Below are 72,089 nucleotides of genomic sequence, written 5' to 3'. Positions count from 1 at the left end.
GGGCGGCAACCGCTTCCTGGTCCAACCGCCGCGGCTGAACCGCCTCCCTTGCCGCCTTCCCTCAGCCGCCCTTCCCTCATTGAAATGAATGGAGGCGGCGGCGTTGCCGCGCCGCGGTGGAAAAGGGCCTTAAGTCAATACAAATGTTTTATTCGCCTACTTCGTTACCTAATGTTATGTTTGTGTTATTCAAAGGATTTTGTTGGTTAGAAAATAGCTTAACGTTACAGACCAAATAGCTTCTTTATAAGTCTTATCTGAATTATAATTAGTATATGATAAAAATGATTAACATGTGTTTGTTTGTATATATTAAATTAGACTGGCATCTGGTCACCATATGAGGTAACAGGTTAGGTGTTACTGTTAACATTATTTTGGTGGCAATGTATAATTTATTTGACTGTTAATTAATGACTAACATGATTTTTATGTGATGTGTCTTTTGTGAATAGATTTGCAAGCTACGAACACCTGATGACATTTTGGACTGGGCCTTGCATCAACAAAATGGTCTGGGTCTCCATAGCCAAATCAGCTGCCTAAAGAAATTAAGTTGTCACACCTGCACGTCCTTCAATGGTGCTTTGTTGGTAGTTACATACGTTATAATACATAAACAAGATGTCATTGTATTTGTGTAGACTTAAAGGCTAAACTAGCGACTCAGTCCCCTCAAATACATCAGTGTAATTAAGTGACAGTTTTTCTCTATTTTTAGGTGCACATGAACTTTGTACAACATTTGGTCAAAATCAATGAATATCTCCTCACAATATGCTACCTGTCCGTACTGTCTGAGCGCTGAAAAAAATCTGATGTTGATACACAGCCTACATGCTGTGTTTTCGCACATCATTCTTTTTAGTTTTAGTTTTATGTTTCTGTGTACCTTGTGTTAATGTGTATGTTTTACTGTACTGCTGTGTGTCGGCCATGACCCTCTTGAAAAATACCTTTCAGTCAGAAGAAATGGATTAAGGGCAGTTATATTTGTTTGATTGCAATGAACCTCATGAGAGACTCTGCTTCTGTTCCACATAGCGAGTCTCAGAGCTATACATCTGAACATATTTAGTGGGCTTTTTCAAAAAGCTCCAGCTCTTCCATACGTGCAGTAATCACAATTAAACAGTACTTGCTGGGTTGCCAAGGTGGTTGTCCGCAGGTTTGGGGTCTGCCTTTTTTTAATATATTGTGTATTTTCTGATAACGAAGGTTTTTTTGTCCCAGAGAGCCTGCAATTCATATCAAATCAAAGATGTCACTGACCAATGGGTCTGCCATATTCAGTGTCAAAAACTTCTTGTCTGTTTTTGCTACACTTTGCCTGCTGTGGAAATGGACCAATTAAAAGAAGCTTTAGTGTCAAAAAGGTTCATTTAGTCTAACTTGGTAAATTAACTTGTATGTTCATGTAAACAGACTAGTATTCATTTGTTTGTACCTTGACATGTTTCGACTACTTCCTGCAGTCTTCTTCAGAAGCGTCAGCTGTTGCTATGACGCGCGTTGTGTCAGCTGATGTTAAAGACTGCAGGAAGTAGTCGAAACATGTCAAGGTACAAACAAATGAATACTAGTCTGTTTACATGAACATACAAGTTAAGCTTCAGTGTCAATTAACCGTAAACCTTTGGGGTGGAAAACGAGCGGAAGTGTGAGCCTTAACTTGGTCAGTGACATCTTTGATTTGATAGGATTCTCAGGCTCTCTGGGACAGAAAAAAAAACGTGCTATTTTAAACTAAGAAATATTAAATAAAAGGCAGCCCCCTGAACATACGGCCAACAACCTTGGCGACCCAAAAAGTACTTTTTTATTGTGATGATTGCATGTAGGGAAGAGCTGGAGCTGTTTGAAAATGTCCACTCAAGATTTTCAGATGAATGACTCTGAACGCAAGCAGATACCCTGATGAGGACATATTGCCATGTGCATTTGATGATTTCCCACAAAGTGCAATGTTTCAACATATTTTTAAAACAAAACTCATTTTCATATCATTGTTGAGAAAATATATTCATAATTGTTTTGGCTGTAAATAAACTATTTGAATATTTTTGTCATTGAAGTCCATCATTTAAGAACCTGGGAAAGTGTCTGACTACACAACAACAAAAGCAGAACAGTTCATAAAAATAATATATTTTTTTAAGATACTTAGACACTAAAAAAGTGCATTATGCACATACAATCAGTATGGAAAAGCATGTGAGATGTAATATTAATAATACTTATATAAATATATAGCCTATAGGGGAAGGTGGGGTGATTTGTGCAACTTTTTACTCAAAGTGATTTTAAAGTGAGGCCTTGACAGTTATGTCTCCAACTCAAATATGTACATATATTTCAGGATGTTGTGCATCCCTGGCAATAAAAACTTTGGATCTGGAATAAACTGTTTAAGAAATATAGCTTTCGGAAAAAAAGTTGTCTTGTCGCACAAATCACCCCACGTAGTGGGGTGATTTGTGCGTCATTGTGTCACAATGACAAAGTCACCATCATCATCTTTCTGGCCATCTGAACTCTCATCAGTGGTGTCGTTAAGTGGAATTGAGATGTCACTCTCTTCTGAGCTACTGTAGACAATCACTTTCTTTTGGTGACCAGCGTATACAGCCATGCCACTGGCACAACTCTCAGAAATGTACTTTGCACTAGTTGCTCCGTGCTTGTGGAACCAACTGCCACCTGACAAATGTGATTCCCCCTACATTTCTGCCTTTAAATCAAGGCTCAAAACCCATATGTACACCCTGGTGTTTCCTCCCCATTAACCTCTGCACTACTTACTTACCTCTGCACTACTATCTGTGTTTATGTGGATGTATGGGCTTTACGTCTTTTATTTTGGTTATTGTTATTTTACCTTCATTGTTTACCTACTGAATGCACTATGTACAGCACTTTGGACAGTGCAAACTGTCATAAATGTGCTTTTATAAATACATTTTACTTACTTACTTACTTATAACTCACCCAGGCCCTTGCGCACAAATCACCCCATCCCCAGAATTTTGGATAATAGGCATGATGCAGCAATTTAGGGTTGACATTGTGCTAACTATATAGACTCAAAGTGTAGCATACCAAAGCACTAAAACATGTGTCAAATGTTTTCAAACGTGTCTATAATTGTTCAGACACAATAATCAAAAAACCTTGATCATGGAAATTTTACTTTGAAAGGCAAAACACAGTTTTTTGAGCTTAAATGTGCTTATATCTTATTCCTTGTGTCTCCCTTCTTTACAGGATGAGTCAAATGGATGGCTCTTCTTAAATATGTGGTCACATTTCCAATTTCTTCCACGGTTTTCTAGAAACAAGGGGTTTTGCAACTTCCAAAATGCACAAATCACCCCACCTTCCCCTATATAACATTATTATAATTTAATAATACTTCAGTCTCTTATAGTATTATTAGTGACTGAAGGCTATTTACTTTTTATACAGTCACATGACAATTGCATAGAAAACCGACGTGATAATGTTAAGTCTAGCAGTAATCATACATGCTCACAGTTTCAATAAGCACTGCATAACATTTTGAATTGCACTACTCATAGACTTTAAAAGAAGGGTACTACAACTGCTAATAGGGATGCTAAAGGAACACTAGAGCAGAGAGGTGTATATCTCCTGCTCTGGCCGCAGCTGGGAGGGACTGCTGCGCGAGGACTCTGCCGCCTGTCAGTGCTCTGGGAAGGGGGAGAGGCAGGGAAGGCACCCGCTGATCGTTGATTAGAGTAAAGAGCGATACTTGAGCGAAAAAGTCACCAATAACACCAGAAAAAGTAGCTAGATTTGTCTCTGGTCGCTTTTTTGAAGGAAACGTCGCCAGATGTGTCTGAAAAGTCAGTAAATATAGCGACAACATCGCTAAGTAAGCAACAATGGGACTGCTGCTGGCTTGAATTAGTTAAGTTCTGTAGCGTTACGCATGCGCACGAGCTGTGGGCGTGTTTGGCCGATATGGGGGTGTTTGGCGGATGGGCGTGTTTGTCCGAGCTGCACTGGCAAGTGGCAGCGGCTGTATCTGGACCATATAGTTATAGCCTCGTTTGACTAGGAGCCGTCTTGCTCAGACCTGCGCAATTATGACGCGCGTTTTGCTGAGCGCACAGAATAATTGCGCAGGTCTGAGCAAGACGGCTCCTAGTCAAACGAGGCTATAATCTATGATTTAAAACACATTTTAAATGTTTTTTTTTTCATATGTGTGTACTGGCAGTACTAAAATATGTGTTTCATTTCCTGTTTAAGGCAGTGGTCAAGAAAATCTTTTTGCTTTGTGCTCTCACCTTTTTATCCCTCTCCCTCTTTGATTACCGCACACCTATGCCCAAACACATTTGTTTTTATACCTTCATGAGTTTCTGTATTGGTACAATTGTATTAAAATATAGCCTTATAGCAAGTCTGATTTCTATTCAAGGTGGCTATCACATTTTCAAGTCTATTCATAACAATCAAACCATGTTCTACTCATTCATACTCCTTAAACTCCTCCCAAAAAATGTAAATCATAAATGTAGTCTAGCTCTCAGTGTTTACCAATCAATAACACATATTGAACACATTATTAATTCCTGACAAAAACTCCATTCAAACTTGTACATATTCAAATATATATTTATTTACACAAATAAAAAACAATGTTTTAAAAAAGGAACAATATTATCTCAAAATTAAATTTAAGTTATATACAAAATAAAAATATTAATAAACTGAACTCAAAACTGATTTAACTGATTTAATAATTAATTGGCTGAATAAGAAAAAAAACTGATTAATCTAACTAAGTTGTGTGTGTGTGTGTGTGGTGGGTCAACACCTCCCTGGCATCTTCAATCGTCGTCTTCGTGTATAATTTTTACCTCCTCGAGGCCTTTCCCGAAGGAAAGCTCAAGCCAAATTGGCATGGTACGATGCCATCAGGGAAGGTGTTGACCCAGACCGTGTTATGTATCTGGACCTCCTTCTCCTCTTCGTTTATGAGATCAACGGTATTCTCCGAAATGCAAAATCCAATTGCATTGAATTTTACTTTTCCTTGCAGCACCTATAGGAAATAAGAGTATAATTAGTTTCCTGAACCGGCCTGGTATGACAGCAATCCTATTGGTCAATACATACATGTAGTCATTTTCTCACCTGAACTGTGCTGTGGCCAGTGGTCCACAGATTGTGGAGAGTCGTCCCCCTCAGGTGGGACACTCTCAAAGGCCACCCGATCAAAAGAGTACAGATGGTGGCCTCCCGCCACAGGGTAACTCTTATTGTCTTCTCGCCCTTCAATAACACAAAAAGGCAGCATAAGTACTTATTTCCTAATAAAATATGATTCAGACAAACGTTGACTGGAAAGTCTCTCTCTCTCTCTCTCTCTCTCTCTCTCTCTCAGAGATAGGCCTACTGTTTTTAACCTAGCCTACATTGTTGCACCCAATTATAGGTGATTGATTGACTCATAATTCGTTACTTAATTTTGTTTTGACGAAAAAGTAAATTTTACATATTAGATACAAGGAACTTTTAAATATTTCTAAAAACTGTCTAATTTTTCCTCTGATGATCATAAATTACATGTAACAGCGAACGAGGAAATCAGTGCAAAGAATGCTATTTTTACAGTGTTTTTAATGCCTTTGTCTGGGTATGCTCACCCAGGCCACAAGAATTAACACAAAATGAAAGTACCTTGTAGCTACTTTAACCCATTGATGACTATGGCAGTTTAGGATGCATGTCCTTAATATAGTACGAATTGTCAACGTCTACCAAAACCTTAATATCTAAGCCTGTGTAGCACAAATAAAATACATTTAAAAAGGTAAGGTTCACAGGTTTTATTTAAACATGCTCCCTTAACGCTTACAAACCAACACATTTTTCTAAAAATCGGCAAAATTAGATGGGGGAGAAAAAAATAAATAAAATAATATAAAATATTTAAAAATAATGTGCTAAATGAGGTTACAATCCTACTTCCTTTTAGCATGGATAGTAGTGACTGAGTGTGCAGTGGAGAGATAAAGATAGACAGATATAGGAAGGAGGAGATAGCTTTATTTTATTATTTAGTTCAATTATCACTGGCACTATAAATCCGACTTCCCAGTACAACTGGAACGCAGACTGACTCCCGCTGACGAAAACCGATCAGCTGGTCCAAACGGCTGTATACCACGGAGATGAAAACGAAACTGAAACTTAACTATCGCCTGGCTGGGCTGAATTTGAGTTGGAGCAGCAAAATATAGCCTAAATTCATAAATATTGTTAATAAATAGATGAAATGTGTTGTGTGATTTTTGTCAGTAGTCTATAGTAGGCCTAGATCCTGCGCTCCGAACGCCACTAACTGTTCTGTAATACACTATTGCAGACACAGCCGGCTTATTTTTTTTATTATTTTTTTTTATTTTTATTTTTTTTATTGACGTGATTTTTGGCAAATCACACAACTTTTGGGTGGTCACGTGGTCTTAAAAAATCAACAAAACCCACCTCATGTGTATTTGAACCAATGATGGTGCATTCTATGCTGCGCGCACCATGAAAATTAGATAAAGTAACAATGCTGCTCTTTTCACTCCACAGTGTAGCAGTGAAGCTAGGGTTAACCCTAGCCCTTGCCACGAGGGGAACCTGACCAATCAGAGCCCACCAGTGCAGAGGGCAGACGTGGGGTCTTAAAGAGAGTTTGTTTAGGCTCTAAACAGAATGTCTTTCGCAGAGACGAAATACAGCAATGCCAGTGTGAGAAGTGAAAAGGGATTTTTGGACACTTCACCATGAAAACAAGTTTCTAGTAAGTAATACAAATCTGAAACTGAAAAAATACATAATATAGGATCTTTCAAATAGAAATGAAAAGTTTGTGAGGGCAGTTTACCATTGGCAGTGGGTCCTGGTGTTTGAATAAGCGTTTGATGTTGTTGACGATCTCCCGGACGTCGTAGTCGGCTATCTTACAGGCCCAGCCGGTGCCGATGCCTTCAGCTCCGTTGACCAGCACCATGGGGATGATGGGGATGTACCACTCTGGCTCCACCTTCCGGTTGTCATCGTACAGGAACTTGAGCAGGTTGCCGTCCAGCGCTGGAAACAACAGCTTGGACAGAGGACTGTAGGGTGAAATCAGACCACCATTAAAAGACTTTTTAAGTATTATAATTGTTCTAAACTTTACCATTTGAGACAAGAAAGAAACTGAATCACAAGGCATATTTTATTTTCATAGTTCAATACACTTTGAAATTTGAGAGTGAAAGTTAAAAAGGTGAAGTGAGCGATATATTTATGTTGATAGGGGAGAGTGGCCTAAGTTGTGCAACTTTTCACTCAAAGTGACTTTAAAGTAAGGCCTTGACAGTAAAGTCTCCAACTCAAATATGTACATATATTTCAGGGTGTTGTGCATCCCTGGCAATAAAAACTTTGGATCTGGAATAAACTGTTGAAGAAATATAGCTTTCGGAAAAAAAGTTGTCTTGATGCACAACTTGCCCCCGGTGTGGTGTAAGTTGTGCGGTTGGAGAGAATACCATGGGGTGAATTGTGCCATTGCTATATATCTCATAAACTGTAATGCAAGACAAATCCATTAGACAATTACTTATTTAAGGTTTATTTAAAGTAAATAAAGTAAATAGTTGACAAAGATTGAAGGACAATTTTCTTAAACAAGGCCTAGCAGATCTAATGGTTTTACCTGCAAAGCTCACAATGACAAAGTCACCATCATCATCTTTCTGGCCATCTGAACTCTCATCAGTGGTGTCGTTAAGTGGAATTGAGATGTCACTCTCTTCTGAGCTACTGTAGACAATCACTTTCTTTTGGTGACCAGCGTATACAGCCATGCCACTGGCACAACTCTCAGAAATGTACTTTGCACTAGTTGCTCCGTGTTTGTGGAACCAACTGCCACCTGACAAATGTGATTCCCCTACATTTCTGCCTTTAAATCAAGGCTCAAAACCCATATGTACACCCTGGTGTTTCCTCCCCATTAACTATCTTACCTCTGCACTACTATCTGTGTTTATGTGGATGTATGGGCTTTACGTCTTTTATTTTGGTTATTGTTATTTTACCTTCATTGTTTACCTACTGAATGCACTATGTACAGCACTTTGGACAGTGCAAACTGTCATAAATGTGCTTTTATAAATACATTTTACTTACTTACTTACTTATAACTCACCCAGGCCCTTTGGCACAAATCACCCCATCCCCAGAATTTTGGATAATAAGCATGATGAAGCAGTTTAGGGCTAACATCGTGCTAACTGTATAGACTCAAAATGTAGCATACCAAAGCACTAAAACATGTGTCAAATGTTTTCAAACTTGTCTATAATTGTTCAGACACAATAATCAAAAAACCTTGATCATGGAAATTTTTACTTTGAAAGGCAAAACACAGTTTTTTTAGCTTAAATGTGCTTATATCTTATTCCTTGTGTCTCCCTTCTTTACAGGATGAGTCAAATGGATGGCTCTTCTTAAATATGTGGTCACATTTCCAATTTCTTCCACGGTTTTCTAGAAACAAGGGGTGAAACAACTTCCAAAATGCACAACTTAGGCCACTCTCCCCTATACGTGTTAAATCGCTCTATAGTCATACAGTGATCAATTATATAGTGTGCGCGCGCTTCATAACACAGGTCTCTCAGTCACCCATTCTGCATGTAATCAGCAAATAAACTTTTCTGGGATCCCACAACCTGATATCCAATCAGAAGAGAGAACACAACAAACGGGTATGTCTCTCTGCTGGTGCTTTACCTGAGCATGGTGAAGATGTAACCAGGGCTGGCAGCGTCTTTGCCTCCGTTGATGCGAGTACCGAACTGACCCAGAGGCTGCAGGATGTTCACGTTGTTGCTGCCCACAAAGTTCTGGGCCAAGTTGACTATGGTCATCATGAGGGCTTGCTACAAGGGACAAATGGAAAAGCAGGACATAGAAACATGACATAGGTCGTAAAAGAATTGAGAATCACTGCAATACCTCTACATGCAAGCTACGGAACATAGGTTTAAAAAAAAAGTATTCAGTTGTGTCTTTGATTAATAAACATGAACTCCCATTTCAATATTAGCACAACAAGCTCAGACTACTTGTTATACAGCACTGCTATCAGTATATGTTCAGTACAGAGCACTGACAGAGAGTTTTATGATTTTACAACGGATGGATTTTTTTTTCTTTAAATCTTCCCCACTGTCATAATGCCTCTTAATCCATTGATGACGGCTGCTGCGTGATGCCACATTGTATCTCCTGCCTGATGCTGCGTCACGCAGCATTGTTACTTTATCTAATTTTCATGGCGTGCGCAACATAGAATGCACCGTCATTGGTTCAAATACACATGAGGTGGGTTTTGTTGATTTTTTAAGACCACGTGACCACCGAAAAAATGTGTGGTTTGCCGAAAATCACGCCAATCAAAAAATTAATAAATAAATAATAATTAAAAAAATTCGCCAGCTGTGTCGGCGATAGTGTATTACAGAACAGTTGGTGGCGTTCGGAGCGCAGAATCAAGGTCTACTATAGGCTACTGACGAAAATCACACAACACATTGCATCTAATTATTAACAATATTTATGAATTTAGGCTATATTTTGCTGCTCCAACTCAAATTCAGCCCAGCCAGGCGATAGTTAAGTTTCAGTTTCGTTTTCATCTCCGTGGTATACAGCCGTTTGGACCAGCTGATCGGCTCCCGACAGCCGGAGTCAGTCTGCGTTCCAGTCAGGGCTGCTGCTAAGCTTTTGGGTGCCCTAAGCTGGGCTGGTCAGGGTGCCCCCCCAAACACACACACACAAAACCTTCAGAATTCAAACCGTTGCTATTTATTATAAGTTAATATTAAATATACATAAATATGGACATGTATATTAAGTAATATATAAAACAAAAACAGGAGCACCATCAGTAATAAATACGTTATATATAAAACGTTCTTAACAGCAGCATTACAATATAATAAAACAATAACAACAGCTTTGTACTGAACTGGAGCCTTCAGACACGGTGGACGGTTGCTGGAGTTGTTCAGTATGCTGGCGGCTTGTGGATGGTTGCTGGGGTTGTTCAGGTTGCTCATCATCTGAATCTTCCTCCTGGCTACGTGTGGCTCCTTGAACATATTTTAGCATTGACCCTGTGAATATTTTTGAAATACAAAAAAATGTGATTAGCAAAAGCTAAATAAAACCAAAACATTAGGATTTTCCGATAACAAAAATATCATGTCGCACTACTGTTTATAATAGGATAAAAAGTCACTATAAAACACCATATTATGCGTAATCTTAAATCTGCTGTTTATCTGTAAAACACTTCATTATTCCATTGCTATCTAGTCACTATGAAAGTATATTAAACTATTATATTATATTCATTTAGTGGAACATAGACAAAACCTTGAATACCTATATATACACTCCAATTATACACATTAAACAAAACAATGGTGGCATTTTTTAAATGACCAAAAGTGAAGATACCATATTTTAAATTGGCCAGCAGATGTCGCCCTTTCCATAGCCTCACTAGAATGTTGTTGACTTCATATAGGCTAATGTCTACAGTGACAATCTTCAACTATTTGCAAACGTGTCACATGCATTGTGAAAAGCTAGAATATGCTTCAGACTACACAGCTGATGAGTAGCGTTTGTGACAGAAAGTGATTTTTAAGATGACACGCCGTCACACAGTGTCTTAACTATTAGCTTCTGCCACTGTGTAGTCTGTCATATGCTAGCATTACAATATCACTGAACGTTAGCAAAACAATTAGACCTATAATTCTCACACACTTACCAACAAGTGTATTGTATCTTGTACAGCACTTTGGTCAACTGATGTTGTTTTTAAATGTGCTATAGAAATAATTTTGACTTTGACTTTTGACTTCGTGGCTGTCACTACAGGATGTGAGGCGCCTGCACGATGTGAGACACGCATGCGCAGACAGTCGCCTAGGCAACGCACGTCAGCGTCGCCCCCCAAAGTTCGTCAAGTCGTCTGTCCTCCACACACATTATGTGGTTTTGTCCAAGTGACTTTGTGCGTGTGTGTGGCGGCAGAGGACTTGCGCTGCTCACGGGAACTTTAGGAAGGGGGAGATGTGGATGCTGACGTGGGTTGCCTAGCCGACTGTCTTAAATAGAAAGCGCGGTAAATAAAAGAAGTAGCCTACTGTATAGGCCTACACATATGAACAACTCGAGTAGCCGTAGCAGGCTATCAAAGATGGCAGCCGTTCTGCGCATGCGTGTCTCACATCGTGCAGGCGCCTCACATCCTGTAGTGACAGTGGCTATAACAGGTCCACGGGTTACACTTTGTAGTAGATAGCCCTTCTAGTGCTGGCATTTGTAAACAATCCTTCTACAACGCTGATCACATGGTGCAGCAAAGGCAGAGTGCAGCAAATCTAAAGTTTTTTGGAACAGAATTAATAAACAAAGTGATAACACACAAACACAACTTGGTACTCGCCAATTAATTGTGATTTTCTTTAAAGATATAATAAGCTTGACTTAACCTTTACTTTGTATTTGTGACTTTGTTTGAATAAAAAGGACTTTGTATATTTCACTTTAATTCACAATTGTTGTAATTGCTCTTTCTTTGAAGGCTTAAGTGGAATGCGAGTGCTGCTGCCCTTCCTTGAGCTTCAAGAAATTGGTAAGTAAGTTACATTGTTATACAAAGAGGTGTCTGTTTTGAATGAAGCACCATTGGTTTCAGCCCAAATTGTAAACATTGTAGTGTCTATGGTTTGGTGATATAGTAGTACTAGTTTTTCCAAAATAATTCAGAAGGGCAATCACACTAACTTCATGAACTTGTTTTTGTGTGTAAAACAGGGCCTGAATAATCAACACAGAAGATGGCTACTCCCCAGAAATTTGTGCTACATGTACAGTCAAGTGCGAAAGTTTGTGAACCCCTTGAGCCTTTTGGAATTTTATTTATTTTAACCATTATTAATTCATTTTTATCAATACCAGTATTTTTTATATGAAATAACAGATGTTTGTTTATCAATTCAACATTTTTATTTTCCAGAAATCAATTGTTAAAACAGATAAAACAAATTATTTGACGAATGTTGTATGTGCAAAAGTTTGTGAACCCTGAGCTGCATTGCTTAAATCGAGCAAGGTAAACACAATCAGGTTGGCCAAATTGGTTGATGAAATAGACCAATGTAATGAGAGATCTTTAGGAAAGAAATTGGGCGGCACTAGATAAAACAGAGATAAAACCAGGTCAGTTTAGGCTCACCAAAGTGAACCCATACAGGTCAGACATGCTAAAAGGGAAACAAATCTCAGAGGATCTCAGGAATAGAGTTTTGATGTTACACATTTGTCTGGGGACAGTTATAAATTCATAAAAAAAAATTTGAGCTCAATCGGTCCACCGTGAGGCAAATCATCTACAAATGGAGAGCTTTAAGAGTGACTTAACATCTGCCTAGAAGTGGACTTCCTTCAAAAATATCCTCAAGCGCCACAAGAAAAGTGATTTTTCAGGTAAAAGCCAACCCAAACATTACACCTGGAGATTTGCAGACAATTTGAAACCACCATTATTCACTTGGGAGAAGGTTCTCTAGGTGGTAGGCAGAATTGCGTTTTTGCCCAAACATGGCGGTTTTGGTTATGACCAAACAGTTCAATTTTTGACTAATCTGTCCACAGAATAAGACTTCAGGTATCTCCAGGTGCTCTCTGGCAAAGTTGTGACAAGCAGTTTTGTTCTTTTTTGAGAGCAGAGGCTTCTTCAGCAACCATCCCATGAAAGCCATGTTGACTGAGTTTTCTTCTTATTGTGGAACCATGCACATCTGTCCCAGATGCTGCAAGAGAGGTCTGCAAATCACCAGATGTAATGTTTGGGTTGGCTTTTAACTGAAAAATCACTTATCTTGTGGCGCTTGTGGATATTTTTGAAGGAAGTCCACTTCTAGGCAGATGTTCAGTCACTCTTAAAGCTCTTCATTTGTAGATGATTTGCCTCACGGTGGACCGATGGAGCTCAAACTTTTTTTAAAATAATTTATAGCTGTCCCCAGACAAATGTGCAGCATCACAACTCTATTCCTGAGATCCTCTGAGATTGTTTCCCCTTTTAGCATGTCTGACCTGTATGGGTTCACTTTGGTGAGCCTAAACTGACCTGGTTTTATCTCTGTTGTATCTAGTGCCGCCCAATTTCTTCCCTAAAGATCTCTCACTACATTGGTCCATTTCATGACTCAATTTGGCCCATCTGATTGTGTTTACCTGCTCCATTTAAGCAATGCAGCTCAGGGTTCACAAACTTTTGCACATACAACATTCGTCAAATAATTTGTTTTATCTGTTTTAACAATTGATTTCTGGAAAAGAAAAATGTTGAATTGATAAACAAACATCTGTTATTTCATATAAAAAATACTGGTATTGATAAAAATGAATTAATGATGGTTACAATAAATAAAATTCCAAAATGTTCAAGGGGTTCACAAACTTTCGCACTTGACTGTATATGTTGCCACAGGTGTTGCCATGAGACTCACTCTAACAGACCGACCACACTCTGTACAGGACTTTTTGCCAGCCCTGGAAATGGAGTCACAGGTAAAAACTATTCCTCTTTTTTCTTATCATACGTGTTGCCATCCCCCACGCTCTTTATCTATTTACACAGGCAACAAAAGTCATTATCAATATAGCACATTTTTACTTTCTCATTTAGCCAGCAATGCTGCTTAAAACAAGTAATTGATGCATCACATTTGCTTTTAAAACTCTTCATTAATCTTTCCATATTTGTGTGTATTTGTATGTCTGCAGGTGTTTGCGGAGCTCCATCGCACAACAAATGTGAACCTACAAAACCAATTCTACTGGGGGCTGGATCGGTACACCAACATTGATCGCCTTGTACAGGCAGAAGGCCTCACGGTCTGGCAAGACAGCAGACGCTCTGCGGCGGATCCTAGGGATTTGTGATCTCCAGGTGAGTTAAGATGAACTTGGCCATGGGGACAAAATGAATCACATTTGATTATGTAATTGTGTTGTAATATCTAGGTTGATACCGCTATGTAATTATAATTGCCATTAGTCAATTTTTGTTGGATTATTTTTCTCACCCAGACAAATTTTCTGATACAGTCATATGAAAAAGTTTGGGAACCCCTCTCAGCCGGCATTATAATTGACTCTGCTTTCACACAAAAAAGATAAAAGTGGTATGTCTTTCATTTACCAGGAACAGCTAAGTACTGGGATGTTTTCCAAACAAAGATTTTTTGAAAAGCAGCATTTAGTTTTATGAAATAAAATAAAATGTGAAAAACTGGCTGTGCAAAAATATGGGAACCCTTGTGGTGTTGCTGATTTTAATGCATGTAACAGCATGTAAAACTGATGATTTTAAACACAAAGTTGGTTGGATTATGTTGTTAAGCCTTGAACCTCATATAAAGGTCTGTTTAATCACGATAAAAGGTATTTTAGGTGCCTAAATACAAGTTCCACTTCTCTTTGACTCTCTGCAGAAGTGAGACAGAATGCGATCATCAAAACAGCTCCCAAAAGATCTTAAAAACAAAGATTATTCATTGTCATGGTTTAGCGGAAGGCTACAAGAAGCTTTCCCAAAGGTTTCAATTGTCAATTTCTACTGTAAGGAACGTTGTCAGGGAATGGAAGGACACAGGCACAGTTGCAGTTAAACCCAGGTCTAGCAGACCAAGAAAAGTACAAGAGCGGCATATGCGGCGGATTGTGAGAATGGTTGCACACAACCCAAAGATCACCTCCAAAGACCTGCAAGAACATCTGGCAGCAGATTGTGTATCTGTACATGGTTCAACAAATCAGTGCAATTTGCACCAAAACATCTGTATGGCCGGGTGATGAGAAGGAAGCCCTTTCTGCGCCCACGCCACAGATACAGTTGCATGGAGTATGCAAAAGCTCATTTAGACAAGCCAGCTTCATTTTGGAAGAAAATGCTTTGGACTGATGAGACAAAAATTAAGTTATTTGATCTTTATAAAAAGCATATGTTTTGGTGCAAATTGCGCTGAATTGTTGAACGATGTACAGATACACAATCTGCAGCCAGATGTTCTTGCAGGTCTTTGGAGGTGATCTGTGGGTTGTGTGCAACCATTCTCACAATCCTCCACCTATACCGCTCCTGTTTTTTTCTTGGTCTGCCATGCCTGGGTTTAACTGCCACTATGCCTGTGTCCTTCCATTTCCTGACAACGTTCCCTACAGTCGAAATTGACAATTGAAACCTTTGGGAAAGCTTCTTGTAGCCTTCCCCTAAACCATGACAATGAACAATCTTTGTTTTTCAGATCTTTTGGGAGCTGTTTTGATGATCCCATTCTGTCTCACTTCAGCAGAGAGTCAAAGAGAAGTGCAACTTGCATTTAGGCACCTAAAATACATTTTCTCATGATTAAACAGACATTTATATGAGGTTCAAGGTTTAACAACATAATCCAACCAACTTTGTGTTTAAAGTCATCAGTTTTACATGCTGTTACAGGCATTAAAATCAACAAAACCACAAGGGTTCCTATATTTTTGCACAGCCAGTTTTTCACATTTTATTTTATTTCATACAACCAAATACTGCTTTTCAAAAAATCTTTGTTTGGAAAACATCCCAGTACTTAGCTGTTCCTGGTAAATTAAAGACATACCACTTTTATATTTTTTTTGTGAAAGCAGAGTCAATTATAACGCCGGCTGAGAGGGGTTCCCAAACTTTTTCATATGACTGTACATTATCACTTTAAGATGCTATTTACAAGCCCAATTTAAAAATGTTCATTAGGCTGCACTGAACAAATAATACAAAACAAAGACCTTCAATATTTTATTCTATAATATTTTACATTATATTATTTATATTTTTATCAGGGCTTTCACTAGTAGCACTGGTGCTACCAACTTTCTCTGTTGCTTGCACAAGCATATGATTTACAGATGTTTCTAATTAGATGTTAAATGAACATTTATGAGTAAACCTATTTTCTGTCACTGTATTAGTGTTGTTTTTGTCAACGAAATGTATGACAAAATCAACGAACCTTTATCATGTGACAGAAACGAGACGCAACGTAAATGGTGGTCATGTGACGAAGACTATAATCAAATATATAATGCTTTATTGTTGACAAATACAAACGGGACTAAATGTAGTTTACAAAAACTAAAACTCTGATAAAATATCTCTTCATGTTCATTGACAAAAACGAGAGGACACGAAATGTTATAAGGCTATTTTGTCTCGCCATTATTATTATTTTGGAATATTTCTGTTTCCTGAGTCTCGGGGCTGCAAACAGACTACGGCTTCAGATTAAAAGCATTTCACTGGCTTAACATGAGCATTTAACTAGACAGACCTGAGTTGGCTTTTATTTTGAAATAGCAGGAAGTTAGCAGGTGACGTTACTTCCTCAATCCCCACTCGCGGCAATATGGAAGTTTACAAAGCATTATCCCCCAAAATCAATAACACAATTCACGGAGAAAATGACTGCTGAACATTTACATTGCGGGCTGCAGCCTGAAGTTAGGCTAATGCCTCATTTCCACCGAGTAGAGCGGGTCGGATCGGAGCGGTTCGGTCCGGGTAGTTTGGCTTTTCATTTGTAAAAAGTTGGGTAGGGTACGGTTTAAGCGGACCTAACCGCTCTGAGCTGCTCCAGATCTCAGTACTCCTCCGTAGGGGTACTAGCCGCCTGAAAGCGGACCGAAAATGCGGAGCTACACGCTGCCGTCATTTGATTGGTTGGTCGAAAGAATCATTTCCGCCATGTGTATTCATCTCGGCAAGAGTGAAGAGAGTCTGTGTTTTGGTGAAAATGTGAGCACAGCACTGTTTATTGTTTGGTGTTTTTCCTCGTCATTAATAATCAGTTGGTTTAGTTACGTGTCCCACTGCTACGTAGCTGCCGCAGCCAGCACCGTTTGCTCACTGAGTTGCACCGAGCCGTCTCTGTGTGTTTACGCCATAGCCTAGATAGTTTTAGGCTAAATACACGCTCACAACACGGGGGGAATAAATAAAGAAGCGGCTGGTTTGACCAAGCAAAAACGAGAGACCGCTGGCTTGACCACAGTTGGTCGAAAGAATCATTTCCGCCGTGTGTAGTCACCTCGGCTAGAGTGAAGAGAGTCTTGTTTTGGCGAAAATGTGAGCACGGCACTGTTTATTGTGTGGTGTTTTTCCTCGTCATTAAAATAATCAGTTGGCTACACTGTGTCCCACTGCTACGATGTCACGTAGCCAGCGCTGTTCGCTCACTGTCTATCAGTTGCACCGAGCAGTCTCTGTGCTCACAACAACACGGGGGGAATAAATAAAGAAGCGGCTGGTTTGACCAAGCAAAAACGAGAGACCGCTGGCTTGACCACAGTTGTTCCACAACCCTATAGTTTGACCCATATTCTGGCGGCGGATATCGCAGTCCAGCCTAAACCCCGCCCTACCAGTAAGGGTAGGGTCATAAACCCCGCCCTACCAGTAAAGGTAGGGTCCGCGGTGGAAACAACACCGAGATTCTTAAAAGTGACATGTCCCGCTCTGAGCCGATCCGATCCGACCCGCTCTACTCGGTGGAAATGAGGCATAACTGTCAATATGCGGCCAAACGTAGGCTACTCATGTCGTCTTGACTGGATTCCTGTCGGACATTAACCATGACTCCTGTGTTCCCTGCTCTCCTGATACATGCAAAGTCATGTTGAAAAAGTATTCCATCAAAACTATGACGTAGGTCCTAAGCAACGGTCATTATACCCTTGACAGCGGTCTGTCTTGCTAGAAATAACAGACCTGTAGAATGCCGTGATTTACATAGGATTTTCAAAGTGCCATGTAATAAGTTCTGTCAACAAATTCCACTGTATGCCGTCTGTGCTACCAATCGCATGGTTCAAACCATTTGTGTTATATCTTGTAATACAAAATCTGACTTCAGTTTACAAGCAATACAAGTCATACACAAACATTTTATTTGCACTTTGTTATTATGTTATTGTAGCTCTAGCATTCAAGCACCTTGTTTCTCTTAATTAAACTTGAATGTAATGTCAATTTTTTCTGACATTGACATTTGAAGCTATTTTATTTAGGCCTATTTATTTTATATTTGTACGTCATTAGACAGGAGATTTTGAAACACAAAGAGAAGCTGTCTGAGTTCCACCAGACTGCTTTTCAGGTTGAGGAATCCGGCATTCCTACATGTATGGTAGCTCAAATAAATATGATGTAAATTAAATCAGAGCGCCTTCCGTGTCTGGAATTGCATGTATTCTTGAGTCTATAAGGTAAAAATAATATAATAAGATAAGATAACCTTGTTTGACTTGTGAAATGGGGGACTTAAAGAACATTTTGTCTGTACTATACTAGGTAATTGTACTATATTAACTGGGTATAATTGCATAACTAAAAAGACTAAAATACAAATGTCATTGACTAAGACTAGACTTAAATGTCATCAGCTTTTGTTGACTAAGACTAGACGAAAATAGTCCCAGATAATTCTGACTAAAAGAAGACTAAAATTCTCAAGACTTTTAGTAAACTGAAACTTGACTAGACTAAGAAGAGTTTAAACGTGACTAAGACTAATAAAAACTAAAATGACAATTTGACACAAAGACTGGACTAAAACTAAACTTAAAACAGGCTGCCAAAAACAACACTACACTGTATGTATACATTTGAGTAATCTTGGTTTAATGTGTTGGTAAACTATTTGCATTATTATTTTTTGATTGATGTCCACATGAGACGAACCCTGGCCCTTCATGCACTCCCAGTGTTCCTGTGAGTTCTTCAGTCTTGCAATGTAAGTACTCAGTGCACTAACAGAGATGTTGGTAACAATCAATACAGGTCTATCATTATGTCTAAGTCTACCTCAATACAATGGCCAAATATGATAAATTGATATGTACAATGAAATGAAAGTTATTGTGGCTTCAATCATTCACCCTCTTCATGGTTTTGTGCCAGCAAAAAAACCTAATAACTGGGAATTTTCCTTCTGCTGCAGCTCTGAAAGAATACATTATCTGTGAAGAATACATTATCTGTGAAAATACAAAGAAACACACGTGCAAAAAAAAAACAACCCATGTCTCAACATATTTTTACCACATCACGTGCTCGTCGGGAGAGACTTCCTCTCTGTTATGGAGAGTTTGTGTCCTCGATCAGTCTCTGTAGCTGCAGTATTATAGGTTCCCATTTAGCAGTAAAAGCATCAGTCCTGAGTTGGAGTTTGGCTGTAATACTCTCCATCAGATATACATTTTTTACTCTTACCCTCCATTGTTGGACAGTTGGTGGTTTAACATTCCTTTGTTGTCTTGCTCTCAACGAAGGCGGTCGCATTTCTCTTCCCTCCCGACCCTTATCTTTTCCTGCTCTGCGTCTTGTGCTGTCTCTGTCTATCCCTGAGCCTCTCTGTGCATCTTCCTCCGAAAACCTAAATTATGGATCTGATCAACTGGGGTCTTTCTGCAACAGATCAAATTTTCTCAACGAGAAAAGGGGGCAAAGGAGGTCCTTGTCCTCATGGAATCTTTGCTGCTGGATACAGCTGGGACGCGTGGAAGAGGTGGAACCAGCTGTGTCTTGCAATACTCTCCACGGAGGATGCTGAATATATCTACACTATTGGGATTATGGTAACAGGGTTCCTGCTGTTTGGAGTTTGCGGGTTCCTGTTCTTCCGCAACGTTAGAATGGCGTTGGCAGCACATCAGGCCATAGCTAAACTGCCCGTCTTTGAGGGCTTGTGCCGGGCTGTCAATACACAGACTCAAGTATTAAGCGAGGTGTATCACAAGCTGGAAGTGATTCCTGGACTTATTAGAAAAGTGATGGCATCTGGGTGAATATGAGCAGACCGTAGACACTTGAAAGGCCACTGGATTTCGGCTATTTGGATTATGACCCAGTGACTCTAAGACAGGCTACATTCCAGCGCCTAGTCTCATTCTCAAAACAAATTAACTATCTCTCGTTTCGGCTCCCTGCACCGACCTTGGAGGTGTTATCTCTTCTCTCTCCTGGATGTTTATGCAGAAATAGGCTCTACTCCCCACACCCACCCCCTCTCCTGTGAACTCTATCTGTGGCTGGGCCTCGAGGTTGACTCCTGTTGTGTCTGGACGGAGTTAGATAATCGGAACACACATACACACACACGTAGACACATAACACACATGACCCTGACCACTCAGGCCTTCTTGTCTCCGTCCCCCTCTCCCTCCCACGTTGCAGATCGGATGCTGCGGGCGGGGCGCCTGCCGGCCGCGTATGCCCCCTAGTGCCTGGGCTGTGACACCTACCGTCCCATGAACCCTTAACCCATTCCCTTGTGCTTATCGACGTGTTCTATTTGTCTGTGGCGTTATCATGTTGCTTATTATGCTAAGGTGGTTTTTGTACTAATCACACACTTCGCACCTATAAGGAGCGGAGTGTGAGAGTAGCATTTTTTTTAACCTGTCTTTCCCTGATGTTCTCTTTATCCTTCCTACTTTAAGGGGGCGCAGCGCACGCTAGACGACTCTTCAGTGTACCCCTCCTGTCTCCCATGTTTAGTTATTGTCACTCTATGTCTCTTGGTGGGGTATAACTGTAAACAGATTATCGTTGTTTTGGTACAATGACAAAATAAACCATCTTGAATCTTGAATCTTGAATCCATAACACAGTTATCATCTTTTTTGCGATCAACAGCAACACCCAGATTAGATAAGCCTGATTTTTGCTTGTTGTGTCTTTCCCAATATAAAAATGTCTGGCTCTAGTGGCAGGTCTACCCCCATAATTAGTTTGATCTCAAATTGAATATCTCTCCAGTACTGATCAAGTTTGGGGCAATCCCAGAAAATGTGAGTATGATCTCCAATCTTGCCGCATTCTCTCCAGCATAGATCTGAGGTGTTGCTGTATCTCGCTAACATACGTGGGGTCTTAAAAAATATTATTTTAGTTTTCCACTCAAATTCCCTCCAGGTAGGACTACTGGTTAATTTATGACCATTAAGGAGCGAATTTTCCCACATCTCATCTGTGATATAAATATTAATTTCTAATTTCCATTTCTGTTTCGTTTCCAATTACATTATCTTGAAGCCGCCTGTAAAAGTGGGATATCAGGTTGTTTTTAATTGTTCCTTTCATTGTTAACATGAATATCCTTTCCAAATTAGACGGTGGTTTACGTATCAGCTCCCAATCAGCATGTCTGCAGAAAATGTCGCACTTGAAGGAATCTAAAAAAATCCATCCCTGACAGACAGAATTCTTTACGTAAATTTTCATAAGATTTCAAAGTTTCCCCAACAAAAAATTGATCCACTGTGATTAACCCTTTCTCTGCCCACATTCGAAAGCCTTTATCTATCTTTCCGGGTGGAAACTCCGGCATAACTGCTATTTTTAATGCCCTTGACAAAGAGTTCAAGATGCTTAATTGTTTTCTAATAACCATCCAAGTTTTCACTGCGAATTTTATCCATTCGTTGTCTATTTTTAATTTCTTCCAACTAGCTGGGCTCATGAACGGCAGCGCTGTAAGGGGCATACTTGGGCACGAGTTCTGTTCTATACCCACCCAACTCGTTTCTATATCATTTGTTATCCATGCTGTTAGGGTCCTCAGCTGTGCTGCCCAGTAGTAGTATTTAATGTTGGGTAAGTTCAGGCCCCCTTTTTGTTTTGGTAATAGCAACGTTTTGAGTCTGGCTCTGGCTTTTTTGTTTTGCCAAACAAATCTTGATATCAATTTATCCAGATTACCAAATGCGGCCATGGGGACTTTCACCGGCAAAGAGTTAAATAGAAAAAGCAGTCTTGGCAGGATATTCATTCGCACCGTTTCAATTCTCCCAACTAGTGATGGGGGAGAATTTCCCACTTAAGGACATCTGCCTTTATCTCCCTTATTAGCTTTCCATAATTGGCCTCATACATTTTTGAGGTGGAGGGAGTGATCACAACGCCTATGTATCTAAACCCCTCCCTCGACCAATGAAATTTGACAGTCTTATCTAATTGTGATGGCCAAGTACCCGAAAGCATCATTGCTTCTGATTTTGAGTCATTTACTTTGTAGCCTGATATTAGTCCATATTCGCACCTGACAGTCCCTCTCTTGTGGTGCTGAGGAAAGCGCACAGATCCTCTTCTGTTAGTCCGTGCTGCCCCTTGCTGGCTCCTTTGTTAATAGTTGACCACCGTTCTTCTAGCAGCTCCTTGTTGAGCTTTTCTCTGACATCGGCTCTGACGGCGATCCCCATCTTTTCCAAAGTAGGCGCTGCATCGGTCAGTGTCAGTGGCGGCTGGTGAATTTTCTTTTAGGTGGGGCTGAAATTTTATAAACCAAACCCATGTCGTCTGGGGGGATCCCTTCATACAAATGAAGCATTCTGACAAAATAATAAAGACAAAATAGAACATTTCCTTACAAAGACAAATGGGGCAGGGGAACTAGGTTTTAACTTAATTTATTTGCCTTGTAGAATTCAGCAAGATTAAAAGTGCAAATACATCAATAACAATTGAGAATTATACACAAGTTAACATTCTCTCTCTCTCTGGCGTTAATCGGTATCACACCCAGAAGTACAAGCCTTCAAAGACTGAATAAGAGATAATAAAAGTTGAAATAAATCATCAGCAAGTGCTGGGAAACAAGTGATTATGATCACTGATAAAATTAATACATAAACACAAATTGTGACCATATGTCTTGTGTGCGTCACATCACCATAGGTTTGCAGAGAATTATATATATACAATATGCACACTAAAAGCATGATACCAACATAGGTTTGCAGAGAATTATTTACAATATGTGTCAACGCGCCAGCAAAGCGTCAAAAAAAGATGAAAAAATGTAACTTTCAATGCTCCAGCGCGTGACGTTTAGCCGCGTTGGCCAATCAGCGGTGAGCTTGACCCCACGTCACTGGCAGAGAGACCGAGGACAGAAAAATCTGAGACATAATGGAGGAGCAAATAATCACCGCTGTGTGTGCGAGACTGTCTCTATAAACACCGTGGAGGAAATGCGGCTGGCTGGTGATATGAAGCCGCTCGGGTGGGGAAAGTGAGCCAGGAGAATGGGCTTCCTGGTTAATTCAGTGAATATGTGTGGCTGTGCTTAAGCCGATAAACCAAGTTAGCACCGGTCGGATAGCGTTAGCTAACTCACCCGGCTGTGTGCGGCCACCACCTCCATATAATGAACCCACACATAACGGCTAAATCCGGGGAACTTTCACAACGAGTACAGCGAAGCACCGGTGTTTATGCCTGCCCTATAGGCTATCTACACCAGCCACGGTCCCATCACAGCCAGGTAATGTAGGCTACTTGCCTTTATTTTCTACTGCCCTGTGCACAATGCTGCTGTAAATGTGTTTGGTATGGTGCTGCCTTGCTGTTTGTGTTCATTTCCGAGTGGCGTGAATCTGCAATGCTGTTTTAAGGCTATTTGTTCCGTTCACTTGCTGTTTATTTGTTTTTTGGCACAATTGTTGGCCGTGTAGTTGTTGTTTTTGTGTGGACATGAACGCTGTTGTGTCGGGTCAGATCTGATCGCAGCCATGGTTGATTAGGGGAATAAATATATCGGGGGAGACTAGCTGCGTAGCTCCGTTCCTCGGACTCCCACAAAAGATAGAGCGCAGCGATGGGGATTATCTCAGCCATGGTTGATCAGCAATAGAAAAAGCGGGGGAAAATAAGTTTCGGGCGGGCTCATCTACGTAGGCCATGACGTAGGCGCGTTGCTTTTGGGCGCGTTGGACAATTTTTTGACACAAAATGACCAAGCGCCAGATCGGGCGCGTTGGTCGCTTTGGCCCAAAGCGCCAACGCGCCCGGTGTGTTCGCACCTTAAAGGCATGATGCCAACATAGGCAATAGGTGAGGTTCTAGTGTTATGAACGTGTCAATCGCATAAACAAGCAACGTGATAATGGTAAGTCTAGCAGTAATCATACATGCTCAAAGTTTAAAAAAGCACTGCATAATATTTTGAGTTGCACTACTCGTAGACCGTAGAAGAGGGGGGGAAAGCTGCTACTACAACTGCTAATAGGGATGCTAATGGACCACGAGCAGAGAGGTGTATCTCCTGCTCTGACCGCAGCTGGGAGGGACTGCTGTGCGAGGACCGGGCCGCCTGTCAGTGCTCTGTTACGGGAGAGGGGCCGGGGAGTCTCCCGCTGCTCGTTAAGACTTAAAAGTGATACTTGCCTTGGCGAAAAAGTCACCAATAACACCAGAAAAAAAGCTAGAGTTGTCGCTTGTCGCTGTTTTGGAAAAAAAAGTCGGCAGGGGGGTTGAAAAGTCGCTAAATATAGCGACGACATCGCTAAGTTGGCAACACTGCACGCGACTTCGCAAGCAACCGTTAGTAGATCCGAACGTTGGTGTTATTGTTGGCTGGTAACCAGTTACTGGGCGCCAATGTCTAGCGCCCCAAACCCTCCGTTAAAAGTGAATGGCAATAGAAATTGATAGGGCCACTCTGAGTGAACGAGGGTTTGGGGCGCCGTCAACTGGCGCCCGTAGAAGCTAAATGAGTCAGTTTAGAGCTTGAATTTCGCCATGAAATGTAAATACAGTGCCAGAATATAAATTCAGTGTGCATTCTTAAGTAAAATTAAATAGTTTAGTTGCCTCAAATTAACACACACAAAAAAAACGATTTTCTTTTTTTTTTGGGGGGGGGGGGGGGGGGGGGGGAGGCGCCCTAGCGCCCTCTATGGGCCAGCCGCGGCTGGTCAGTGTCCTGAAAGCCTCGACTCCGCCGTCCAGAAAGATCTTGATCTGCGCTGGGAAGGGAGACATGGCTTTGATGTTTTTCTCCCACAGTTGTTTTATCACATGCCGCACTTCCTTGCGCTGTCTCTGTATTTCTGGAGAGTAGTCTTGGTCAAAATAGACTCTGTCTCCTGCATATGTTATCTGCCCTTGTTTCCAAGCTTGCTGCAACACCACATCTTTTGTGTAGTAGGCTAGTCCAAGAATCTGACTATGATAGATCGCGGCGGAGCTTGCGCTGCCCTCGGTTTCTCTGCCAGGGACCTATGTGCTCTCTCTATGCGGATATTTATGTCTTCTGGTAGTTTCAGTGAGTCTGCTAGGAACTCAGTCACGAACCTTATCATGTTGTTCTTTTCTTTTCCTTCCGCACCTCCGTAGATCTGCAGATTTTTGCGCCTCGCCCAATTTTCCAAGTCCAGGCATTTCTCTGTCAGCTTAGCCTCTCTGTGTAACAGGTAGGCTACCGCACAGCTCGCTCATGGCGCATTCCTCTGTCTTCAGTTGAGCTTATTCTCTTCTCCATTTCTTTTGAATTCCCCTCCAGCGTTTCAATGTGGGTGGTTAAGTCCTTCATATTTTCTTCCACTCTCGCTAACCTCTGTTTGGTATCTTCGGAGGCTTCTTTGTGTTCCTTTCTCAGCATACGGAGCTCGGAGAGAATTAGCGATCCTTCTCGATCCGAGTCACCGCCATCTTGGGTGGGTTGGTGGAGCAGTTTTTCCGTCCGTCTTTGTTTGTCGCTCTTACTCTTAACTCCACGTTCGCTTGTTTTTTGTTGACTCATTTTGTTAAATTAGTGGTTAGAGCTCTTAAATTTGCGTCCGCCTCTATTTTTTCTGTATATATGGCTGGTTTTCAGAGGGTTTCTCGACGAGCGAGTCAGCTACACAGCCACTGCTCTCATTGCGTCACCGGAAGTCATCTGTGTCCCTTTCTTAAAGTGGTGTCACATTAGGAAGGGATTATAGAGCCCGTATGAAATAGTCATTACAACCACCAGTAACTTTCAACAGGTAACAAGACAGACTTTGAAAATATAAACACCTGTCTGTGTGTGTGTGTGTGTGTGTGTCTAATGTTGCAACCTTGCTTCTTGAACTGTCCTTTATAATTGGATCATTTGTGTTTTTCAGGGGGAAGATGAGCCAGATATTACCGACACCCCGCTGGCTCTCCTCACTGTGGGCACTGACAACACTACTGGTCACGACATCTTCAGCCCTAACAGCATGTGTTGTAGTGGAAGATGACGTTGTTGTGAGTGATCTTCCAAGGATGACTGATGCATTTGTACTGTTGTTTGGGTTGATCTATGCATTGCATTTAGACTATCCAAAGAAGCTAATTCACACATTCACCTTTATTCAGAAGATGCTGATGTGTCTCGATGACAACAAACCACTGAAACCGTGCCTACTGACTTTGACAAATGACTTGCTGAGAGAGTAAGCCAAGCATTAACATCCACATGTCTCTGTGAAGCATCCAGGTTCATGTTCAAATAGGTGGATCCATTTAGCAAATGCTTCGTTTTATTGTTTGTATTGTTCCATTGACTACCTCAGCTCACAATTTGCACTGTTTGTGATTGCTTATTTAAACAATCCCAGTGGGGGATCTTAATTTACTTTAGATTATTTTAGGGGAATTTTAGTCTGTATTTTTATTTGCACCTTTGAAAGCACTTTATTTTATTTACAGTGGGGTGCAAATGTATTCAGCCTCCCTAAGTCAATACTTTGTAGAACCAACTATGGCTACAATTACAGCTGCAAGTCTTTTGGGGTATGTCTCTACCAGCTTTGCACATCTACAGACTGACATTTTTGCCCATTCTTCTTTGCAAAATAGCTCAAGCTTCAGATTCAGCGTCAGATTGGATGCAAGTCGTTCCAGAGTCGGACGCTCTGCATCCAATCTGACACTGAATCTGAAGCTTTTTTGCGAAGAAGATTGGGCAAACATGTCAGTCTCTAGATGTGCAAAGCTGGTAGAGACATACCCCAAAAGACTTGCAGCTGTAATTGTAGCAATAAGTGGTTCTACAAAGTATTGACTCAGGGGGGCTGAATACATTTGCACCCCACTGTATATATTCAAATTTTATTTTGAATTGTTGAATTTGTTGTTTGCTTATACAGGACTAACTTACAAATACAGTGCAAGTATTTCAGAAAGTTTGTCCAATTGTAAGGACATTACTGTTTATCTCTAAATAAAACAACTTGAATTGTAACAATGGAGTTGTTTTGAAATTTGTGTGTAAGTATTTTATTTACTTAATATGTTACTTAAAATAAATATTACCACTACTCAAACATTTTTGGGTAATCAGTTACGACAAACATTTTAAGTTGACTAATTGTAATTCTTGTGAGTGGATTTCCGTTGGTGTTTGAGTTTAGCACACTTTTATCTTTTGAGTAGATTTCTCCCAGGATTATAAATTGTTCTCAATAACTTTTTTTGAGTTCATCATGACTATAATTAAATCAATTTAATTAAGTTTGCATTAATTAAACATATTGGAAATATAAATAAAATATTTAAATTATGTTTATAAATAAATACATTAAGTTCAGTATACATATTTTATTTACTTAATATGTTACTTAAAATAAATATTACCACTACTCAAACATTTTTGGGTAATCAGTTACGACAGACATTTTGAGTACTCTGAACTTGTTCGGTTTTACAGTGTGTGTTCTCCACGGCATCGGGGAGCTGAACACGGTCTCTCCTTTCTCCAGAACATTTTCAGGAATATAACTATCATCTGCTTTGAAATAATTGGACAAAGTTACGTTTATAAAAAGGGGAGATGACACCTGTTACTCTGTTAGTAATGAGTAGACTCCAGGGGCCTCATTTATAACGGTGTGCGTAGAAACCTTCCCAAAACATTGCGTTCGCACAAAACCAAGAATGTGCTGCGCAAAAAAAAAGTTGAGATTTATAAAACTGTGCTGCGCACAGTTGCACGCAATCTTCCCTTTATAATTACCCACCTGCGGTGATTTGTGCGCGGACGATCTCCGCCCGGTGTCATCCCACTACACCTCCCAGTTTCATCCCAAAATCTACCATACATGGCGAATGCTAAATAGCTCCTGAATATGATGACGCACTTAATAAGCACAGCATTTTGACTGACATGAGGAAAAAAGGGAGGTAACCGGCCACAAAGAAAGCGACTGGGAAGGAATAAAGCCCGTGCCATGCGTCGCTGTAACTGCCTCAAAAACACAAACACACACGCGCGCGCTGATCACATATCATGATTGGCACAGTCGTTATAGTCTTTGTTAAGATGTTTTGCCCAACTTTGTACTGTATGAAATATCACGTATTAGCGAAACTGTAGGACAGGCCTATATAAAATGTGTTGTGAGAAGTGAAATAATGCATTAGCCTATAGTATATTCCAAAGCATTGTTTCCCTTCCATAGATCAACACATTTCCAACAACGTCAGATTATAGGCTAGTTTAAACTTCGAGGGTTAGTTGTTATGGGAAAGAGATGCATAAAATAATTTGCTAAATTCATAACATGATTTTATCTAACGAAATATATAGTTTTAATTAATATGGTTGGCCTTAACTTTGTACAAAACTACTTTTTACACACAGCCTAAAATATAGACTATTTGCTCTCCCGCTGGCCACTCAGGGACACACCTCCCGACGTATATGATATTATTACAGAGTAGAACTATAAGATTCAATTTCAAAATATAATCAAAATATGTATAGACCTACTTGATAAGTAAATCAACCTACATCATTACTGCATGCCATAGACAACAGTAGCCTATATTCGCAACAATAGGTACGCACATAATTGATGAAATATATTGGGTGCCAAGGATATGTGTGTTTTTCCGATGACAGAGCTTTATTTCGTGGTGTTGCCATTGAGTGTCGCTGATTCCCCGAGTCAGCAAAACCTTGCGTGAGCTCTACGCATGGTCAAAAGTTTGCGTGGGAATACGCACACTTCTACGCAAAGAATTCTTTTATAAATACCACCGTTTTGCCACCGCACATTTGACCGCACATTTCTGCCGTCTACGCAAGGTTTTTGTGCGTAGAAAGCTTTATAAATGAGGCCCCAGGTGATTATGCAAGGTGCTCTCCGCTTGGAAAGAAAAGTAAAGAAGAAGCAAGGCTTACTTCAGGCACATTCACTCCGAGCCAACAACAGTTAAGAAGCCTTCAATAGGGAATATGGGGATGAGATTAAAAGACCGACCGGTGTAACGTTCCGTTAATGAGGAATTAGTTGCGGTAATTATTCACGGACACAGAGTGAGCATTACGCGATTGGATATACAACTACTAAGTCTACTGCTTTGGTGAGTTATTTATATGTATTTAAATTGTAGGACAATCATTTTATATTATTTGCTGCCCTTCTTATTTTAAATGGTGACTTAGGCTATTTTTTTTTGTTACAACTACAGCCCATGCTTTTTTTCCTCTTTTTTTCTCCCCACCGCAGACCTACTCGATCGGTTTAAATAGTGGCCCGTCTATTTAATTACTTTCAGTGAGGAAAAGGTGTTTTAAACTTGTGGAAAAAAAAATCTTTAGTATCATATGGCAACTGTGACTGTTTGACAATAAGCATTGAGCGCTTTATTGCGGTGAACCGTTATTCTGCAGACAGATGCGTTGCGTTCTAAAAATAGAAAAAAGTTTAACGAGGAATCGATTGATCCTCGAGGAATGCAAGCGATCACTGGAGTAGCGAAAACACTACTCGTGCCCATCCCTACTTGTGAGTCAATTGCTCTAGCTCTGTAATTAATTGGGAAAAAGTTACAATCAACAATTACGCAAAGGTTTTCCATCCTTTGTTTTAACCAAGCGGTTGAATAGGAAAAATAATGAGTAGTCCATAGTGTTCTAGTTCTGGTCAAAATTATCTTATTTATTACAAATATGAGTATTCAAATAGAGTCATACAAGTACTCTCGATTCTTCAGTGAATTTGTCTGCAGCAAAGGAACCAAGAACAAGATGGCTCCACAGTCTAAACAGGCTTCACGTCCCCTAATAAAATGATATACAGTAGAATTATTTCTGCATTAGAGCGGCTCATCTCACATACTATAGTTCCCTTTAGAAGTTGAGCAATGAACTTGTATGGAGTCAAAAAAAAGAGACTACTGCTGACAACTTTTTAAATCCTGAGCCATCACTTGAATTGTATTACATTGAGCAGAGGAATCAACATCTCTGAAAAAAGGAACGTGTACCAAACATTAGATTGACTTTCTCTTTCACGGTCGGCTCTGATGACTGCATGTGTGGACACTGCAGAGTGTTGGTTAAGAAAAAGAAAGAAGCCACTTAAGACAAGCCCACCACGGAGGCAAGACTTCTCAAGAACCTTCAGGTATGGCATCCAGACAGCTCTGCCGTGGGGGGTTCATGGCTCAGGTTTGTACGAGGAGGGGGGATTTGTCCCAAGGGAGGTCTGCTCAGGGGCTTGAGACTCCGGCTGTGGAGAGGGACTGGCTGCCGCTGCTGGCTCTTTCTGCACAAGCTCAGGCTCATCTTGGCCAGCCTGGGGGGGGTGGACCAGGACCCGGTCGATGATACCAAAGTCCTGTGCCTCCATGGGGCTCATGTAGCGATCCCTTTCCATCACACCATCTGAAAGGCAGAAAAAGGAGAAGAGAAATGAGCATCTATTTTTGATGCTTCAGTTTCAACTCAGCACTGCTGTAGCTGATGCCACTATCTACTTGCTTCCTCTGCAGCTTGCTCTCTTATTTCGTTTAAATATGAAGCAGCGTCTATAGTGAATGCACCCTGGAGAAGAGAAAAAATTTAAGAAAAACTGTTGTTTTCTCATCTCAAAAATCAATCCATACCAGCCATTCAGAAGCTCGCAGCTCCGCTGAAAAATTAATATAAGGGAAAGGTTGCTCTATTCAAACAAATCTCTTTTAAAAAGTTTGAGAGTTGATGCTTTGTGTGTGGGTCAGAGTCATGGTGTAAGGAGGAGCCGCGATCCGAACACTGCAACATCACACTCAGCATGTTCCGTTTGACATAACATTATATTTAATATAAAAATGTTAAATCAATAGGCTTATAACTCTACTTAAATGGAGCACAGAGCAGATGTTTGGTAAGCAAATATGATCAGCTGATGTTTGCAGTGCAGGACTCTGTCAGTTTTCTGAGGGCTGTAAATAGGCCAATCTATGTGGCTAAATAGCATGCTAATATTGATGATTGATTGTGTGAAGTGTCCAAGGATGAATGCTAACAATATCAGGGGCCGTATTCACAAAACATTTTATCTTAGCGCTAAGAGTACTCCTAAGGAGCACTAAAAGTTCTTAGTAAGGAGTAATTTCTTAAAACCTATTCACAAAGCTGATAAGACCAACTTTTACTAAGGAATGGGAGGGACTCCTAAACTAAGACTAGAGGGCGGTGTTGACCCTGTTGCTATGGATGATGTCATGTGCATACCTTCTATGCCCACAGTGATTGGCTGAGAGGGAATGAGAGCTAAGAGTGAATTTATGATAGAAACACTGTGGGAGATATCCATATTGTGTCGCTGTATTAAAGTAAAGAGTTTTTATATACAATTAATGACAAGTGACACTGATTTAACATGAAACCAAGATACTGCAGGGTTTCCCACACATTCGTTCACAATTAACCTACATTAGCGCCACATAGGTCTACTAATTTTAAATTGTACGGTGATTTGAATCGGAAAAAATATCCTCATTGAACAGCTGCACGCCATGCACTCTCACTGTATTTATCTCAACGGTGGACTATGCAGCAATAGTCAGACAGCGACAAACCAGGAAATTCACAATTTAGAAACAACAGCCGGCGAAATCGTAAAGTGCATGCGGAAGGAAAAAGGCGAGACGCGCAACTAGAGTAGCGGACCTGTGGAACGGAGGAGATGGAGGCGCCACATATAGGCCTACTCTAGTAACAAATTAAACCCAAACGTGACACCAACAGTAACTTTCAGTGCATTGTAAACCCAAAGCAACTGCAGTAAAAGGAACTTAAACCCACTACGAGTAGCATGGTCCGTTGGCGGCCCCTTTGGACAAAAGCGTTAGTATTTTTATGACACCCGCTGTCGCAAAGCTGTTTTCTAGCTCCTGCCAAGCGTGCGAGTGTCAACTGAGAAGGGCGCCACGCAATATAGTGCATGTCCGTGTGTTGAAAGTGTGAGGGCACGGACTCTTTTCGGCTCCGTGAGAGTGGTTAGTGACACTGCATCAACTAATGCCAGTAAGTGCTACACACACCTGATTGCAATGAGTTGATGCAGCAGTGTCACCTAGCTCTCACGGAGCTGAAAGATTACGTGTCCTCACAGAAAGCGAGAGACAGCAGTTGGTAGCCTATGGATCACGATGAGGTAACGTGTTTATGTTGTTGTAAATAATGACTATTTCAGATGAATAATGGTCATCTGATGATGGTGAAGCAAAGCACACTTGTGTTAGTACCAACCGCTCATTCATTTAGGAGTGAACACTGCAGTCTAGTTCACTCCCGTGAAATTGTATACACGTTGCTTGGCAACGCCCTCGTCCCGTCCGTAGCCTATATCACTCTCCCTTTTAGCTTTTCTTCATTGCATTTTCTTTTTTTTTCTTTGATGCTTCAGCCCCATTATCAGTCATTATGACGACAAACAACTGTCTCAAACAAGGCTCCCGCTCCCCTTCCCTCACCTGGAGGGATAGGCTTCTCAAATGGCGTTGCTGCGCCACACTGAAATCTGCGACCAATACGGATATGTGACCATAGAGCATGTACGCGCGAACCGAAAATCGGACTGGGTGTGCGACCAGACCAAAAGCAGTAATAAAAACTATATAAAAACGTCTTTCTTTGCACTGATGGTCTCGTTTGCTGTTAAAGGTAATTTATGATTATCAGAGGAAACATGAGGCTGTTTAAAATATATTTAAATGTTACTCGTAGCCGCTTAAATAAATATTTTTTTATATAAATATAAAAGTGTCTATCTATACTTTCTAAACATAGCTTTACTAAGATCATTAAACCCTTACAGCTATTAAGGTACCTTTTGTAAAGCTCACTAGCATTAAATCTCTCCAAAATGCCATCAAATGGTTGTCTGTGATTTACTCTTAGTGACTTAGGAGTCCTCTCGAGGACCCCTAGGAGTGAAACGCCCCTTATTTTTGAGAGTTACTCCTAAATCAGCACGTTAGGACCTGAAAGTTTTTTTCAGCAAACAATTAAAGAAAAACGTATTAGGGACCACTAAGACCATATAATGTGGTGTATAATAGAACCGAAAAGTGTATAATATGGGAGCTTTAAGCTTTTGGTGTGTGTGCAGTGTTACAAGTAGTCCTATTGCAAATTACAGGCTTTCTTTTCTGTTCTTTCACCACATAGTCCCGGAGTCACACACGGAAGACTCTACCAGTGAAGGCAGCGCAACGGGGCTAGTAAGCGCTATGTTCCAGTTTCTGTTTCAAAATAAAAGTAAAAATTGACTTGACGTTTAGCCGTTTTGCCAGTTAAGGACATTCCTTTTAGTTTCACCGATGGAATTACTACACAAGTAGCTTCCTAATCTTTGTCTTGCTATAAACGCGGCATTATTAGACTGCTGTGGGTAAGATACATTAGTGGATTATGAGCAAAATGCTTCTGTGTTGGTTTATGCAACACTCTGCATGCCTTGCTGTACCACGGGCATCTTGTCGCTTAGAGGGAAAAACAATATGGCAGATGAAGGACATTTTTTCCAGAGGATATGGGGCAGTGGACCAATAAGAAATAGGGGGGGGGAGTTTTTTTTTTAATATATATACTTTGGCAGTCTTTAGGCACACCGTGGACCCATATTTATGTTAATAAACAACGACTGCGAGCTACATGTATAGTTTGTGTGTTGTAGTGTTTCTAACATTACTAGTTGTTGCAACAGCATGTGAAAAAACAACGAAGTTTGTTATGCCAAAAAGAAAAAGAATCTTGCGATAAAAAAAAATTAACGCCATTAAAATAGGTTTCCGTTAACGCGTGGAACTGACAGCACTAGTTTAAACATTTAGAAGTCACATTCTAATGAAGTGAATGGATGGCTGGAATTAGTTTAAAACCCCTTGCGCCTGAGGGTCTGATCAAGCATTGTTTTTTGACGTGCTGGGAGTGAGACTATGCAATAATACCACATACCCTATTGAGCCACCCTGTATTCACCACACGGGAAATTCCTTCACCATGACAGCCCTACCGTGGGATTGTTTTTTCTTTTTGGTACAATGTGCATTTTTCAATATTTTTATTCCACTGAATACTATCTCAAACTCTAACGGAAGATTGCACTGGTTGAAACAAGAATTCATTGGTTAGAAATTAACGTGGAAGGGGCGCCCTCAGCTCAGTTGGTAGGGCGTACCCCCCCCGGGCCGGGCCCAGCAGCAGACCCGGGTTTGATTCCCGCCCAGGGTCGTTCTCTGCATGTCACTCCCCTCTCTGCCCTATTTCACCTCTGTCTCTCTGCACTATCAATAAAGCATAAAAATGACCCAAAAATATATTGAAAAAAAATGAACGTGGAAGTGGCAAATCACAGGGGTCGGACAGTTTCCCCACAGACTTCTTTAAAAAAAATTCAAAATAGCTCTCTCCTTTATTGTTAAAAGTTTCCCTACCACCAACCATGTGTCAGGCAGTTATCTCTTTAATCCTTAAAACAGACAAGAATGCTATCGAGTGCAGCTCATTCCGTCCAATCTCCCGTCTTAATACTGATGCCAAAGTTCTTGCTAATGTAACCCTGTCAATATAAGGGCTACTAAAGCAATTATTGTAGGGCTATTGAAAGCTATACTCGTCTAAAACGCTGTATTGAAAGAACTCTTTTTGTTTTTAAATGTATGAAAAGGTTAACTTGATTTTCAATATAAGTGCCTTTTATTTTAAAACTCTTCAGTGTGAACTCTGAAAAGCGTGAGTAGTTGTTTACATGAGAGTTCCGCGAGTTGCGCACAAAGAGAGATGAGACGGAGAGAAACACACATGTTCATGCTCCGAGCCATAACAAGCAACTGTTTTGCTAACCGAATTCTATCAGAATACCCTCAAACTAACTAACTTTCAGAGCGACGCTCTTCTTTTGGGATAGACGTGAATTTACCTAATTTCTTTTGGTGAGTTTAACTGTGTCTGAATCATAAACGTGTGAAGCTAAACCTAAATCTATTCAGAACCTACAAAGCTCTTTTAACACCCTGCAGGACTGTCTAGTGGACCTCAGGCTTGTTCTTAATACAGACAAAACCAAATATATGTGTTTCTCCAGAGCAAGAAATACAAATTTGAATGATTTCAATAGTTTTACAAAGAATGGATTTTTAATTGAAAGAGTCACAGAATATAAATATCTTGGCATTTGGTTGGATGATAAACACTTTTAATTTTCATATAAAAAAATCTTGTTTGTCGACTACGACAAAATTGGCAATTTTTATACGAACAAAACTATGGGGGCATTATTGTAGCTAAACGTTTGCAAATGCGTATTTGTGTATTTGCGATTTGTATTTGCGTTTGCAAATGCGTATTTGTGTATTTGCGATTTGTATTTGCGATTTGCAATTTGTATTTGCGATTTGTGTATCTGCAAATGGTTTTGTGCGTGTGGGCACAGATTTGTGTGTCTGCAAATGGATTTGCGATTTGTATTTGCGATTTGTATTTGCGATTTGTGTATCTGCAAATGGTTTTGCGCATGCACACAAAGATTTGTGTGTGTGTGTGTACACGGTTCTGTGTGTAGACACATCTGTAAATTATATTAATTGTGGTTCTAAAAGCTCAAATAGACTAAGTCTTTTTACAAATCTCTTTTTACAAAGCCATGGAAGAAGTGTAGCAAAAGTCACGTGGTGGAGCAAAAGTCACGTGTGAAAAGACAGACGCGTTGATTGGTCAATGTGTTACAGTGGCAGGACTCTTATTTTGAAAATCCCTAAACCGGATGTAAACAGAGCTTTGGCTATGAACCCATGGAGGTGTCGTGGAGACAGAAGGCGAAGAGTGCTAACGGACACTGCAGTTGACAAAGCACTTCAACTTCAAGTAGTTTAAAAGTAAGTATTGATTAACAATTTTCCTTTTTTTTCTTTTCAAGAATCATTCGTTCCTATGTAAATCTAAGTGATATCGGATACTGTACAAAAGGCTCTGCTGATCACGTGCAGCGCAGCTTGTCTGCATGCAGTGTATCCCCATTGCTAAGCAACCGTTTGGGCTTGCGCTCCGTTTATGTGAAGTTCCGAGCCGTTTGTCAGTTCATGTGTGTCTCGCCAAAGTTCGGCTGTGTTTTGTGTGGCGGCCCGTGTGCGTCGCTGAGAGAAAGTAAGTAGTGTAGAGAGGACACTGTTAGTTAGTTTATTTAGATCATGTTTATTGTTAAAGCTGTGTGCTTGCATGTTAACAGCTGACAGTTATTCATTGTCTGTGTAATAGTGTGCCGTGCGTCAGTTGAGTTTCACTCGTCTTTAAGCTAGTGCTGATATTATGTGGGCAGTTAGTGCATTTGACTGTATTAGAAATATTAGCCATTTTATATTGCAGCCTGTTCATTTATGTTATTAATGCAGTGACAGTGTAGCTTAACCTGTACACTGTAGCTTACTATTACCTTTTAGACCACACACTCCCACGCCCACACACACACGCCAACACACCATATGCCAATGTAATGCCAACAGAAGAAGTCACTAAACTGGACCACTGCTTCATGTGTCTTATGGGGTTCTAACCGACGCCACCTATACAACACAATCCCCTTAACCCAACCTATACAGTCCACTACAGTCCACTGGTCCTCACCAACAGATACGTTTGCAAAAAGGAATCCCCTCGTGAATGCGTGCCGTGGAAGGACCATTAGCTTGATGTGAAACATCGTCACAATAATTATTTTAATAACGCGAGTGAGAGTTTCAACACCGGCAATCGCTTCATCTTCGTCAGTTTTGTCCATCCAGTTGTAAGCCTTGGGTAGCTTCTCTTTTAAATATGTGAACAACAAGACCGCACAATGAGCTCCGACACCAACACACACACACACACACACACACACACACACACACACACACACACACACACACACACACACACACACACACACACACACACACACACACACACACACACACACACACACACACACACACACACACACACACACACACACACACACACACAATTACTTATATTGTTCGCAACCGCAAGTCTCCGTCTCAAGTGTGTGTGTGTGTTGGTGTCGGAGCTCGTTGTGCGATAACTATTATCCGTCATGTGTTTACTATAACATCACTAATGGGATCTAACAATTGTTTCCCTCCCCAGTGTATGCATTGCTGAGGGAAGGACACGCCAGATAACTCAAGACTTCAATGCTCCTGCTGCCTTGAGAAGATCTCCGAAGATGGAGCAGCGTGGAACTCACCTGGCAGTAACAGCACATCAGTCTGACTCTACACTCTACACACAATTTGTTTTCAGTATTTAGATTGTGATTATTATAAATCTAGACAAAGTCAGATCATACTCAATTCATAATCATATTGATTGCAGTAAATGAGGTGACATACTCAGTCATGTTTATTTGTTAGACATATTAAAAAGCTAGGGGAGATTTTGATTAAATATGGTAAACAGTTGGGCTACAGACCAAGGACTAAGTTACTAGTTTTATGTTTTGTTTTATAAAGTCTTGTTCCGGCACATGCCAGAGCATTTTGGGTATTTTGTTCATTTTCTCTTAATAAAATAACGCCATACAAAACTTTACTTGGAGGTATGCAATTGTGAGTGCATTCTAGTTTTAAACTGGTTGATTTGTATTTTTCATTTTGACCGTATGTATATGTTTAGTAAATCCACAAATATTTTAAAAAGTCCAAATCTTGTGATTTGTTTGTGGGGTAAGCTTTTACTATACATTTGTACTGATTGTGCTTTGATGTGATAACTGCAAATCATAAATATAATTGATATAGGGCATTTATTAGTCTTGCTTTAGCAGCATGCAGACCTACTTATTAATGCAGCACGTGATCTGAATTAACATGTTCTAAACTGCATAACATGTTATGGTGTGACACTTTGTGATTGTGATTAATTAAAGTAATCACTGAAATGAGGTTATATGAAGCTTTGTACCCTGTTCTTCTGGACACGTCACATGAGGTAAGGTGTATAGCAGAACTGTCTGGGGATAGGCACACTAGTTAAACCTGATCATCTAATTATCAGTTTGTGATACAAGTAATGATAATTTCACATGGAAAATGTGAGATAGAGAAACAATTATTCCAATTCAGTTTTAATGTGTCATCTATACTTTTCTATTGCCTTGTAGAGTAGGTTACTTATTAACTTCACTATTCACACGTTTAAATTAATTAAGCTTACTACATTTAGAAGACTAAGTGTATGATTTATAAGCATATTTCTGGATTGCAGCAAGATATGTAGGCCTACTTTATTCTTTATTTACTTTGGTCCTAAATGCCTGCAACGTCCTCCTCACCCCCTGCGTGTGGTGTGTTTTAACCATAGATAGTTTTAACAGCCAGGAGCCTTGACAGCGGCATCCGGTTTAGGGATTTTCAAAATAAGAGTCCTGCCACTGTAACACATTGACCAATCAACGTGTCTGTCTTTTCACACGTGACTTTTGCTACACCACGTGACTTTTGCTACACTTCTTCCATGACTTTGTAAAAAGAGATTTGTAAAAAGACTTAGTCTATTTGAGCTTTTAGAACTACAATTAATATAATTTACAGATGTGTCTACACACAGAACCGTGTACACACACACAAATCTTTGTGTGCATGCACAAAACCATTTGCAGATACACAAATCGCAAATACAAATCAAATCGCAAATCCATTTGCAGACACACAAATCTGTGCCCACACGCACAAAACCATTTGCAGATACACAAATCGCAAATACAAATTGCAAATCGCAAATACAAATCGCAAATCGCAAATACAAATCGCAAATACACAAATACGCATTTGCAAACGTTTAGCTACAATAATGCCCCCATACAAAACCACCTTCACTTCATTTAGTAGGAAAAGGATTATCGAGGCAGTTTTCATGTCTGTCCTTGATTACGGTGATGTGGTTCATCGGCACGCATCACATTCATGTCTTAAACTCCTCGACTCTGTTTTTCACTCTGCTTTAAGGTTCTTCACTGGAGATGCTTATGACACACACCATTGTCTTTTATATGAAAAGGTTGGGTGGTCATCTCTTAAAGAAAGACGTGATGCACATTGGCACAATTTTATTTACAAAGCCTTGACCGGGAAGCTTCCTCGTTATTCAACAGAAATGCTGCAAATTTCAGATGGGCTTTATCAGACCCGCTCCACTGACATGCTTATGCTTTATGTCCCACAAGCCTGGTCTGAACTTGGAAAGACAGCTTTTAGCTTCAGTGCCCCTGACTCCTGGAACAGCTTACAGCAACAAATTAAAATGAATACCATGATATCCTTTAACCAATTTAAACATACTATCTTAAATTCTACCAAACTCTAACTGTAACTGTTTTAATTAGGCCGTATTGTACTTTTACCAATTTAATTTTATTTTCAGCCACTCTACACCACTGTCTAAAATGTTTATCTTTACCAGCTTATTGTGTATTTGATGTATTTGCATTGTATATTGAGTATGTATTGTTGTTTTTGTTTCTCAACATCATTGCAAATGAGGGTCCCCCCTCAATGATATCTCGAGTATAAATAAAGGTTAAATAAATAAAATAAACATATGCTAACGGAAATGGTCGCTGTTTAAGCCTGTCTATATGAGAGTCTGTAAAAATTGTATTTTCTACACAACGTAGTTAACTAGTTCTTTACATTTTGTGAGAGCAATACCAGTTAGATTAATGTTGAAGAGGTTGTGTGCATTTTAAAGTGCATGAGATGTATTTTGTGAACTGTATGATCAATGTGGCTTTTGCCTTCTTTAGTTGTTTCGCGACGCCACGTGGACACCATTTTGATGCTGCAGGAGAGCCGCAGTGTTTTTTTTTCCCTTTGGTAAGAGAAATGTTAAGTTCAGTTAAATTCAATTCAATTCAATTCAATTCAATTCAATTCAATTCAATTCAATTCAATTCAATTCAATTCAATTCAATTCAATTCAATTCAATTCAATTCAATTCAATTAAATTATATTATTTTAATGACCACACAGGCTGGTGGAATTTGTTGTCAGTACATCTGGGTACAGGTTCCAACTTACAAAACATATAACACAAATATACATAAGACACACTACACAATACATAAGGGCCATGCTTAATCCTCAGCGTTCAGAGTTCAGAATGTTTATTGCAGTTGGAATGAGCAGCAGACCCGGGTTCGATTCCCGCCTGCGGTCGTTCTCTGTATGTCACTCCCCTCTCTGCCCCATTTCACCTCTGTCTCTCTGCACTATCAATAAAGCATAAAAATGCCCAAAAAATATCTTAAAAAAGAAAAAGAAAGGTATGATGTTAAAAGTGAAGATCTCTACTGTTAAAGATAAGCCTTTCAATAATAAATCATAAAATTAAACTTACTGTATTGTCTCATTAATCATCCATCCTGCTCTAGTAGTCAAACCTGACAATCTGGCCCAGAATATTGTCTTACATTGAAATTTAAATCTGCTAATCCAAGAAGGTGTTACACTAAGGTCCTCGCACGCCGCTCGAAGGAGGTTCTGACCTCTGTCATATCACCTGACCAAAAGGGCTTCCTTAAAACACTTTATTCTTTCTCTAACATAAGACGCCTTATGAATATTCTTTATAGCCCTTCTCCACCCGGTGCGCTAGAAGTAGTGCTTTCATTAGATGCTGAAAAGGCCTTCGACCGGGTGGAGTGGGGCTATATTTTCAGCACATTGAAGAGGTTTGGATTTGGCAGATATCCAGCTTATATCATGGATCAGACTTTTATATACGTCTCCTTTGGCGGCAGTGATGTCACAATTGGGCAAACTGTAGGGTGAAACTACACTATAAAACAGTGAGACCATAAACACTCTTTCTGCCTTTTCTCAGGCTAGGATGAACCGATTTCTAAATTGTTTGCACATTTATACTACATAGGATCTCAGAGTTCAATACACCTTCATATTCCCACGGGTGAAGTAGGCCTTTAAGTACCTTGAGGTATGGGTTACACATAACCATAAAGATCTATATGTGGCTAACTATCAACAATCTGAAACAAGACAGTGTTGGCACCATCTACCTCGCTCTTTGGGTGGAAGAATTAATGCGGTAAAGATGAACGTAGGGCTGGGCGATAAATCGAATATATGCGATATAGCGCAAGATGTTCTCCACAGGATGTATAAAATTACCTTATCGCGACATCGAATACAAACTGGCACATAATGTGGTTCTTTTTGCCGCCACCGGTGAACTCGCTGGTGTTCGCTTCTCCCGCTCTTTCCTGTGGCTCTCTGCCTCACAGCCTTGCATGCATTGGCAACTCACTCACTCCCCCCTCACATCCAGAGTCTCCTGGGCGCACACTGTGACGTAGTCTGCGGTGCGCGCTGTATGTGTGTTTACTTTTGCCTTTACCGCTATCTGAAAACTACGAGAGGGGGAGAAAAAAAGACGAGACGGCCTCTTATGACAGGCGAACGAACGGGGGAGGGGAGCGCGCATGAGGGCGATGGCGGCAGCCCTACACTGCCTGGTCCTTCTTTATAGGTCCATGCTTATGAGAGGAACACTACACCCGGGCTACACAGGCGTACGAGCGCCGGGGGGCGGATGATTACTCCGACCATATACAGTGGAGGAAAAAAGTATTTGATCCCTCACTGATTTTGTAAGTTTGCCCACTTACAATGAAATGAACGGTCTATAATTTTTATGCTAGGTTTATTTTTACAGTGATAGACAGAATATCAAAAAGAAAATCCAGAAAATCACATAAATAAAAGATAGAAATTATTTTGGATTTCATTGAGTGAAATAAGTATTTGATCCCCTATCAAAACATTGCTTGGTAAGGGGCGCCCTTAGCTCAGTTGGTAGGGCGTCCCCCCCATGGGCCTCGGCCAGCAGCAGACCCGGGTTCGATTCCAGCCCGCGGTCGTACTCTGCATGTCACTCCCCTCTCTGCCCCATTTCAAGTCTCTCTCTACACTATCAATAAAGCATAAAAATGCAAAAAAAAAAAAAAACATTGCACTTACCACCAAGTACCAAGCAGAGGTCAGACGTGTCTTGTAGTTGATGACCAGGTTTGCACACATCTCAGGAGGATATTTGGACCACTCCTCTTTGCAGATCCTTTTCTAATCTTTTAAGGTTTCGAGGCTGTCGCTGGAGCTTCAGCTCCCTCCACAGATCTATTGGATTAAGGTCTGGAGACTGGCTAGGCCACTCCATGACCTTAATGTGCTTCTTCTTGAGCCACTCCTTTGTTGCCTTTGCTGTATTTCTAGGGTCATTGGAAGACCCATCCACAACCCATTTTAATGGACCTGGCTGAGAGAAAGAGGTTGTCACCCAGTATTTCATGGTACATGGCCCCATCCATAGTTCCCTCGATGCAGTGAAGTCCACCTGTCCCCTTAGAAGAGAAACCCCCCTGGGGCGCTCCGGTGGCGTAGTGGATACAGCGCGTACCATATTGGCTCGGGCCTTCGTTGCAGTGGTCGCGGGTTCAAATCTGACCCGCTCTCTCTCTGTCTCCCCATTTCAACTCTGTACTATCTAATAAAGCTTGAAAATGCCGAAAAATAATCTTAAAAAAAAGAGAAGAGAAACACCCCCAAAGCATAATGCTTCAACCTCCATGCTTGACTGTGGGGATGGTGTTCTTGGGGTCATAGTCAGAATTCCTCTTCCTCCAAGCATGGCGAGTCACTATGATACCAAAGAACTTGATTTTGTTCTAATCTGACCACATCACCTTCTCCCAAGCATTCTCTGAGTCGTTCAGGTGTTCATTGGCAAACTTCAGACGGTTCTGTACATGTCCCTTCTTGAGCAGGGGGACCTTACGGGCACTACAGGATTTCAATCCATTACGGCATAGTGTGATACCAATGGTTTTCTTGGTGACTGTTGTCCCAGATGCCTTGGGATCATAAACAAGCTCCTCCCGTGTAGATCTGGGCTGATACCTCACCTTTCTCATGATCATTGATACCCCACAAGGTGAGATCTTGCATGGAGTCCGAGACCGAGGGAGATTGATGGTCATTTTGTGTTTCTTTCATTTTCGAATAATCGCACCAACAGTTGTCTCCTTTTCACCCAGATTCTCGCCAATGGTCTTGTAGTCTATTCCGGCCTTGTGCAGGTCTACAATCTTGTCCCTGATATCCTTAGACAGCTCTTTGGTCTTGCCCATGATGGAGATGTTGGAGTTTGATTTATTGACTCTGTGGACAGGTGTCTTTTATACAGGTAACAAGTTGAGACAGATGTGTTTTATACAGGAAACTAGTTGAGATTAAGAATATTTTTTTAAAGCACGAGGACTAATCTGTGGAAGCCAGAATTCTTTATGGTTGGTAGGGGATCAAATACTTATTTCACTCAATGAAATGCAATATATACAGGTGAAACTCGAAAAATTTGAATATCGTGCAAAAGTTCATTTATTTCAGTAATTCAACCTAAATTGTGAAACTAATATATTATATAGACTCATTACATTCAAAGTGAGATATTTCAAGCCTTTATTTGTTATAATTGTGATTATTATGGCTTACAGTTTATGACAACCCCAAATTCAAAATCTCAGAAAATTAGAATATTACATAAAATCAATAAAAAAAGGATTTTAAATACAGAAATGTCGGCCCTCTATAAAGCATAATCATGCATATGTATTAAGTACTTGGTTTGGGCCCCTTTTGCACAAATGATTGCCTAAATGCGGTGTGGCATGGATGCTATCAGTCTGTGGCACTGCTGAGGTGTTATGGAAGCCCAGGTTGCTTTGATAGTGGCCTTCAGCTCGTCTGTATTGTTGGGTCTGGTGTGTATCATCTTCCTCTTGACAATAGTCCATAGTTTCTCTATTGGGTTCAGGTCAGGAGAGTTGTCTGGCCAATCAACACAGTAATACCATGGTCAGTCAACCAGTTACTTGTGGTTTTGGCACTGTGGACAGGTGTCAAGTCTTGCTGGAAAAAGTAATTCAGCATCTCCATAAAGCTTGTCAACAGACAGAAGCATGAAATGCTCTAAAATCTCCTGGTAGACAGCTGTGGTGACTTTGGACTTGATAACACAGTGGACCAACACCATCAGATGACATGGTGCCTCAAATCATCACTGACTGTTGAAACTTGACAGTGGTCTTCAAGCCCCTTGGATTTTGTGCCCCTCCACTCTTCCTCTAGACTGTGGAACCTTGATTTCCAAATTAAACGCAACATTTAATTTGGATCAGTGATGATTTGAGGTATCATGTCATCTGCTGCTGTTGGTCCACTGTTATCAAGTCCAAAGTCACCACAGCCATCTACCAGAAGATTTTAGAGCACTTCATGCTTCTGTCTGTTGACAAGCTTTATGGAGATGACAATTTCCATTTCCAGCTAGACTTGGCACCTGCCCACGGTACCATAAACCACTGGTAACTGGTTGACTGACCATGGTATTACTCTGCATGAATGGCCAGACAACTCTCCTGACCTGAACTCCATAGAGAAACTATGGACTATTGCCAAGAGGAAGATGATACACACCAGACCCAACAATACAGACGAGCTGAAGGCCACATCAAAGCAACCTGGGCTTCCATAACACCTCAGCAGTGCCACAGGCTGATAGCATCCATGCCACGCCGCATTTAGGCAATAATTCATGCAAAAGGGGCCCAAACCAAGTACTTAGTACATATGCATGATTATACTTTCTAGAGGGCCGACATTTCTGTATTTAAAATCCTTTTTTTATTGATTTTATGTAATATTCTAATTTTCTGAGATTTTGAATTTGGGGTTTTTATAAACTGTAAGACATAATAATCACAATTATAAAAAATAAAGGCTTTACATATCTCACTTTGTATGTAATGAGTCTGTATAAGATATTATTTTCACCTATAAAGTTGAATTACTGAAATAAATGAACTTTTGCACGATATTCTAAGTTTTCGAGTTTCACCTGTATATATTTTTTTTAATGTGATTTTCTGGATTTTCTTTTTGATATTCAATCTACCACTGTTGAAATAAACACAGCTTTCGGTGAGGGATCAAATACTTATTTCCTCCACTGTATAGAAATATATCTATGACTCCGACTTCAAGTTGAGTTTTTTGTTCGGCGTCACACAACCACGGCGTCACATTTATTATGGGCAGCCTCTTATAATAGGTCCATGGCAGCACTAAGGGAGGTACACACCGTTTATTGTGAACAATCAACTAAAAGTCTATGAAAAGTTTGCCTGTATTTTTTTATAAAATAAAACATTATTATGGAGCAAAACCTGTTCTGCATGTAAAGTGATGCTGCTATCTTCAGGGGGCTAGTGGTGATAAACAATAAGTTAGTGGTTGTAATGAGCCATAATTAGTGTCCCCACTTTACAGATTAACAGAAGATGGAAAAACACAAATATGTTTCCAAATAAAATTGTGCTGGATCCATTGTATGGGAGTGGTGAAGGATGTAGAATAAACAATAAAATGCGCAAAACTCTTTGCCATGTGCAAGTTTCAAATTGTTGGACAAGTTGATTGGCCAGTCACTGGCCCGCCCAGGCCAGTAACGGCCAATCACAGTTCAGTATCTTTTTGTAGACTACATCATGGTTCATTGGAATGCGCGTTGAGAGTCGGAATGAAAGCAGTGTTTATCAATATAATAAACATCATATCAAATATATTTTTTAATGAAAGGCCAGTGGACAAATGATGCGTGGGTGTTTTGACAGGCGGAGCAACAAGCGGGCGCACTCTCGCTCCGTTGGCAGAGCTGCCTACCGTCCGTGAGTCGTCAAATCAACCGACTTACTTTGCACCCTTTTTTCCTTCCCACAGCAGAGGTTGAGGTGCAGAAAAGACCTTCATCTTTTTTTTTTAACATTATTTCGGCAGGTGAACTATTCATTAAACTGCCCAAATTCAAGAATAAAAACAATCATCAAACTTCTAGACATATACTTTCAGTTGTAGGCTTCAAATTCAAATATAAATATGTTTGCCTGGTTTTATATTATGTGTATGAGCAATATCAATATTTTATATCGTTAACTAAAAGAAAAATAACCAAATCTAAAGGGAATATCCATACTGTAACAGTATAGATATTCCCTTTAGATTTGGTTATTTTTCTAATACAGGCATTATAATTATTGACACTAAATTATGAAAAAAAAAAGTGTGTGCAGGGCCAGTGAAAATGTACAAGGGGCCAGTAAAACTCGGATCCACTGGCCCGGCGGGCCAGTAGGAAAAAAAAGTTATGTTGAACCCAGCATCACAGCAATTCATTAACTTTGTCCGTTTTATTTTATTTTTTCATCTCTTTCTCCCTTTTAATTTTTAACTAAACTAAGTTTTATGATATATCAATCTTTGATCTAAATCGATCTATTTAGCCCATTTTATTTCCCTCTTCTCTCTCTCTCTTTCCCTCATTTTTTAAATTTCTAACTTGGTTCAATGAATAATTACTTTGGACTAGGAAACAGCGCTTTAGTGATCTACAAGTGATCAACGCACAAAAACAAAACATTTTTCCATCAAATCTTCTAGTTATAAACAGTTTGTATGAACAAAACAGGCGAAGTGTTTGCAGATCTAATATTTAAAGATTGATATTGTCTCGACATTACACAGCCCGCTGCCTGCTAATAGAGAGACGTGGTTCACATTCAGAGCTTTGAAATAAATTAAAACAAGAAGGGCTGACGGTGACTCTGGGTGCAGAAAATTCCAGCGGAGTGGAGAGAGGCCAAGGGTCACGGAGCCATGCATAAATGCAGTCGGTCTTTCTACTCTCCGCCACGGCAGCGGAGATGAACAGCTGATCGGTGCCACTCTAGTTAAGGCAGAACATGCTGCATCAATTTAGCACTTAATAAGTTAATAATTTTTTCCCCAAGTAATAACAAGACTATTCAGGAAGTTTTTAAACATTTCATGCCAAAATACACCATGCCTCGTATACATTGCCTGGCACCGGTGTAAGCCATCCAGAAAAATCTCTGGTTGGTTGTTCTCTGCATGTCATTCCCCTCTATAACCCATTTAATGTCTGTCTCTCTAACCTGTTTAGTAAAGCATAAAAATGCAAAATGCAAAAAAAAAAAAAAAACCCTGATGTTGCAACAAAATAGTGTATTGTTACAAGTTTTCACAAAACACTTCTGCCATTTCCCTAAAAGTTTGACATTATAATCCATGATTGGATTGCAAATAAAGAGCTGTGAAAACATACCAATGGTTGTCAGTGGCTGCCCCGTGTGTTTGGCGTAGATTCTATTGATCTGACTCTTCAGCTTTAGGATCTCCTCGGCTTGGATGGCGATGTCTGTTGCCTGACCCTGGACACACAGCACCATTGTTTCAGTGAAATTATAATCTGATTTCAGATCAGTATTAAAAGGACCTGTAGACACCACCTTACCCTGGCGCCTCCAGAAGGCTGGTGAACCATGATGCGAGCGTTAGGCAGTGAATACCTCATGCCCGACGTTCCCGCTGCCAGGAGTAAGCTTCCCATACTGGCTGCCTGGCCAACACACCAAGTTGAGATGGGATTAAGAATGTACTGCATGGTGTCATAAATGGCTAGGCCTGCGGTAACCACACCACCTGGTGGGGGGGGGGGGGGGGGGATGACGGGGGAATGACAAATTGATATAACAAAATGGCAATTTAAACACAAAAACAGAACGCAGAAAATTGAATGGCAAATTGATAATTAAGATTTACATTCGTGTCTTTTTTCTTCTTTTCAAATTAAAGATGTGAAATCCAGTGGTGGACAGTAACAGAGTAAAGTAACAAGCTTCCTAGAAATTCAGTGAGGTCAAAATAATCATACTCAAAACATTTATGTACCGTACTTTTCGGCCTACAAGCCGCGACTTTTTCCCCGTTTTTCGACCCTGTTATTACACAGCACAGTATATATTCTGTAGCTACTGGGGATGGGCGTTAGTAATCGAGTACTCGAGTACTCCTCGTTTCAAATGATCTCGATTGGTGGATGAGGAAAATCGTTTTTTGTTTTTTTTAGTGTTTGTAGCCTTTAGGCCAGCCGGCGGGCCGCCCCTATTTTAAAATGTTATATTACGTGTACAAAACGGCACAAAACGGATGTAAAGTTTAACAAAATTAAATATTTTGATCCAAGTTAAATAAACTAAGCGTTGTGTCAAACAGAAACCGCAAATAACTGCCACCTCCATGCAGCGCAGCCAGTGTGTGGTCTCCACAGCACCGCGGAGCTGAATGCGGTGCTGGAAAACTTGGAAAGGCACGTAAAGAAGCCAGGCTGACTTCGGGCACATTCGAGCAAACGATAAGAAGCCTTTATTATGGAATATAGGATTGAGATTCAAAAGCCGACGGTGTAACGTTCCGTTAACGAGGAATTAGTCGCGGTAATTAGTCACGGACAGGAGTGAGCATACGCGATTGGATATACTAGCCTACTACTTCTACTGCTTTGGTGAGTTATTTAGCCTATCTATGTGTTTAAATTGTAGGACAATAATTGTATTGTATTTGCTGCCCTTCTTATTTAAAATGTCTATTTTGAATGTTAGCCAACTACAGCCCATGCTTTTTTTCTCTCTCTTTTTTCTCTCTCCACCGCAGACCTACTCGATCGGTTTAAATTGTGGCCCGCTTATTTAATTACTTTCAGTTAGGAAAATGTGTTTTAAACTTGTGGAAAATAAATCCTTAATATCATATGGCAACTGTGACTGTTTGACATAAGCATTGAGCGCTTTATTGCGGTCAACCGTTGTTCTGTAGACAGATGCGTTGCGTCCTAAAAATAGAAAAAAGTTTAACGGGGAATCGATTGATCCTCGAGGAATGCAAGCGATCACACAAGTAGCGAAAACACTCGTGCCCATCCCTAATAGCTACTATTGCACAAAATGGTAACACTTACGTACGTTATGCAAATATGCAACTTGTTTGTTGAAATGTGGGAGCTTCCTCAAGCAGCCATCTCTTTCCCGACAATCCCCTCTGTGCACGAACTCTTACATATGGTAATTAAACATTATAACACCTGCGGCTTATTGTCCAGTGCGGCATATAGTACGGAAAGTACGGTAAGTATCTTTTTTGGGGAAACTTATGACTTTCACTCCACTTCATAGACAAGAATTGAACTTTTGACTCCACTACATTTCTAGGAAGCTTGTCGTTACTCTCAGGCTTTAGGTCAGCTATTAATTTTTATTTTCTCAAATACAATTGGCCACATGCAACTTTCGAATGTCGAAGTTTTGTGCGAATGTCATTTTATAATTGAATAATTTGAGTGAAATGTGACACTTATAATATTTCTAAATTTGATCCTCTTTTCTGGTTGGAACCCGAGTCCTAAATTCATTTACACTTTGTACTTTTGAATACTTAAGTATTTTTAAAAGCAAATACTGTTACATTAACTTCGGTAAACATTTGACTGGGAAACTTTCACGTCGAGTAATATAAAATTAGGGCTGGCCCGAATGCCATTTTTCAGGCTTCGAGTATTCGTTGGTTTTTCCGAGCGAATATTCGGATATTCGTTCCAGAAAAACACACCATCAAACCAACATTAATAATGCCAATGAAACCGAGTGTGTGAGCCGAGCTGTGTAGTTTGTTGATGCTTTAATAACTTTCTAACGGTAGTAAAGTTGGAGTTCCTTACTTTTTCCCCATGGAGGCAACAGCTGTTTTTAGATCCAAGTCAGCTGTCCTCTGCGCCATCGTAACCCATACAGGAGTTTATCAATTCATCCAGGAACGTGCATCTTTTGGGCGATTTATAAATCCATACAAAGATCCAATATTGATAGTCTTTTTTGTCCATATTATATCCATTATTGACCGCCTATTCCCATGATGCAAGCAAGTCACGGTTGATGATGGCAGATGTAAACAAACAGCTGAGCTAAGCTAACGTTAGCATTACGCCAAGCATAAGCATTACATTCCTTCCGAAATCACGCTAATGTTGTGGTAGCCTATAGAGTTATTAGGAACACAATCTATTCTTCCTCCATCTCTCTCTCCCTCCTGCACTTGGTGCCGCTTTTAGTTTGCCTCACTCTTGTAACATCACGTAGCCTACTACATCACCGGTTGTGCAAAGGGCAGCGGCCAACTAGGTCAAAGTTCAAATAATTCAATAATATATTTTAAATGAACGTCTAATTTGTATTTTACAATTGTTTTATAACTTTTGTATCCAAATATTGTTTGCTGACAAAATATAGTGCAGTTTGAGCTACCTTTGCAAAAAAAAATTAAAAAAAAAAATGTTTGAAAAAAAAAACAAATATCCCGAATACTGAATTGAGCTCCGAATACTAATTTAACAAACGAATACTCGGATATTCGAATAATTCGGGCCAGCCCTAGTAATATTTGAGTTGAATACTTTGTCCGCCACTGGAAACATCTGTCTTCTAAAGCCACGGTTCGTGACAACCAATCAAAAAAAGGGGGACCTAACCCTACACGTCTCCGAGACAATTCAGAAATTGTCAGATATAAATTTAAATACAAAACAAAATAGATTGTTTTAGAATAAAAACAATAAAAGGGGCATTGAAAATTACAAGACTTCCATCAGGAAGAAAAAAGGTGCTACAAAATATGGTATGGAAGGCTGACAAGACAATATCTAGAAAAATGACATGTTCCAAGATACATTGCTTTTCTATTTTCATTCGTTCGTTTAAGTTCTGGCAAAAGTTTTTGCTAGTCTCATTTCCAGGATGTTTCCAGGCCGTGACTGCTGGTCTCACCAGGACTGTTGATGTACATGTGGATGGGTTTGTTGTTGCTCTCTGACTGAAGGAAGAGCAGCTGAGCAATGACCAGACTGGCTACAGAGTCATCAATCTGACAAGAGGACAGAGAAAGGGCAAGAGTAGAAAAACACTCTGAAAACATGTTCATATAAATAAAAAATAAATAGTTCTGTTGCCCCTTGATGAATGTCAACATAAAGACAGCCACTTACAGGACCCATTACACAGATGATTCGCTCTCTCAAGAGGCGAGAATAGATGTCATATGCTCGCTCCCCTCTCCCCTGTGAAAAGAAAGAAAAAGGCAGAAACATTTTAACCTTTAAGAACATAAACAAAATAGTTTCATCTAGTGCTGGGTCTAAACTACAAGCCGCACTGTGCAAGCATATATGAATATTTATGGACTTAGCTTCCTGCCACTGCAGTCGCTTGTTTCTAAATTAAAACAGAAATCCAGTTGTGTTTCTTGTGATGGATTAGATGTCAGCACCACTTTTCTCATCTTTGCAAGTGGATTTTCACAGCGTTAAGGCGAAGACACACCGGGCCGATGATTGGGCGTCGGACATGGTCGGAGAGTCTAGAGGGGGCGGGGACACCAATCTGTTTGGTGTGTTCGGTGACGTTGGCCGTCATAGTTGTTGTAGGCCTTCTTTTCAGCCGATTCAACATGTTCAATCGGTGTCGGCTAGGGCTGTACGGTATGGTCTAAAATGTACAGTCATGCCCCGAAATTATTCATACCCCTGGCAAATTTTGGCTTAAGGTTACTTTTATTCAACCAGCAAGTTTTTTCTTGATTGTAAATGACACAGGCTTCTCCCAAAAGATAATAAGACGACGTACAAGAGTCATCATTGTGGAAAAAAATATTTTTCAGCTCTTAATTACATTTGAACAAAAAGTGGCATGTCCCAAATTATTCATACCCTTCTTAATAATCAATAGAAAAGCCTTTATTGGCTATTACAGGTATCAAACGCTTCCTATAATTGCTGTCCAGCTTTTTGCATGTCTCCAGTGGTATTTTTTTGCCCATTCATCTTCAGCAATGAGCTCCAACTCTTTCAGGTTGGAGGGTCTCACTGCCGTCACCCTGATCTTTAGCTCCCGCCACAGATTCTCAATTGGATTCAAGTCAGGACTGTAGCTGGGCCACTGTAAAACGATAATGTGTTTGTTCGCTAACCATTTCTTCACCACTTTTATTGTGCGTTTTGGGTTGTTGTCCAGCTGAAATGTCTACGAGTTCCCGAGGCCAAGTTTCTCTGCCAACTGCCTGATGTTGTTGAGAATCTTGATGTATGGGGGCGCCTTTAGCTTAGTTGGTAAGGCGTCCCCCTCCCGGGCCGGGCCCAGCAGCAGACCCGGGTTCGATTCCCACCCTCTGCACTATCAAATAAAACATAAAAATGCCCCCAAAAATATCTTTAGAGAGAATCTTGATGTATTGCTATTTTTTCATGCGCAGTTTACTATGATTAGGTTCCCTGGTCAGTTGGCTGAAAAACACCCCCCAAAGAATTAGGTTCCCACCACCATGTTTGACAGTGGAGATGGTGTTCTTACGGTGAAAGGCTTCTAGTGGAGACATGCAAAAAGCTGGTCAGCAATTATAGGAAACGTTTGATTGCTGTAATAATAATAATAATAATAATACATTTTATTTATATAGCGCTTTTCTCTCACTCAGAGCGCTTTACGTAACACAACAATAAACAAACAAAAAGAACATGTAGAGTTGATGGGGATTGGGTTGGTGGGTGATCTAGGGGTAGGCAGAGGAGAAGAGATGGGTCTTGAGGTGGGACTGGAAGATGGTTAGGGACTCTGAGTCACGGATATTTTGGGGGAGGGTGTTCCATAGCCTGGGAGCTGCCCTAGAGAAGGCTCTGTGATGGAGGGCTTTTTAGGTGAGGACCAAGAGTTTGGGGAGCCAGTGGAGCTTTTTGAGGACTGGGGTGATGTGGTGCCACGAGTTGGTGTGAGTGAGGAGACGGGCAGCTGCATTCTGGACACGTTGGAGTCTGTTAATGGAGGTGGTGCTGATGCCGGCGAGGAGTGAATTGCAATAGTCGAGGCGGGAGGAGATGAAGGCATGGATGAGTCTTTCAGCAGCGTGGAGTGTGAAGGAGGATATAATCTTTGCAATGTTACGGAGGTGATAGAAGGAGGTTTTGACGGTATGGCAGATGTGGGGTTCAAGGGAGAGGGTGGGATTAAATGTTACGCCAAGATTGCGGGCCTGGGGGAGGGGGAGACCGTGGTGCCGTCGATAGTGAGTGTGGGGGGGGGGGGGGTTTGTGAGTTTGCTGAGGGTGCATTTGGAGCCGATGGGGAGTTCAGTTTTGTTGCTGTTGAGTTTTGAGTAATAGCCAATAAGGGCTTTTTCTATTGATTATTGAGAAGGGTATGAATAATTTTGGACATGCCACTTTTTGTTCAAATGTAAATAAAAGCTGAACATTTTTTTTTTCCACAATGATGACCCTTTCTAATCGTTTTATTATTTTCTGGGAGAAACCTGTGTCATTTACAATCAAGAAAAAACTTGCTGGTTGAATAAACGTAATGAAATAAACGTAAATGACTGTATATCACGGTATAATTTGAAGCATAGACGGAAAAGGTATTATATCACGGTATATTAATTTATCTTTAAATAAATGCTTGTGAAGGGATAAAAGACTTGATATTACTGTAGGCCTATACTCTTGTATTAGTAGGACATCTATTGCTTGTAAAATAAATACAATTTATATTAACAAGTAGAGCACAGTAACACAACATAAATTATCCAAATTGTTCAAGATGTTTTTGACTAATCAAAAACCAAAATTGTTACCCTTGCCCCCGGTCTCCCTTACAGATGTATTTAAACAACATTTATTGTGCAATCTCCAATGTTCTGCTTTGTGGATGGGTAGGGGGTCACTATATTTTTATATGTAAAGCACTCTATGCTGACTTTTTGTGGAAGAAAATTACTCTATATTTTATTTATTTATTTAGTATTCTTTCGGACAATTCCACACAATACACAATTTTCTCTTGCAAATATTCATACATCATACTTTGTGTTGTCCGAAGGGAGACGGAAGAAGCCAAAGGCTTATCAGGTCCCGCCCCCATTTTCATCAAATTCGGATTCAGATACACAGATTACTGTTACAAAATAAAAATAAAACAAACAAAAAACATTATTTTTTATATATATATAGCTATATATGTATATATATATATATATACATACATACATACATACATACATACATACATACATACATACACACACATATATATACATATATATATATATACATACATACACATACACATACTTTTTTTTTAAGAATCTGCAGTCCAATACACAGTCAATTTTAATCTAATTGCTTCAGCTTTTAAAATCAGTTCAGCACAGTTCAGTTTTTCTGTGACAATGCCAAGTGTATAAAGTGTGAAGTGGCCTTGTATTTGGCCTGTTCCATTACTAAACTGGTAGTCTAAACACTTCTGCAAAAGTATTCCAAAACAAGTCTGTCTGCTGGCCTGTATTATTTGTTACAACATTGTAATGAAAGTGACATTGACATTGTGCTCAGGTTATTAGTCTGTAATTTTCAATAATTTTTGAAACATAATTTGCTTTGAAATTGCGCAAACTGCAACTCCCTGTGACAACTTCATCAAGTCCATTCCACAGCTTAATACCATTTACAGATATCGAAAAGGATTTAAGTGTGGTCCGTATATTTTTCTCAGTGAATTTACCTTTTCTTCTTAAATCATGCGAAACTTCTCTGTCTTCAAACATTGCTTGTAAACTGTTAGGAAGGCTTTTCTTTGAAGCCTTGTAAATAATTTGTACTGTGTGGTAATTTACCACATCACGTAATTTGAGAATTCTGCCTTCAATAAAAAAGTTATTAGTGTGTGCCCTGTAATTGGCTTGGTAAATAATTCGTATTGCTTTCTTTTGAAGAATCTCCAACGGGTGCAATGTACCTTTGTAAGTGTTTCCCCATATTTCAGCACAGTAATGCAGATGTGGGGAAACTAAACTCCAGTATAATACAAGCAAGGCCTTTTGATTGAAACAATGTTGTGCTTTCCAAAGTATAGAAATACTCCTGGCTATTTTGCCCCTGAGATGGCTAACTTGTGGTTTCCAGCTTAATTTATCATCAATTATTACCCCTAGGACTTTGTGTTGCTTGACCCTTTGAATTTCAATCCCATTTACCTTGATTTTTACAGCGACATCTGATGCTCTCCTGCCAAACATCATGAATTTAGTTTTTTCTAAATTTAGTGATAACTTATTTCGGTTTAACCACCCATGTAACTTAGTCAATTCACTGTTTACGATATGGTAAGTTTGATTTGACTATGACTCACTGGGAATGCTGATGATGCTCTGGTGGCATGCCTTTTCTTTTACAATCGGTTTCTGGTGCTATCATCTCTTAACTTTCATTTCAGTTTAAGCTCCTTGTGTGTAGGCCTGTCACGATAACACATTTTTCTGTGCGATTAATTGCACCAGAAATTATTGCGATAAGCGATAATATTGCCGTTTTGAGACTTTTTTTATAAACAATAATGGCGTGCAAAAGTATTCAGCCCCCTGAGTCAATGCTTTCTAGGACCACCTATGGCTGCAATTACAGCTGCAAATCTATTTGGGGTATGTCTCTACCAGCTTTGCCCATTACAGACTGACATTTTTGCCCATTCTTCTTTAAAAAATAGCTTGAGCTTCAGATTTAGCATCAGATTGGATGGAAAGCGTATGTTACGCAGTTTTTTTCCCGAGATTCTCAATTGTATTGAGGTCTGGACTTTGACTGGATCAACACATGACTATGCTTTGATTTAAACGATTCCATAGTAGATCTGGCTGTATTTTTAGGCTAGTTGTCCCTCTGAAAGGTGAACCTCCACCCCAGTCTCAAGTCTTTTGCAGACTCTAACAGGTTTTCTGTCCTGTATTCGGCTCCATCCATCTTTCCATCAACTCTGAGCAGCTTCCCTGTACCTGCTGAAGAAAAGCATCCCCATAGCATGATGCTCCCACCACAATGTTTCACAGTGAGGATGGTGTGTTCAGGGTGATGTGTAGTGTTAGTTTTCGCCACACATTGCATTTTGCATTCAAGCCAAAAACTTCAAGTTTGGTCTCATCTGAATATGCTGTGTCCCCCGCATGGCTTGTAGCAAGGGTTGGAGGAATGTGCTCTGGTCAGATGAGACCAAACAGGAAGTTTTTGGCCTTAACACAAAGTGCAATGTGTGGTGGAAAACTAACACTGCACATCACCCTGAACACACCATCCCTACTGTGAAACATGGTGGTGGCAGCATCATGCTGTTGGGGTCCTGTTCTTCAGCAGGGACAGGGAAGCTGTTCAGTGTTGATGGGAAGAAGGATGGAGCCAAATACAGGGCAGAAAAACCTGTTAGAGTCTTCAAAAGGCTTGAGACTGGGGTGGAGGTTCACCTTCCAGAAGGTTAAATACCCTAAACATACAGCCAGCTCTACTATGGAATGGTTCAAATCAAAGCATAGTCATGTGTTAGAATGGCTCAGTCAAAGTCCAGACCTCAATACAATTGAGAATATCTGGAAAGACTTGAAAATTGCTGTTGACAGACGCTCTCCATCCAATCTGATGCTGAATCTGAAACTTGAGTATTTTGCAAAGGAGAATGGGCAAAAATATCAATCTCTAGATGGGCAAAGCTGGCGGAGACATACCCCAATAGACTTGCAGCTATTATTGCAGCGATAGGTGGTTCTACAACGTATTGATTCAGGGGGGCTGAATACTTTTGCACGCCACGCTTTTCAGTTTCTTATAAAAAATAAATAAATTAAAACCATATTTCATTTTCATTCCACTTCACAATGATGCACCACTGTGTGTTGGTCTATCACATAAAATCCCAATAAAATAAATGTACGTGTGTGGTTTTAATGTGACAAAATGTGGAAAATTCCAAGGGCTATGAATACTTTTGCAAGCCACTGTATTTACAAAAAACGATTAAGTTGATCAGTTTTAACAAATATATTTTGATGTATTTGTACTGTTATTTATTGAATACACGTCGAAAACGATTAAGAAATTATCACATTGTTTTATTCACCTTTTACATAACGTCCCAACTTTTTCGGAATTGGGGTTGTAATATAAAATGATATATCATTTCATAGGAAATTATATATAACTAAATGTTTTTATTATCTCCCCCCCCCTCTTCTCTTTTCAGTGGCTATTACTACCCTGCCCTTCTTCTTTTGGTTTCAAACTATCATCAAAAATATGTTAAAAGACTAATCTACATATATTAAAATATATTAAAAAGCCTGTTGAAATATGGAGTCACTAAAGGATGTTCAAAAAGAGTGTCAGTTTTAGCTTTTAATGGTTTCTGTGTTTGCATTTCCAGTCACAGTTTTTCAGGAATATATATATTTGAGGCAAACCTGAACAAGGTCTATTTAGTGAGTATGATGTCTATCTCATGTATAGTGCAGAGTTGAGACACAGCTCAGCGGCCTTGCTTACCGTCTGCTCCACAACTATGGGTATGAGTGGAGTTCTCCATGCAGGACTGTGGTGCACAGACCTTGTGTGTTTCAGTGTAAAGCCTCCCAGGTGCAACACCCTCTGAAAGACACATGGGTAAAAAAACAAGGTTTATATGTTTGTTCAGATATTGAAGTACTTGTTGTAGGCTACATTCTTGTTTGTGACATACCATATGTTTGTTTTTCCCCCATGCATTAAACACAAAATGAAAACTAATATAAGAGAATTTGTTCATGGACCAGTGACAATATGATGGGGAGTTTGTCATTGATGAACTGAGTCACCCACTTTTATATAAAAAGCCCACCAAGTTAGTTTTTCTTTTTGTTTGTTTATAAAACACAGTTTCAGCCAATTACCTTTGGATGTTCCTTCTACTCAGTTAAAATCCTCATATTGGTTTTTGTAATGCCAGGTCACATACGCACTTGATTTCTGGCCATCAGTTAGCTACATAACACTACACAACTAAACTCAGCGACATGCTCGACCAAAAACTAACGTGAAGTGACAAGGTGCAATAATTTACCGGGGTGAGATTGGTTTTTATATTCGACATTTGTCTATTTTCCGGGGTTGTAACTGAAATAGCGTCACGAAAACCGCACCAATTTCCTCCAGAATGATATTATTATGTACAGAAGACTAAGACTGACATTTCACAGGCTTGATCAACTCACCAAAATCAGCAAGTCTCGCGAAAGATGAAAGAAACCGCGCCGAATATACTTTCTAGTGCCATACGGCAGCGGACTGCTTAGGGACCGTCGCAAAAGTGCAACGTCTTTTTTTTCTATTCTTAATAACTCACTGGAAATTCATCCTATCAACACCAAACCACTTCTGTTGTGTTTATGAACTCACTTTGTAGTTCCCAAAAAGATTAAAAAATAGCCTAAATATGGACGCAATATGTGCATTGACTACTTTTGCCCTTTTAAAAAAAAAATTTAAGGTTTTTCTTTAAAACAAAGGGTCAAGGCCGGATTATCCATATAAAGGATCGGGCGAGTGCCCTGGGGCACCAGCCAAATATAGCCATTAGGGGGGCACCAAATGATCAGGACAATAATTAGACCCTAATAAATGTTTTCATATTTTATGTCGGCCATATACTGGAAGAGACACAAACATGTACAAAATTAACCATTGTTAAAATTATTAATGAAAAAAAATATTATTATTTTGACTTGGGTGTAAGCGTGTGCCCCCCACTAGGGGTGTGAACGTTTACAAAAATGTCTAACCGTGTACACGACGGAATTTTTTTCGTGTACACGGTTAACCGTGACGTCATTGTCTTCGCGCGCGCGCCGTCCTGTAGGCGCGCGCGCGCACACACACACACACACACACACGCGTTCGTTCGCCTGTAAACACACAGTTGAGATGAACTACGCTCGTTTACACACCTCTTATAATAGGTCCATGGCACAAACCAAACACAAACACACACACACACACACGTTCGCCTGACATGTGCGTCGTCATTATCGCGCTTCATTCATTTCCTGATTAATATAGCCTATCGCTTTCTACATGTCCACGTTCATGCAGGTTGAACAGGTGTTATAAAGTTCGGGCTACTTACGAGCTTAGTTCACGTCAACCGAGTAACTTTAATCTTTAGGTTATCTTTCATCACTCTTCCGTGGCTGTGAGTCGAGCACCGGCACGGCGACTCCCCGTGTGTGTGTGTGTGTGTGTGCCGATACACACACTCACACACTTGCCGAGAGACAGACCGATTCGGCAGACCGATTCGGCAGACCGATTCGGCAGACTAGCTTTTATCATCCCCAATTAGTTTAGGCCTACTAGTGATGTAAAATCAATAAATGTGTGTCTCCAGAACATATTTAAAAACTTTGAAAAAAAGAAAATTTGAAATTTGAAAAAAAAAATTAAACGGTTTTCGTTTATTGATTTTTCCTTAACGGTTATGATTTACTAAACGGCACACCCCTACCCCCCACCCCCATCATGGACCAGTCCACAATGACACGCCGGCAGCGGCGCCAAATTTATGTAAACAAAAGCCGCGATTCAAATTGTTCCTTCAGTCGGAAGTTTTTTTTGCCAGCAAGAAATGGAGGAATAAGTTATAAAAGGTAAGGCTTATCGACCATTATTTCTATCTGCTAATGTGTAGCTGTGGTGATTTTATAAGTGATGTGACGCCACAAAGGTGTGGAGAGGTGCAAAGAGAGAGACACTAGGCTCATTAGAGCCCAGTTGCGGCTCGAGAGTAGCCGAGTGCAGACGGGGGAGTGAGCAAAAAGCCTGACTGTAACCCGACAGCTCCGAGTTGGCTCGACTTTCATGTGCCGTCGGGAGTATCGTCTTTATTGCGGATGCAGTTCGTTTTCTAGTTTTATTTTGAAGGCCTACTAGAAACATATTCGTAGAAGAGCTACACATACTACAACTGATTAGAAGCAGAATATGAAACCAATAGGAGTAAACACTTCAAAAGCGAGGGACATTTTCTAAACAAGAAACGAGATATATCCCCATTCCCCACACATCTTTATCTTTCTTGTTATTTTACGAGATAAGTCTACTTCTAAGTGATAAAACAATACTTTTCGATCCAAATAAAGGAGGTTTAGTATTTTTCCCTTTGCATAACAAATATGATAGGCCTCAAGAAAGTTAAAGTAGGTTAAATTTCCAAACAGAGTAATTTCAGTAATAAGAATGTAACGTTGATGAAGTGTATGTAGGCCTAATAAAAGATCCCTTTTTTTAGAGATGAACATGATGAACTTTATTATGCTGATGTCTAACATTTAACATAGCCTACAATTCCCAGAGACCATTTAGATCAATGTCAATTAGGCTATGATTTAATCTTAATGGTATAAAGATATCACTTCACTACAAAGTAATGTGACTCTAGGTTGTCTTCACTTTTAAATAAATCTATACAGGAGAGTTAAACCTGAATGCTAAGTATTGTTTTTGTATGCCATAAGGTCATTTATTATGGAAATATTTATATTCATCATCATGACATGTTGCATGGTGATGGGTGTTGCATTCTGATTTGAGCATCAGTGCAAGGCTAGTATGAGACTCCTGTCAGTGTCAAAATGTTTGGTTGGATCTAAAATGTTTCTGTAGTAGTCTATGTGTGGTGAGTCTGTACTTGTCTTTAGCTACACGTTCTTGTAAATCTGTGGCCTTAATGCCATAGTACATTTTTAATTGTTGCGTAAAGTTGAAGGACAGGGGCATTTCATGTGAAGTCACCCTGGGGCACCCTAAGGGGTTAATCCGGGCCTGCAAAGGGTTGTGGGAACTACAAAGTGAGTTCATAAACACAACAGAAGTGGTTTGGTGTTGATAGGATGAATTTCCAGTGAGTTATTAAGAATAGAAAAAAAAGACGTTTTGCGACGGTCCCTAAGCAGTCCGCTGCCGGTGTGTCAGGGCAACTGGTGATCAGGGTAGCTGGTGGCATTTGCAGATGTTTCGTAGGCGTGTCTATTTAGGACCCCTTGTCTAAAAACCCGGAAATAAACCTATTCAAAACATCGTCTCTTTCTGGTCTCTCTTTGCATTCATTTATCGGTTTATTTTAAAACATGATGCTATAAACCGTTTGCAGGATCATTACCTTTGGTCCCAAAGTACATAAACAATTTGTTGTCTTCTGCGCGGGGGGAAAGAAAACTAATTTGTGGCGGAGTCGAACCAGCGATCTCATCTACTCATTCATAATAACCTACACAGGCCGAATTCTACACGGTGCGCCACTAAGTCGGACGAAGTTGCACGGTGCTAGTATTGCCATATTTACATAGGCAAATAATGAAGTATAAAAGTACAATTGTCAAATATGAGCAAATTGCAGAATAGTGTAGTACAAATAAACGGTCCAAAATGTAGGCTACAAGGTGTTTCTTTGACTAATCCTTGTCTGTTTGCATCTGTATATTTCTCCCATCTTTGCAGACATTATCTCAACATTAGGCCTAGTTATTTTCTTTTTCGATAACATTCACTTGTACACCTCAAATTCTTAGCACTATTCTGGAGTTTATTAGGCCTACAGAATAATTCTTTATGTTGTTAGTTGTATGATTTATGATACATTTATTCTGGAAATAGGCTACATGTAGCCTAGAAAATGCATGTATAAAGGCCTATAGCAAAGTTGAATATCCATTCAAACATTTCTGTAAAAATTGTAATACATAAAATCTATTTTTTTAATCTAAGTAATCAACTGGCAACGTTTTATGATGATCTATTATTTACCCTTTACAAGCTCTGTAGAGACGAGCATCACAAAAGAAAAGACAACAACAATGATCATTAAAACGAGATTTTATTGAACACAAGCAGTGCAGAAATAGTGTCAGTAAAAGAACAGTAGGACTACACTAGGGTTGCTGAAATTTCCCGAAATGGCCCCTTTTCAAATCCCGGGATTTCAGAGCTCCTCACGGGATTTCCCGGGATTTCCCGTTGAAACCATTATTGCCCTTTAATACTACTTTAATGGGACTAAATCAATGCCAATAGATAAATAAATGCAGCAGGACAAGGCTATATTACATCACGTTTTATTTCTACTTAAATAACATGAAGAAAAGCCATTCAAATTAGGCAAAATATTTTCCAGAAGTTAAATAGGCCTATTGAAAACGGTGTTTTTATGAAGAAAATACGAAAAATGTTTCACAGAGGTTCAATATCAAAACATGGCCAAAAAACGGTGTTTGGCGAACAAATGTATTTCAAACAATCTATTTTTATTTCTATGAACGAAATCAGTTTAAATTGAATATTTTCCAAAGGATAGGCAAATAACAAAATGCACTAGGCTACCGATTGCTCTTAACGTGTGAAATAAGACATGACAGAACTAACAGCCTATTCAAACTGACACGCTAAGCAAGATTACTTTCCAGCTTTCCTTTCTTTTACTTTCATGAAGTGTGACTTCAAGAAACACTGCTCAGCCTGTTTCTGAGCTTTGTCACGAACTGACCACACCGAGAACGCTCTTTCTTCCACGGACGTCGGCTGTATGGTGGAAAGTGCAGAGTAGAGCTGCTGCAGGTGTTTGGGTCGCTCATTGGTTGCCTCGAAGAGCGCAAACTCTTTTGAAATTATTTTGTGGAGGTCATTCCCATACCTCTGGTCTGGCTCGGGACATTGCATGCAGTCATTAGCCTCGTTCGACTTGGAGCCGTCTTGCTCAGACCTGCGCAACTATGAAGCCCGTCTTGCTGAGCGCACAACAAAAATGCTGTGCGCTCAGCAAGCCGAGCGTCATAATTGCGCAGGTCTGAGCAAGACGGCGACATCTCTAACGAGGCTAATGACTGCCTGCTGCAGATGTGCAGTAAGGCTCTGGGTCATTGTCTGCTCGCTTGGCTCTGGCTGATACGCATATTCTTGGGTATCATCAGACTCTTCCTCGGACACAGCACTTTCAGTAGCCTATTGTAGAGGCGCTGGTATTTCGTATGCCTGCCTGTCTAAAAAATACATTTCACACAAAATATTGTGTAGCCTTTGTTTTATTCATTTTAGCTTATTAAAAAAAATATCCCCCCTCAAAAAAAACGAAAAAAAAAAAAAACGGGAGGACGGGTCCCGCGGCCAATTTCCGGTACTCCCGGACTGACTCATTTCACGGGAATCCCGAAATCCCGGGACCCGTCCAGCAACCCTAGACTACACCCAGTGTGGTAGAACTTCCACAGACTGCACGCAGAAACGCAAGCACTCTAGATCCACTCCACAGTGTTCAGCAAAACGTCTGAATTAAACTCAAATATTAGACTTGTGTCTTATGCTTTCACCTCTCTCTGCACCTCCACCTGGCTCACCTACAGTATCTCCTGCACATCATTTCCTACTAGCACCACTGTTTACGCTCTCCTGTTCACTCACACTAAAATCTACATTGGTTCTAAGCAATGACTGTGGTTCCGAGTAGTGAATAACACATTGTAGTGATGATAGAAAAACGTCTGAAATACGATGGTATTTCCAAGTGTAATCACAAATTAAACTGGTTCTATCACACTTAGCCACAGCTAACACAGCCAACTTCACGCTTAACCCATTGATGACGGCTGCTGCGCGATGCCACATTGGCTCTCCTGCCTGATGCTGCGTCGCGCAGCATTATTACTTTATCTAATTTTCATGGCATTCGCAGCATAGAATGCACTGTCATTGGTTCAAATACACAGGAGGTGGGTTTTGTTGATTTTTTTAAGACCACGTGACCACCCAAAAGTTGTGTGGTTTGCCGAAAATCATGTCAATAAAAAAATAAATAAAAATAAAACAAAATAATGAAAAATATGCGCCAGCTATGTCGGCGACAGAACAGTTAGTGGCGTTTGATGCGCAGAATCAAGGTCTACTATAGGCTACTGACGAAAATCACACAACACATTGCATCTATTTATTAACAATATTTAATATTTTTCTAATTCATCTAATTTTGACGATTTTTAGAAATATGTGTTGGTTTGTAAGCGCTAAGGGAGCATGTTTAAATAAAACCTGTGAACCTTAACTTTTAAATGTATTTTATTTCATGTTTCTATGTGCTACACAGGCTTAGATATTAAGGTTTTGGTAGACTTTACAATTCATACTATTTTTTCAGAAAACCCTCAGGCATTAAGGACATGCATCCTAGATTGCCATAGTCATCAATGGGTTAACTTGTGACACAAATAGCTTACCCCAAACTGTAGGCTATATTTCACTAAAAAGCTGAATGGAAGAATAATCCCAGACCCTTCTCAAGTGTATCCGAATATAGCGATATATGTCCAACTTTTTAAAACTGACGAGAACATCTTGTATTCAACCACACACAGCCTATCAACTTATTTACGTTTGCGTTATTTTCACAAGGCATCGACACAGTCACCTACACGCTCCTAGCTGTCACCAGATAACCCAACAAATAAACCAGGAATATTTCGTCTATGTTGCATTCATTTGTCGGTTTATTTTTAAAACATCATGATAAGCTTATTTCAGTCACATAACCAAAGTAGACAACATGAACAATAGGACGAAATTATAATTACAAGAAAAGTATCCCGTGCGTGCCGATGTGCTGTCACAAATTAATCTGATCGCCACGACTTGCCCCAAAGCCAACAACTGACTCCAAACTTCGTGCTGTTACGCACATGTGTGACAGAAATCTTACCTCACACTGTTCCACTAACAAGCTGTAGGCTATAGAAGTCTAAATATTAAGTAGATCGGATATGTAGGCCTAAATATGTCACGTTTGTGGGCATCGAGTCTACTGTCACCAGTTGCCCTGATCTGGATCATTACATTTGCCACAAACCAAAAAAGAAAAATAATTAGTACATCAGTCAGAGGCGAACCAGCAACCTCGTATCCATCTCAATTACTCTGTGTCAGAATCTTATCAGTACGCCACCAATTTGGTGAACAACGTCTGTGCTAGTTTGTTATTATCTCCATAAAAAAAATAAAAAAATAAAAAAAACTTATGTAAAAAGAGCGAATTGCAGTTATATGTCCACTAACTATGTCTAACTACGTAGGCTACAATAGCAACATGCTGCTGTTTTCCTTACATTGACAATAGTGTAATGTGATATCACATCCATATTAGGCTCCGAGTATTGAAAAACACATTAGTGATGATATGAAAACAGTATGAAACACGGTAGTAGAGTTCATTCACAAGTTAAACTGATATCCCAGTAAACCCCAGCTAACACACACCTCCACGCTTCAATGGTTACACACAAATAGCTTACCACAAACAACATTTCACTAAAAGCGTGACAAATAATCACCAATCCTTCTGAAGTAGCCTATGCCTAGGCCTAAATCTGAATAATAGCGTTAAATGTAGGCTACAATAAAACTGACAAGGCATCGACAGTCAGCTAGCTAGCCTACTTGCTCCATATCCTCCCAAGCCTGTCACCACCAGGTCACCACCAGATAATCCAACACATGAACCAGGAGTAGGTCTCTATGTCGCATTCATTTGTTGGTTTATTTTAAAACATCATGATAAAAACTGTTTTCAGTCACATAGCCTACCCAAAGTATGCCATACGCACAGTAGGATGTATTCAGTAGCCTACGAAAGAAAAAAGAAAAGTCTACCACGCAACGCGTTAGTTTTCTGAATTTACTGTCCTCCGATTTTCAAACTGAGAGTCATACAATCTGGACGGGTTCCGAGTAATGTATAGTGATGAGTTGGAAACATAGGTGATGCATATTAAATACGATCGGTGGTATTTGTTGATGTGCTATCACGAACTAATCTGGTCGTCAGTCGTTGCCACCACAGCCAACAGCTGGTTCGAAGCTTCGTGCTGGTTACGCACACTGTGACACAAATCTTACCTCAAATTGTATATTCCACTCAAAGGCTATGGAAGTGTAAACCGATATTGAGTAGATTGGATTCTTACGGCCAACATCAACATATTAAACATTTGACGTTTACGGGGTTTTGATCAGGCATCTACGTAGCTACCGCCACCAGCTACCCTGATCACCAGTTGCCCTGACACACCGTATGGCACTAGAAAGTATATTCGGCGCAGTTTCTTTGATCTTTCGCGAGACTCGCTGATTTTGGTGAGTTGATCAAGCCTGTGAAATGTCAGTCTTAGTCTTCTGTACATAATAATACCATTCTGGAGGAAATTGGTGCGGTTTTCGTGAAGCTATTACAGTTACAACCCCGGAAAATAGACGAATGTCGAATATAAAACCAATTTCACCGCGCCCATTACTTTTTTAATTAACGTTTATTGTCTTTAGTTGGGAGGGCGCAGCAGTAGCCTACATTCTGTGTCTTTGTAGCAGCAAGTCGAAAGCACCGATAGTGTGGAGCGGACAGGTTTAGAGGTGATGCCTTGAAGCAACGTTAACGTTACAAGCTACCAGCTAGCACGCTGGCACGCTCTTATAAAATAGCAGTAAGCATCGTCTTATCAAACTAAATTTACTGTATGACACACACTGACCGGACGTTTACTCAAAAGCGTTGGTTGTACTCACTCTCAGCAGCATTTTTGAAGTCTTTTTAGGTTTAACTGCCCTTCTGTGTGACCCCCGTCTGCTTTGAGATTATTGACGATATTACAACATCAGTTTGGTTTGTAGGTGCATACCGCCACCTACCGTATCGGAGGAATAGGATCTTCTTCTCTAGAATTGTATCTTGGCAGTTGCAACTTAAAGATGCATTGCCGCCATCTACTGATATGGAGTGTGGAATAAATAAAAACCTCCTTAAAAATATATATAAAAAAATCATTTAATAATTTAAAAATAATTAATAACCTATATTTTTTCAAACAAATGAGTTACCCTAAGAAAATTAAATAAAATTTACTGAAACTTATTGGAATTATTTTGTAAAATGTCTATTAAAGCCACTATGAGTAACATTTAAATATCTTTAAAACAGTGTAATTTTTCCTCTGATAATCATAAATTACCTTTAACAGCAAACCAGTCCATCAATGCAAAGAAAGAAGTTTTGATATAGTTTTTATTACTGTATTTGGTCTGGTCGCACACCCAGTCCGATTTTCGGCTTGCGCATGCAGGCTCTATGGTCACATATTCGTATTGGTCGCAGATTTCAGTGTAGCGCAGCAACGCGATTTGAGAAGCCTATCCCTCCAGGTGAGAGGAGCGGGAGCCTTGTTTGAGACAGTTATTTGTCGTCATAATGACTGATAACGGGGCTGAACCATCAAAGAAAAAAAGATAATTCAATGAAGAAAAGCTAAAAGGGAGAGTGATAGATAGGAGGGAGGAGGTTGTTGCCAAGCAACGTGTACACAATTTCACGGGAGCGAAGTCCTGCAGACTTACTCCTAAATTAATGAGCGGTACTAAAACAAAGTTTACTTTGCTTCATAATCATCAGATGACCATTATTCATCTGAAATAGTCATTATTTACAACAACATAAACACGTTACCTCATCGTGATCCATACTGGCGTTTCTCGTTCTTTCGCTTTCTGTGAGGACATGGAATCTTTCAGCTCTGGGAGAGTGGTGCAGGGCTATTCAATAGGCGGGCCGGGTCCGGCCCGCGAAGGAATATTTACTGGCCCCCGCCTTGACTACCGACCGACCCCCCCCCCCCCCCCCAAAAAAAATGCTTTTGCATGGTCATAGCTGCGCGAAAGGCCGCGATCTGCAGTAAATAAATGTGCACATGTGTCTCCAAGCGTTTCTCTATCAGCTGCTCTGTGTATGCAGCTTTGCGTGCGCGATTTTACCGCAGTGTAAGTGTATGGTCCATTATTTGTATTTAGTGTGTCTGCATAATATTGCACCAGTAGAACTTTGCTTTGTACTGTCTGCATGTTTGCACAAAAGTTGTACCTTCACATAGCAAACAAAATTGCACAACTGTAAAGTCAGTGTCTGTAGTTTTTTTGTATTCAAATAAGCAGTTGTTGTATTTCTGTACTGTATATTGGCATCTTTGAGCAAAATACAGCCTCCCATGACCCTGGACAGTGACCCCTTGACAAACACATTTTTGGGGGGAAACACTACATTTATTTCTATGTCTTTTGATAAGCTGTTGCACTCTTAGTAAACCTAGGCCTACCTGTATTTTGATAAGCTGTTGCACTTAGAGTACATTTATTTCTATGTATTTTGATAAGCGTTCAAGGTTTGAAGAGTTAACCTATTGTTTTTTCCTGAACTGATAAGATTGTTAAACACTTAAACAAAGACTTCCGGGTTACAGAGCATGGGGTAGGCACGATCGCTCTATAGCTCCCACAAAATATTTCAGACCTAACTGATTAAACCCTATTCTCGTCGATTTTTTTTTGTGCTTGTGTTGCCGGTAACACTGATACTGTTTTGGAGAAATGCCTAGAAGCAAGAAAAACGCAAAAAGTTATTCGGCAGAGTCAGATATGTCCTCGGACAGCGTGGTTAGCATGGACGTTGGTGCTAGCTCAATGGCTTCTATTCCGGATCTGCTAGAACAGCATAGAGCAGCGATAGCCGCCGAGTTTAAATCATCTTTCGCCAGCATGGACGCTAAGCTGGACAGCATCCAGGCCGTGGTCTCAAGCCAGGGGAAACGTATAACCGATCTCGAGGAGAATGCAGAAACTGTTTGCGGACGCCTGGAGCAACTTGAGGCTACGTGCTCCTCACTGCAGGAAGATAACAAGCTGTTGAAAGCTAAACTATCGGATTTGGAAGGGAGGAGCAGGAGACAGAACGTTCGTATCGTGGGCTTACCAGAGTCACTTGAGGGTGCGCGCCCCGCCGCCTTTTTCTCCGAGCTCCTCGTCGAGGTGTTTGGTGATCAAGTTCTCCCTTCTCCCCCGGAGCTGGACAGAGCTCACCGCACTCTGGCACCCAAACCGGGCCCGCATGAGAGGCCGCGAACCGTTGTTATCCGCTTTCACCGATACCAGACTAAAGACCTGATCATGAAAGAGGCACGTAAACAGGGCGAGCTGGAGTACCACGGCCACAAGCTCCGGTTCTACGAGGACTACAGCGCGGAGGTCGTGAAGCAGCGGGCTGAATACAAGCGGGTCATGGCTGTGCTTTATCAGCGCGGTCTTCGTCCCTCTCTCCTCTTCCCGGCGAGGCTTCGCATTACACTCCAGAGCGGCGAGAGAAAGTGGCTGCGGTCTGTCTCTGAAGCATCAAACTACATACAGTATCTACACTGGGTGTGAGTCCGTAGTAAATACGATTGCCTGCTGTGAGTATACAATGTGGACAAATGCTCTTTTCATATCCCCAGCCAAACTCTCAGACTGATGGTACTATTTTATTTTATTTTTTAAATGAGTAAATTAGCTGGGTGAACGTGACATTTTTGTTGCTTGTCATTTTGACGTATTGTCTAGCTCACTCGCTTTTTTTTATTTGTATCTCTATTTTAAAACGGCTAGATAAGTGTCTGTTCTTTAATTTTTTTTTTTTTTTTTTTTTTTATTGCCATTTGGACAGATTGTCTAACTCACACCTTGTTCTTTTTTTTATTTCGAATTGTTGGTTGAGCACGGTATGTTTGTTTAATGTGTTGTCATTTTGACAGTTTGCTGGATTGTTCATAGTGTTACTAGCTGTTATGGGGTGAATTGTACAAGACTTATGTGGGAAGCTAGCACAGGCTAGAAAGTTAAGGCTTGGAATGTTTGTTGTGAGACTAGTAAGGGTCTTTCGGGGTTTGCTGTTTAGAGCAATATATGGGGTGGGTTCTGGGTGGGATGGGGTGCTGTCAACTGGGGGTTTAGCTGATGGGTTATCACCTGCTGTGTTTTCAGTTATCTGTGTTTTCCTTTTTTTTGTGTGTGTTTTTTTACAGCATACAAAAATAAGTGTACAAAACAGAAACAAACTGAAATAGCTGATCAGATTCTGAACATAGACAGACAATATGCTAATTCACCTTCATCGGAACTTTACAAAGAACGTTTAAAACTTCAGACAGAATTCAACCTTCTTTCCTCTCGTCAGGTTGCTGACCAGTTGCTTAGGAGCAGAAGTACTTTTTACGAGCATGGTGACAAGATTGGCAAACTCCTGGCCAATCAACTGCGCGGATTTAGAGCGAAGCAACTCATCCCTGGAATACGGACAGACAGTGGGTGTACAACATCAGATCAGAAATTGATAAACGAAACGTTCAAAACATTCTATTCAAATTTGTATAGTTCTGATTGTACAGTAGACGCAGCGGTGATGGAAACCTTTTTCAGTAACCTAAACATGCCTTCCCTTTCTCAAGACCTGAGACATAGCGTTGAGGCACCTATTACTCAGAGGGAAATTATTGCAGCAATAACATCTATGCAATCAGGCAAATCTCCTGGTCCAGACGGACTTCCATCTGACTTTTTTAAGAAATTTTCAGCCGAATTATCGCCTTTTTTATGTTCAGTATTCTCAGACTCATTTGACTCAGGTAAACTCCCGCCTTCGTTCTACCAGGCCTGTATTTCCCTGTTGTTAAAAAAGGATAAAGATCCTCTAGATTGTGCATCATACCGACCAATTTCACTATTAAATACGGATGTGAAGATACTTGCTAAAATTCTCGCCCACATATTGGAGGATGTTCTCCCCTCTATCATATCCCCCGACCAAACTGGGTTTATAAAGGGACGCCAATCATTTTATAATATTCGCCGGCTAATGAACATTTTATATTCCCCCAGAAATATTGAATCAGAATGCCTCGCTTCTATGGATGCTGAAAAAGCATTTGATAGAGTAGAATGGAATTATTTGTTTTTCACCCTTGAGAAATTCGGTTTGGGTCCTATTTTCACTTCTTGGGTTAAATTATTATATGCATGCCCTTCTGCCTCAGTATTAACAAACAGCCGTTACTCAAGTAGTTTTGATCTGCACCGTGGGACCCGGCAGGGTTGTCCTTTGAGCCCGCTCCTTTTTGCTATTGCAATCGAACCACTTGCGATTGCCATCAGAGGTAACACACAGATTCAGGGAATATGGAGAGGAGGAATTGAACATAAGGTATCATTATACGCCGATGACTTACTTTTGTTTGTCGCCAAGCCAGCCACCTCTTTACCGGAAGCACTTTCTGTGTTGGAGGTCTTTAGTCAGTTTTCTGGCTATAAACTTAACTTGAGCAAGAGCGAACTCTTTCCGATTAATAAAGAAGCTCTTAAACTTGATTATACAGCTCTCCCACTCAAAGTGGTGACAGACCATCTGAGTTACCTTGGGGTATGTTTTACCAGAAATTTTAAAAACCTATTTAAATCGAACTTCCTCAAATTATTGGATCAGGCGAAGCAAATATTATCGAAGTGGTCTCCTCTGGCTTTCTCTCTCATAGGTAGAATAAATTCAATCAAAATGACATTACTCCAAAAGTTCCTAAATCTATTCCAATGTCTCCCCATCTTTCTCCCCAAATCCTTTTTTCAGGCCCTTGACTCTTTAATGATAAATTATATTTGGAATGGTAAACACCCTCGGTTAAGGAAAGCATTTCTTCAAAGACCAAAACAAACAGGCGGAATGGCCCTCCCTAATTTCCAATACTATTACTGGGCTGCTAATATCCGTTCTTTAGTGTATTGGGTGCATTTTCACCTTGACGACTCAGCCCCAGTATGGGTAACAATGGAGTCCAGCGCTGTTAGCCCATTGTCTCTATCTGCCCTCTTAAGCGCCGCACTTGTCCTCCGTCAGACCCGGCGCTCTTTCACTTTCAGGTAGGCTGATGTCTGCCTTTATTTTTGCAGCTGAGCACACACTGCTGTTGTTATTGTGTTTGGTATGTTGCTGAATTGCTGTTAATGCGTGTGTATTTGCTATAGGGGTGCGTCTTCAAGCACATGTTTTAATGCTATTTGTGACATGACTGCCGCTGGTTACACAGTGAACCTACATCTGTATTTTTTGGCACAGCTGGACCATGTTGTTGTTG

The 72,089-nt window shown here is 40.2% G+C and overlaps 1 protein-coding gene across 1 annotated transcript; it reads right to left on the bottom strand.

Annotated features, from left to right (window-relative positions):
* Positions 1-29,859: 29,859 nt before the first annotated feature.
* clpp (caseinolytic mitochondrial matrix peptidase proteolytic subunit) lies at positions 29,860-66,795 on the bottom strand. The gene is made up of 7 exons (XM_080044277.1): positions 66,676-66,795; positions 57,595-57,696; positions 51,232-51,303; positions 51,014-51,110; positions 47,653-47,840; positions 47,464-47,569; positions 29,860-30,608 (listed from the first exon to the last, which is right to left on the bottom strand). Exons 1-7 carry the CDS (start codon positions 66,685-66,687, stop codon positions 30,382-30,384), a joined length of 804 nt encoding a protein of 267 aa, XP_079900403.1. The 5' UTR covers positions 66,688-66,795; the 3' UTR covers positions 29,860-30,381.
* Positions 66,796-72,089: the final 5,294 nt, after the last annotated feature.

Source organism: Ammodytes marinus (genome assembly GCF_949987685.1).
Source record: "Ammodytes marinus genome assembly, chromosome: 16".
NCBI lineage: Eukaryota > Metazoa > Chordata > Actinopteri > Uranoscopiformes > Ammodytidae > Ammodytes > Ammodytes marinus.
Note: the sequence above shows the minus strand (reverse complement) of the source record. Positions and strands in the feature narration are given on the sequence as shown.

What these genes read in the sequence shown, in the direction of transcription:
- clpp (XM_080044277.1), bottom strand. An exon ending in CCATAGTTGTGGAGCAGACG is followed by an intron (nt 51,304 to 57,594) that starts GTAAGCAAGGCC and finishes TTCTTTTCACAG; the next exon opens with GGGAGAGGGGAGCGAGCATA. An exon ending in CATGTACATCAACAGTCCTG is followed by an intron (nt 47,841 to 51,013) that starts GTGAGACCAGCA and finishes CCCCCCCACCAG; the next exon opens with GTGGTGTGGTTACCGCAGGC.